The sequence below is a fragment of the Perna viridis genome, chromosome 5, assembly GCF_037379345.1.
Source record: "Perna viridis isolate PV_CMFRI_1.1 ecotype Kerala chromosome 5, ASM3737934v1, whole genome shotgun sequence".
NCBI lineage: Eukaryota > Metazoa > Mollusca > Bivalvia > Mytilida > Mytilidae > Perna > Perna viridis.
This window is the reverse complement of record NC_142449.1, coordinates 37,518,190-37,579,137: the sequence shown is the minus strand read 5'-3', so window position 1 is coordinate 37,579,137 and position 60,948 is coordinate 37,518,190. Positions and strand designations below refer to the sequence as shown.

Sequence of the window (60,948 nt, the reverse complement as noted above, 5' to 3'; positions counted from 1 at the left end):
GATCATCGATCATGAAGTGACGGTGACTTATTGTTTTACTCCGTTTTCATTATTTATTTATTTATTTTATTTTCGTTATCAACTGTCTTCCGACGAGTGAACTTGTCCGATCAAATTCTTAGAAACTGAAAAATCGATTCGTACGAAACCTGTACCATCTGATGTTTGATTTTACCTTAGCTAAATTTTCTCCGAAAAAACTCCGAAAAATGCGGCCATTTTAAATTTAATAGCAATATCTCGGTAATCACTTGAACTTTGCAACAGTGTTTTGAGTTTGGCATGCGGAACAAGTTTATGCAAAAAAAAATTAATTTTCCCAAAAATGCATTTTTTTTCTCGGAAAATCAGATAGATTAAAAGTACAAAAATTGTGAAAAAAAAAAAAGATGGTAATTTCAAAGTAGCACTTTATTAACCATTATACAGCGAAAACACCAAACATATAAACATTATACCATAGTGGCTTATTAAGATACAATTCATGTGTAGTGTCTGTAGCCCAATTGATCTGGTCAACAGCATTGTTGTTAAGGTTTTTTTGGTTCAATTCAAGCTTTTTATATTTATTTTGTGATCTTGGTGTAAATTTCATTATATTATTGGCATTAACGTTTTTTCTGCCTTTTCCATTCATTCTGAGTGAGTGAATGGTCCCATTTTAGCTCACCCGGCCAAGGGCCAACTGAGCTTATGCCATCACTTGGCGTCCGTCGTCGTCCATCGTCCGTCGTTGTGGTCGTTGACAAATTTTCGATAATCTTCTCCCCTGTAACTAAAAAACCGACAGGATAAAAACTTGACATGCTTGTTCCTTAGAGTATTTTGCACGAAATGACCATTGCGGGTTTATGTTCCGTGAAAAAACATGGCCGACGTTGCTAGAAAATAGAACATAGGGGCCAGTAAGCAGTTTTTGTATCCATCTGCACCATGAAAACTTATTTGTTCAACATGTCTTAGTTTTCCTCTCCTCTTTCGTATACCCCGGACTTGACCTTTTACGAGCAACTCGGCAGGTGTTTCTATAGAAAAGCAGAGAATGCTTAACCTACCAGTGCACCTGATCCATGCTCCCAGTTTTTAGTTTTGCTCATTTACTTTTGGTACTTTCTATGCATTATTTTAGTCAATATATGTTCTTTGTGGTGTTTTTTTTTTTTTGGATTGCATTCTTTGGATTTTGGCTAAAATCTTCTTTCCTAGCTTGATTACTCTTGCAAATAACTCACTAACCGTTGCCTTTAGCAACATTTTTGCAGGGGGTAATATTCCTCAGCATCATGAGACCGACCAATGCTGAAATTTTCAAAAGGATTCGTCTACTGATGTAGGAGTTACGGCTCCGGATAAATTCTTAATTTTTTCCCACATGTACAACTTTGAAAATTTTTCTCTTTAAAACTATTTAAGATCGTTTAATGAAAATAGCATATGACTTGTGGTTTTAATCCGTGAATAGATATGACCGCCTATGCTAAAAACGAAACACAGGGGTCGGAAGACAGTTTTTGTATAATTCAGAAATTGTTTCCTTTTTGCAAAATTCTGGTTCAGGTCATATAAATGTTATCGAAAGCATTTCCTGCATTTGACGATTCAGCTAATTTTAACTTAGCCTGTCCGCAAGTTTTGTTTCAAATAAGCAAATAGTCAACCAGATGAGCGATTCAAGCACTCTTTAGTTATCACATATCGATAAATTCAAACTCTGGTAAACAGTTTTTAATCCTATAATAAATTATTGGTACTCAAATGCGTACCTTAAATTTGTCTATTAGGAGTTCCCGATAAACCTAAAGAGTAAGTGCATGATCTAGTATAGTAGAGATATAATAGGGTATACAAAGAGTAATCAAAGGTACCAAGATTCCAGCGGGAAATCAAAAGAATGTAATCAAGGGACAAATACCAGCAATGGAAAACAAACACACACAACAAAGAACATAAAATAACTAAAATAATACATACAAAATAACAAAAACTAAATTCTACAGTACGAACGAGGTGAACCGGTAAGGTAAGCGTCCTCTGCTTTTCTCGAAACACCCACCGAGTCGCTAAAAAATGTCAATTACAGGGTAGACGAAAGAGGAAAGGAAAACTATGACACGTTGAACATGTGTTCATAGTGCAAATGGATACACCGTAACGATCCACAAGTTCATGATGACAACCATAGAACCTCTTTAGTGGTGAATTCAATCTTGTAGCAACATAACCCTGATCAAGAGGCCACATTGTTAGAAGTCTAGCGCAATACAAAAGACTGCGTAGTTACAAGATCTGGCATAACATGATATGAAAACTCCATAAGCAGGTGTTTAAGGGCTGATACCACAGATGAAAGGTAAGTTGACAATACGGAATGAAGTCATCACGTTTGTCGTGTAGTTTTCTTTTACCATCGATCTCTAAATGAATCTCAAGATATGAGGCTGTCTTTTCGGTGTCTGTAGTATCTTTTATCTCAATTAAGTTCTTTGGGGTATTCAATGAATCAAGACCCCAAAACTAGACTTGTTTAACGATAATACGTCAACTACATAGCGGAAACTGAAATTCAAAGCTCAACGATGGATCAGATCAGCTATAAAGTCAGCTTCATACGAGTGAATCAATAGGTTAGCAAGTAGATGAGCACAATTTGTTCCCATTGGAATGCCATTGGAAAACATCTTCTTCGTTTTTTTTAAGATGATTCGGAATTATTTTTACGAAGTATGAAAGAGTAATCAAGGGAATCAAGGTTATAGCGGTAATCAAAAGAATGTAATCCAGGGACAAAGACCAGACATGGAAAACAGACATTCACAACAAAGAACATAGAGTAACTAAAATCATACATACAAAGTAACAAAAGTAAATGAGCAACTCGGACTCCACTAAAAACTGGGAGCATGGACCAAGTGCACCGGTAGGGTAAGCATCCTCTGCTTTTCTAGAAACACCCGCCGAGTTGCTCATAAAGTCAAGTCCGGGGTAGACAAACGAGAAGGAATAGGTCAGCAAGTAAAGGAGCACAATTTGTTCCCATTGGAATGCCGACCGTTTGTTAAAAAACACGTCCACCACACTGGACAAATATGTTGTCGATTAAAAATTCCAGCATTTTGTAAACTCTGTATATTTGGAAGATGATTTGGAATTATTTCTTACAAAGTATGAGGAATCTCTACCAAGAACTATATATTATGATTTGGAATTATTTCTTACAAAGTATGAAGAATCTCTACTAAGAACTACATATTGTTATCTAGGCGTACAGTAATTTTTTGAGCAACGATGCATATGTGTTTTTGAGACGGGATTTTAGCTGAGTATGGGGAATAGAAGTATAAAGTGTTGAAAAGCATAGGTTTTATTGCTTTTGTATTCTGATAATAATCTTGAATTGAGGGTCTTCAGAAGATCTTTCGAATTTTTCAAGATCCACATTGAATTACTAGTAATACCACTACGGGAGTAACAAGTGTCGTGGTAAGACTGGAGTCCTACTTCGACAGCTGTGAGTATAGAACTTAAAAGTTTTAGAAGAGGTTTGGTGGTACACTTAGCAGATCCAGCTATGTAGCGTTCTTTGTGTGGATTCTTGTGGAGTAAAAATGAACATGACATGCTTAATAGGACGCAGCCTGATACGACCGCAAAGATCGAAACCTAAACGGAGCAAGTAGACATACATTGCACATTTCAAGCTTAATACACTCTGAAGATTGATTGTGATTGAAATAAAACATTTGAACACAGAAAAAGAACATGACCAGAATCAAAATGTCACTTTTGGTATCTTATTCTTACATATTTCAAATCACAACCTCCGAAATAAATCATAGCCTTCTTTTTATAGCATGAAACCTTGTGGTACAATTTCATACTATCGGTTAACTTATAGTCAAGTATTGTTCCAAACATCACAACAATATCTTTTTCTGGTCACTTCAAACGATACAAGTCACAACCCCCCCCCCCCCCAAATCTTACACTTATACTTAAATCATAGTCTGAAAACCAAATTGATTACGGACGCAGGATGACAATAACGACGACGACGACGACAACATGCTACTATTAAACGGTGACTGCAAATCACTACAAACTGACTTAACTAGGAGAATGGGAACAAAAATGGCACATGGCATATTCCACCCGGACAAATGTAATGTTCTCTCGATCTCCAGTAACAAAAACCCTATCAAATATACCTACACATTACATGGCCATACACTGGAACATGTCCATAAAGCTAAATACCTTGGCATTACGATCCAATCTGACCTTAAATGGCACAGTCACGTGAACAACATATGCAATAAAGCTACCAATACATTAAGCTTCCTAAAAAGATATCTAAACATCATTTCCACCAAGGTAAAGGAGCAAGCATATAAATCGCTGGTCAGACCGTCACTGGAATATGCCTGCTCTATTTGGGATCCATACACTATAGATGTCATAAGTAAAATAGAAATGATTCAAAAGCGTGCAGCTAGGTTTGTGACAAACAGGTATCACAATACATCTTGATATAAATGATACAAAATTTAAACTGGATAAGCCTAGCTCATAGAAGATTAGACACAAGATTAATAATGTTATACAAAATCAATTATTCCCGAGTTGCCATCACTAAAACAGACCGGTTAACTCCACCTCTCAGACAGTCCCGAAACATACATTCATTATCCTTCCAAATTCCTCAGTGTCGGTTACATGTAAGACAACAATCTTTCTTCCCAAGAACCATCAAATTATGGAACAGTATACCAATGAACATTGTTATGAGTCATTAAAAACAGTCATTTCAACTTACACATAGTCATTAAACATCTACTAATGTATATAGTTTTAAACTCACTCTTATTGTTTATTTTAATTCACTCCTATTGTTAATGTTTAAATTAACTAGTTTAATTTAGTTTGGAACTTGTAAATAGCATGCGCAGAGAAAAGTGACATTATCTTCAGCGTGTTGAAGTTGGTCAGGAGATTGTAGAAGTAGAAGCATGATACGACCACTGTAGTTTGACACTTAGTAACTCGAAAACCATAAGAGATATCAGAAATCTGATTGAAAAAAAAACCATGCAGGAATATTTATAAGGAATCCAATAAAAAAATCTTTGAAACTGGACTGAACAAATGTGTAAATTTTTGGGCTTTGTCCAACTTTGACTGCCATAACTTGAAAACGGTCCATAACACATACAAATCTGCTGATTCATTTGTTTACCAGAATAAAATAAGGTACACAATAGAAAAAGAATAATTTAAATCAAAAAAAAACAAACATTCTACATGGGTTTTAACAAAATACCTATTTATAAAGTCCAAATTAAAAAGGTACCTTCCTTTAGTGGTTAATAAAATCATAAAAATTTCAGAACAATTGGTTAACCACAAACAAAGAAAAATTTCATTTCATTATACAGAAAATACACACAATAACTTCAGAATTTATAGTATGTAAATAAGTTCATGTTTTATAATGATGTACATATTTACAAAATTTCAAGATGACATTAACAATTCTTTACAGAAAACTATGTACACAAATCATCGCCAGAAAACTCGTAGAATAAGAATTTTTACTCCATTAAATTTCATTTAGGAAGGCAAACTACCTTTTATATTCTCTAAAATGTGATACCAGAATGATAAACAGACAGAAAGAAAAAAATGGTTATTACACTAGGACCTGCTCAAATGTATCATGTCTTACAGTGGGCAGAGGGTTCAAATGTATGGTGTCTTACAGTGGACAAAGGCTGGAACATTCGGGCCTATATTATGTGATTTAACTTTACTAAAACTTCAAGCCCAAGATATTATTTACCTAACATATACATTGTCTTGGTTTTATCAATAATTAAAAAAACTTAATAAAACAATTAACAATAGTCCTTATACATAAAAAATACATTCAAATATCACCATAACAACAAATCAATATTAATCTGAAAGATCTACAATGTTTCACTACATAAAAGATGATAAATACAATATGTATGTAAACAAAACAGCAAATCATCAATCAATATGATACATGCTCATCTACATGTATTATCATACATGTAAACACAATAGACTATGTTCAGATAAAAGTGATTTCTTGGTCCTCACGCCCTTCCTCACCTTCTTTGAGGGAATTTCATTATTTTTACATATTTTTAAACAAAACGGTCTACCAAACCAACCTTATCATTTTTTATTCTTCAAAAATTGTAAAAATTACTCCTACTTTTTCCACCTTCCAATCTTTTGATTCATAGAGTACTATAATAAATAACTTAGTTCCTAACCTTTCAATTCTATTTTATTTGCAAATGTGCTTTAAATTGAACTTGAAAATAAAAGTCTTGAAATAAAAACTATGGATTACTTTAATTTAAAGGTATCATTTTTTATGGTCTTCTTTAAAATCGTCACTTCACAGTAAAAGCAGATACATGTACCCAGATTTCAATGGGAACTTTACTATATTTTGGGAATTTGAATCATTATATCAAAATTTGTCCAAACTGAATAAAAATAATATTTGTAGTTCTTTCACTTTAGGATAAAACAATTCATGTTCTAATCCCTGATGTTGATGCAATCATATAAATGCAATGTTTACTGTAACCAAATAAAAATCTTTTCTTGTCTTCATTGATATGGCATGAAGTTATAGCTGTTTGTAAATTAATTTGTAATTTTTTGTAAAGCAAAATCGATCAATTTAAATAAAAAAAATGTAAAAAATGTAAATGATAAAAAAGCTACAAAATATTACATAGTAGTGTGAGGGTTGTATGTTGGCATTGACAAGGGGAACAACTCAACATATCTTAATACCCTTGTTGAGGAACACAAACAAATCTGTAAGCAATGGATCACTAATGATACCCCACTTTCAATCACAATATATGGAAAAACAAACATCGTACCGGTAAACATGAAGTTGTTGTCAAATATTTCCCAAAATGGATCCCACCATATGGCAACTTACCTACAGGAAGAATTTGTTAAATTTCCAAACTACTGTTATGAGTAGTTGATGAGAAAAGTGTGACTAAAATTTAAAATTGCAAAAATATAAAGTAAAAAATAAACAAAGTTCTCAGTAATCTGGATTTCCCTGAAAAATGAATCTCTTCATAAGGCATACCTACAGGAGGAAAGTGTAAAAATTTAAAGCCACTGTGACAAACAGTTGCTGGGAAAGTGACAAAATTTCAACTTTCAAAATGTAAGGCCAAAAATAAACAGTCCCCAGTTAACAGGAAGTTGTTCTTATACAGATTCTCTTGAAAGGACTTGATTTTTTTAGTGGAACTTTTGAATTTATTTCACATTATCTTGGATTTTTTTTCATTTTATGAAGCTGATTTGAACCCTTGTTCATACATCTGGAAGACTTGTACTGAGCACAATTTTATACAAGTCCACAAAGGCTTTCATAAACTGTACATCAAGAAGGAGAATTCTTCCCACCACAACAACCACTTTTAGATTTTGATTGAGTCTGTTGTCTGAGGTTCACAGTGCTTAAAGATCTTGCTGAAAACATATCATCTTTAGGAAGACTTCTTGCTGCAATTGTATAAAAAATAACATTAGTGAGCAGATCCAAGACTGAATGCAACCATCAATAAAATGTTTGTAGGGTACAGCTTGATACGACCACAGTAGTTGAACCCTGAATGGTCTAAGCAAATATGGACTCAACATTCAAACTTAATACAGTTCAGAGTTTGGATTGTGATTAAAAGTTTGAAAGAGAATATGAGTCAGACACAGAATGAAACAGCTCAATGAACTTTAAAATTTCTATTTAAATACTTCCTTTATTTGACTCAATATCCAAAACAAAAATTTTTGAATACCCATAGTTACATTTATGTAAGACCACATAGAACAATTTTTTATACATGTATTATGATCATTTCAGATAACACATATCAGTGTTAATATTACAATTAAATAAAACAAATTTATTGCACTATAAGTTTCCTCTTTTTGTATTCATCAGGTTTTGATAAAAAACACTTTTCCATCCTCCCCTTTCTGGTGGATACCATTGTGAAAATATACCTAGTAATAAAAAAGTGAAAAATAAATGTAAGTCCCCAAAACTATTACATTGAACTTTTCCTATTTATATAAATTTGTTACTTACTCAGGTGGTTGTAGAAAATGAAAAAAAAATCATTAAATTTTTCACCACAAATTATACAATAATTATATAAAAATAATACACTTATATTAATTTTAATTAACCCTTTTTAACATGTTACAATATGCTTACCCCCACTACACCTCAAAGAATAAATATGTTTAAAATCAATTAACAGTTAATATGCAACTATATTGAGAAAGACCTGAAGACAGAACAGTTTGTGTGTTGATAAATTTCAAACAAGTATTTTAACTTTTTCTCATGAAAAAATATTATAATATAATTGCACATACTATAGATACAGATTTTAACAAATGTTTAAATTTAACAAGTATGGATACAACATTCAAGCTTAATTGATAGAGCTCTGAATTAGGATTGTGATTAAATGCTTGACACAGGATATGAATTTTACCAGAAATGATGTGCTCCCTAATTCCTAAATAGTACAAGTCACATACCCCATAATCAATCCTTATCTTCTTCTTATTGTATGGCACTTTGGTATAGTTTCAGTGATATATCAAATAAGTGCCCAAACATCAGGAAAATGCTTGTTTCTGGTTCCTTTATAGGCCCCTGATTCAAACTTAAATGGTTCAAGTCCAAAATTAATTCCAGCCTTCAACCTTATGGTACCATTTCAAATAAATCCAATCAATTTTACTTAAGTCATTATCCAGAATTCCTTGCTTTTTGGTCCCCCCTTTTACATCTCTCATTCGAATCACAACACCATAATTCAATCCCAACTCTTTTTTTGGAATGACATATTGTGGTTTAATTTAAAACAGATCCATTCATATTTACACAAGATATTGTTTTAACATAGAAAAATGTTTTTTTTCTGGCCCTTTTTTTCCTGCTTTCATTAACAGTTAATGTCACAACCCCAAAAATCTATCAAAATCAATGTAAGCATTCCTTTTGTTGTATAAAATCTTGTGCTACAATTTAAAAGAGTTCCATTCACACTTACATTTGTACTCAAATTATAATTTGGGTATCATGAAAATGCCTGTTTTTGTCTATTGTCCATTTTCTTAAGAGGTTCAAGTCACAACCCCCAAAATCCATCCCACACTTCCCCTCATAGTATGGCACCTTGTGATATAATTAAAAAAAGATCTATACACTCATACTCAAGTCAATGAAAGGAAAGCATTTACAGACAATGACGACAATAACAAGAAGAGCATAATACAATTATATGACCCAAATTTTATGCGGTCGTATAAAGAGTCTGTCTTATGGAAAATTGAAAGACTATGATATTCTCATTTTTGTACTAACACTTTAAACACAAGTTTCAATTTACACAAGCTAAAAACCAATCCTAATATACATTATTACATGTAAAGACTAAACTTTTTTATTACTGAATAGGGGAAAATTTTTCAGAGGGTTATTTTCTCTCCATCCCCAGTCACAAAATCTACACTCATGTAAATAACTATCAGCAAAATTTCTACATTTACAGTATTTAGTTCAGATTGTTGATGTTACAATGCGAATGATTACTAATGAAATAAACAAATAAAACAGAAAAGGTTCCAGTAACTATCAATTGAAGGTCCATTACATCTCATTTTTATATCTGAGTATATCAAAATTATTTCAATATACATGTATTACATAAATACATCATCCTACACTTTTGGATAAACAAAAATGACCTCACTAAAAGTTACCCGCTTCTTGCAATATTGTGAGTTTTTTTTTGTCATATACTACAATCATTGTCAAAGACAAGGTGTCGAATACAGCTGTGATGTATTTATGTACAAGTACATTTTTCCTGTATTTTTTAGTCAGGCCACACTGATAATTATCTAACATTACTATATATGAAGACGAAGATTTCCTATGCAATCTGTGTAACAATATGCAATCATAACTGAACAATTTTTGCCTAAATTTAAAAATATTCTTATTGCTTTTTTAGCCCAGGATTACAACAATATTAGGGTATTATCAATTTGTTATATTTTGTTTTTTGATTTCACCTGAGGTATAACATACCTCATTCCTGGTAGCTACAATGCAATTAATCTCAAGCAAAGGTTAGGTTGGCTATAATCATCATTTTCTATGTCTATTGAGAGGTCTTACCTATTTTCATGAATAGTTCTGGAACATTTACAGCTGTGAGGGCACTTGTCTCTATAAATACTGCATTAATTTCTTTAGCATATTCTTCGGCGTCTGTAAAAAATTCACATTATTTACAGTTAAAAGTGATACAATTGTTTTGCTGAAAAAGGATTTTTATATTAAACATATATGCAATCATCAGAACATAAAATATGATAGCTCAAGGATCTAATAAAAATGTGAAAAATCAGATTCTACCATTCAAAATAGGGCATTAATGGAACATATAGTGATATCCCGCCATGTACTGGTGAAAAAAGAGGGATGGTAAAATGTTCAAAATAGCCTCACTAGAAAATTTCATTTGGGGTTTTGCTGAAAACAGAACTTAACCTGTATTTTATAGTACTTAACAACTGTGCAAAGTTTGAGAAAAATTCACTGATCTGTTGTCATCAGGATCCATCCTGGGACACACAAACATGGTATCACATAATACCTCACCACTTCATGTGGTACTGTATAAAACTGCTAAAAATTATATATACCACATAATTTCATAAAAAGACAAGAAAATATCAATAATTCAAAAATAGAAATTTACTGTACTTAACTACACAATACAACTGTACCCAGGTGTCAGTGTTGAAAGTCCAATAACTTTGAAACAAAATTTAATTTCTTTTTTACTTGAATTTATAAGAAATTTTCACTGTTAACACTTTTTTTCTAAAAAACCTTAAAAGGGATAGAGCCAATAAGACAATCAAAAAGCCCCAACAAATCTAAATTACTTTAGACAAAGGTATTTGTGTAAAAGTGTTCTAAAGTTATGGTATTTGATTTTCAAATATGATTTTATCTTAATTCATTTTTCATATATTCATTAAATTACCTTTTCTATTGACTTCTCTTAAATCTTCGAGATCACATTTGTTCCCTGCTATTGCTAAAACTATTTGAGAAGAGGCATTCTTTTTCAATTCATTTACCCAATCCCTCACAGTATTAAAAGTTGACTGAAAAACAATACATTGCCAATACATTAATAAGGACGTGTATATCTATGCTATAATAAAGTGATATGTCATTATGAATTTCAAATATTAAAATAACAATAGAACCATACAGGAATTCAAATTTACTTGGAGCTGAAGGTCTTTGTGAAATCACAAATGAAAGGTCCACCAGATGAAAGTAAAAGGTCCTCAATGAGAGAAAATGTAAAGTTTGTTACTTCTAGGCCAAAGACCTAGGTTAGTCCTGAATTGAGGAACCTCAACCTCATTCCAGCTCTAATTTGAACCATCGCCATATAAAAGTCATAAATACTATACATGTTTTTGCCTAAATGTATTGTACAAAACAAGTAAAAAGGGTAATTCTCAGTTGAAGTTCTATAAATTCAGAATTTAACATTGGAATATGACTGAACAAACTTGAAATGCTTCCATGTAAATCTTAATACAAATGTTCAACTAAATTGATCATGGATGTCATTCTAGTACTTTAAGTAGATGGAAGAAAAAATCCTTCCAAGATGATTTTGATTGTTTATCTGATAACATTCAAATAACAGAACTGAAAAGGACAGAAGAAGAAAATATAGCATTGGATAGACATACATAGTAAACACAGGAATCTTGTCTCTGCCTTATGTGCCACGAGACATGAAGAAAAGAAAAAGAAGATTCACTATGGTTTTCAAGGTTTTTCTCTTAACTCCTTGTTTCTTCTTGGTATATGGACTTTCAAGTTTTAAATAATTCTTAAATAAGAGTTTTACTGGTGTTTGCACTGGTATTCTTTTTAACCTTTCCCAGTTAAAAAACCCTTTGACACATTTTCCAGTGTGAAGAGATATGAACAGCAAGTGGTATATTGTAATCTGAGGACAATACAAACTCAGAATTCTACACAGTTTCTTCATGGAAAACCCTGACAGATTAATACATACATCTCTGGAGACATCATAGACAATAACAGCAGCAGCTGCTCCTCTGTAATACATTGGTGCTAGAGATCTATACTGAAATAAAACGGAAATAGGATTTTAAATACACATAAACAATACTCTTGGTACAGGTTTTAAATGTTTTTTTTGCCCCGTGCAGGTCCGGGTGTTAAAAGAATAGGCCTGCAGCAGTGCTAAGCTTGTCGTAAAAGGCGACTAAATAGTGCTCAGAAACCTAGCCGGGGACTAGGCGCTCTGCGCCCAGAGCAACTGGGATGTGTACCCAAGGTGGTGGATTGTTAAATGCAGGGGTTGTCAGGCTATAATACGGAAAATCTGACCGCAAACCATAGTGGTGCACCGTGTTGGAAAAGATGTCACGTTCCTCGCACGTTAAAGAACCCTGCTGTTGTATTCGATAGTAGGAACCTTTGCGCTCCGCCACAGGAGGCTAAATTGCCCAACCTTACCCATCCCCCATTTTCGAGTGGCAATCAAAATTTGTCCACCCTGTTATCCTTGTGTCCCATCCTTATTTTTCATTGCATCATCATTTCATGTTCATTTTATCATCCATTTCATGTTCGTCGTCTGAATATAGCTGAAATATTGCTCCTCGGATGTTAAACTTCAACAAACAAACAAACAATAAATGGTTTTTTTTTTTTTTTAGTTCAAATATGCATTTACATACATGTATGTAACTTCATCGACAGATATGGTGAAACATTACAAATGCACCAGCGTACAACAACAGATTTATTTATCTGTCACAGTTTTCTGTTTGGAAATTTTTTTTCTTTTTAAAAAAGATCCCAGCCCCCCTGCTAATAAAATGGTTGGTGCCTTATATGAGTGAACAAATTAGCTAAGTACCTTTTCTTGTCCAGCTGTATCCCAAATTTGAAAGGCAAAATGTTGATCATCTAAAGCTATCTTTTTACTCATGAAAGACGCACTAAGAGAAAAGAATGTTTTACAATATTACATGTAAATACTACAAAACAGTGAATATATGTTAATATATGTGACAAAAACACTACAGCATAAATATGTTTATCATATATGATTTGCGCAGTAATCTTAAGACATTTTTAAACTAATTTTTTTTTTTTTATTTTGTATAAGTCAATATAGCTTACATGTATTTTCTTTAATAGGACTAAGTTATTATAAAGAATGTTAAGCCAGAGTTTCATGTACATACAACTGCATGGACCTTTGACCTTTGTATATGAATATTTATATTTTGTTCCATGTAATGTATATTTCTGAATTGGTATTATACATGTACAATTTAACCTTCTCAATTTTATCAGTACATAATTACACAGGTACATGTGACCCTTTTTTCAATGCAAGTGAACAGTCACTTGAGAAAACAATATAAAATATAATACCCAATGGTACTCTCTAAAGCAGGCTTAAATGAATCTGTCACAAATCTCATTACAATACTTGACTTTCCAACTCCAGACTCCTATTAAAATTTAAAAAAAGAAGAAAAAAATCAGTATTCAGTAAGTGAAAGAGCATGTACATTTTGTATCATGAAATTGAAAGCACATATTGTCTTCTTTTTCAAGGCTTTCAGTTTCATTTTTAATTTTTGATCATGAATTTATTTCTATAGTATATAAATGAACTAATATATAAATATATGATTGTTAATTCAGATATTGTTGCATAGCAAAGAATTACATTTGTATATTGGTGTTTCTGGCATTTTTAACAACTTGTAAGATAACAAAAATCTTGCTAACCAGTGGTGTGAAATAGGTATAGAGAAAAAAAAAGAGAAAAGATCTGCTGAAAATTTCAAATAGAGAACGGAAAGAGATGTACCATGACCACAAACATAACCAATAACATTATCATTTCTTAAAATTTCTTCCAAATTCTTTTTGGAAGTTGTTGGGCACAACTTTTCATTCAAATTTTCCAAAAAAAAAAATGGGAAATATCTAATTGGATAAAAAATTGTGTGTTCCATCTAACAGAGTGGTGTACCGACATATCAGTGATCAGTCATGGTATACATGTATGTATGTCGCCTTCTGTACTGTAATTTTATCCCAGTTTTACTTCAAGTAGAGACAAAGTGGTCTTAGTGTATCCACCATTTTTCTCCACCCTGTAGAGTGGAAAAAAATAATATTCATGCTGACAGAAATTTAAACCTCAGACTTAACATGTTGGAACTTGAATATCTGTATTGGGCCTACACTTTCCCTAAGCCCAGTACAGCTTTCTTCAACCAAACAAGACTGATTTTTGACAAAATACAGGACCAAAGAAGACCGAATAACTGTGACAACAGAGATGTGTCTTGATTGTCACACACGGACCCTGTTATTTAAAACGAGATTGATGGCAACATTGTTACAAATTTTACATACATGTATTATGGACAATTAGTAATACCAATAAAACTATAAAACATCACCAAAGTGGGCAGATTCCTCAGGTATAGTTTATTGTTTGAATATATGGAACCGCGACCGAGTGATGTTTCAGTAATATAAAATTTTGAAGTCAACAGAATGTGACTGTGATGGCATATGCATGCAATAGATATTAATGTAGAATTGTGCATAGTAATGTTAATGCAACTGCATACCAAATTTGATTCAACTAACACAAGAGGATCATACATGCACATGTACCAAACTGACCTACACTATATTTCATCAGGAAACATAACATGAAAATCTTTACACCGACGCCAAGACCAGAGAAGTAATACAAAACAAAAACAATGTACCTTACTCGGCTTAGTCTAGCCTTTCATTGCAGGTTCAGAAAATCACTAGGTCAATTTCAACTAATGTATTTTATTATTTTTTCCTAAGAAATACTTAACACTACTTGTCTTGTTACCAAGTGCATTGTGCATTGATGTACATATACCACAGTCAATTTTCTTTAAGAACATGTGTACCCATTACTTTGGAACCTAAACCTTAAAAAAAATCTCTCCTAAAAAAACGAACTAAAAATATTGACTCAACAGTGATCAAGGATTTTTCTAAATTTTAGATTAAACTTTCTGTTTCCATATGACACCCCTAAATGAAGTAAGTTTGCTTTCTAAATTTACAAATCCTTTTAAAAAAATCATGTTTTCTACTTGCCAGAGGTAATGGGACATAATTATCACCTTTACCACACCAATACTGTACTTGCCCAGTGACAGGAAAGTGGAATCCTAAAACACTACTCAATAAATCATTAATGGATAGGGAAATCACAGAATATACATGTATATTTACATGTAAGATCTACCCCAAAATGAGGAAGTTTTAAAGGGAAAAAATTTGTAAATTAAAACAGAAAACTTTGACCTTATATTTTTCATTTGGTTTCATATTCCTCAGGGTATCACTTCAATTGTTTCTATTTATTTCCCATCTTTTTCACAAGCATACCAGTACATGTATGTAACAAAAATGTTAATTCTTTAAAATAAAACTAATGATCAGCATTGAGACTTGTCCGGCTGAGACATTAAAATGATGAATAATGAAATAAAGCATAATATATACTAATGATAAGAGATAGAATGCCCCCTTGTGTTTGTATTTTTACTTTGTCTAGTTACCAAATTTTCTGGAATACTTCGTCTTCAAACTTACCCCGAGTAAACAAACTTTCACTTCACGAATTGACATGATTCACTCATATAAAAACCATTATTCAAATAATAATTATTTCCATGAACGACAAATACCAGTATTCATTTTTAAACTATGATATTTTTTATAGTAAATTTGGTATGTAACTTCAGGATTTTATAACAATTTGTATTCGTTCATCCGCCATCTTATAAAATCACATGACCAAACTAAAAATTTGGCTGAATACCAATTCCGAAGAACATAATTAAAAAAATACAACGTCCTTTTAATTTTAGATAGATTTGTCTCCCTTTTCCCATTGGCAATAAAATAAAAAGTAAAATTGTTTCCATACAAGTTTATCGAATTCGAAATAAGCGACTAATTCTTGACAAAAATATATGTTACTACCCAACCAGACCATTCTTACCCCTACATGCCACCTACATGTATTCAGGCAATATTTCAGTCTGGATTTATCTACTCGGAGAAAAAAATTAGCTCTGCTTAGCCCATAATTTATACACAGTCTTTCTCGGTGAAAAGCAGCTTTGTTCTTTTCTTATGTTTGTCTGTATCTTCTTCTTCTTCTTCTTCTCCGAGTAGATAAGTCCTGAAAAAAGTGGTATAATTATATTTTTTCGATCATGTTGGCTTGACTCGATTTTAACGAAAAATGCATCATCATGTCTTAGCAATGCCAGGATAAAAGACAAATAAAGAATGCAAATGTTTGTACCTGTATCTGTATTATATCAGATTTCTCATTTGTTTACCTCATATTCTAATTCTTGAACCCTTCTATTCATACCCAGGTAACGTACACAAATTAATACTTTGAACTTGGTTTTTTTTTACTTGATGAATGTATAGTTAAGTAAGCATAACTTTTAATATATTATTGTATGTAAACAAATGATCACTTGACATCCCAAAATATATCCTTCAGCCATTTTTTTTATTTCAACTCGGTTTGGTGTGGTCCGGGTGTGGGGTTTATCCAAAATCGAATTGTAAAAAACAAAGAAGACAAAAAGAAAACGCCAACGCAAATAATAACACTGAAAGAAAAATAAAAATAAACAGCGAGTAGATTAACTGGTGCATGGACAAGTAAAATTATGCAATGTCTTTCCCGGTGAAAAGCAGCTTTTTGTTAATCTTTTTGTTTTTGTTTGTCTGTTGTTTCTTCTTCTTCTTCTTCGTTTGTTTGTTTGTTTTTTATTTTGTCAATTCTCAGCCGGTCATATCTTTATCATATTGATGATTACTTTCACATATTCGATTTTCTTTAATTCGGGCGTATGGGACATATTCGAAGTTTATTAACTGTCGAAGTACAATACTTGCTCTAGTTGTTAAAAGACCGATTTTTTTAAGCGTAATACACCGGTATATTGCTATAAACCATCACTTATAATTTTGGGCAGAAAATATATATAAATAAATACAAAAGCAAATTAAAACAAGTAAACTGCATTCTGTGAAAATAAAACAAAGCAAAATACATCGCGTGTCCCACATAATTACGGTAAAGTTTACATTTTTTATGTTTTACAATTTGTAATGATTAAACATATAAAATGTACATAAAATAATATTTCCAATGGTTAAAATTAACGACTGCTATAATTTTAAGGTGCATTTTCACCACAGATGGGGAAATAACTATGGATCTGTTTATCAGAACGTGAAATCTTGTTATCTCGGAATATTACAAACTTTGAAGGATTTCATAAATTGCTATTTTAACTGACAAAACAGATTCACTTGATTAATTTCCCTCTCTTTTGTTTGCCTTTCTAATAGTTTCCAAATCAAATTATGATTATTCTTATTTGCATAATATGGGTGTAGGACGGGCGGACACCACAGTCTGTGGCTTGATGATGCACAATCATAATTGACTTAATAAGATGTTTAGTTGCCGAGTCAATCAAAACCACAAGATTTCCATAATACAAGATGTGTTTTGGCTCCCTTACTTGATGGTAGAAGTATGATAAACAAGATTAGATCGATTTATAATCCCCGTTGATGTGAAGAAAATGAATTTTTAAATGGCATGTTTGGTTAAACGGTTGTAAAAAGAAAATATGATTATTTGAGCAAACAATAGGAATCGATCAATGCCGATGATATCTAATCATTTGAAATCTTGTTTTTTGGTTTCGGTTAAACACTTTATGGTGTTTCTGGTGTTGCTTCATGTCGTTTATCATGCATTTGTATAATTTAATTCAATATTTTGTAAAAAGTCACTTTGATTCCAATAGCAGATTTTGCTCATCAACTTATGCAATACAGTATCTTATTTTTGTTTATACATGTAGTTAGTGTTCATACATCCAATGATGTAGCAGGAGCGGATTCAGGCGGGGGCGTGACGGGTGTGTGTCCCCTAAAATTTGCAACGAATGTGTTGTCAGGGGTAGATTTAGGCAGTTTTAGGTTGAAACTTTAATTTCTCGCTAATTTTAAGGCCAAAGATATCTACATTGCACCCAATCTAAAAGAATATTTTTATTCATTGTAAGTACGCGAGAAAGAAGCCAATCTATACACAGGTTGGAAAGTTCGACCAGAAAATGTTGGGCCTGAGCTGAAAGCGGCATAGAAGGCAATGCTTGCACCAAACAACATATAAAACAGATGCAGGCAAACCCAAGACAGGTCAGACAAGAGGAAGGTCAATGAGACAGCCTTTTCCATTGACACCACGGTCAACGATTGTAGAGATGATTTGTCTGATTTACCAGATAAACATGTAGATGAACGGTTATAGTCTATAATCTGAATGTGGTACAGGGACAGATTCAGGCGGGGGCGTGCGTCCCCCCCCCCCCCACCTAAAATTTACAAAGCATGGGTTGTCAGCGGTAGATTTAGATGGTTTTAGGTTGAAACTTTAATTTCTCGCTAATTTTAGCACAAAAGATATCTACAATGCACCCACTCTAGAGGAATATTTCAAGAGTTTAACCTAAAAAAAATTTCGCGAAATTTTAATGGTGCCCCCCCCCCCCAATCTAAAATCCTGGATCCGCCCCTGTGGTAATTATTGTATACGAAAGCCCAATTTTTATATTGAGTTCATTTTCGTAGACTAAAGAAAGATTAATATTTTTAGGGAAAATCTCAATTTTATTACATATGGGCATTTGTTTAGCACTGCAAAAGTGATGCTGTCTCCATGTCTTCTTTGTGCTCTAAATTTGGATTGATGAAAAATACTAGAAATCGAGTTAATGTGGGTCCACTTTAGGACAGCCAGCGACCCCTTTTCGGCATTGTTGGTTCCTTCACTGAATAACAATGAATAAAATTGAGCACATTGGTACGAGGTCATATTATTTCTATCCCCATTTTTGTAGTACACATGTAAGTTATTACCAATGAAAGCTATATAATATTACACAAACCACCCACCGCAATATCATAAGTAAGAAACCGTAACCTTTAGTTGAAATAAACCACCCGTAATTACATTCACCTTAAAAATATCTTTTGAGATTGATAAATTGAAAAAAATTAAAACAGGATTGATAAAATGTGTTTTGTTAAAACTGCAGGTGCGAATCTGCTTTGCCATTGACTTATTCAAAATCTTTTGAAATTTGTGACCCTGTTAAATTATAACTCTGATGTCAATAGGCACAAAGAAACCGTGAAATCCGAGATATTTCTGTATTTTAGTCGTACTTCTCTGAGTCAGTCCTTTATTATTTTGTGATGTATTTATATATGACCTCACGTGACTTTATGTGTCTACCTGGCAATTTGCACAAACATCAAAAGAGTTGTTTTGGCATGATTAGTATAGTTACATGGTCATGCATCTCGTAGATACAAGATTGTCGATATTGCAGCCTTTATATATTAAATTATTCAAGAATTTAATGGTCGACGTTTAGAAAATTTGAAAATGTAGCCTTTTGCACTCCTTTCAAACTTAATGAACTTTAAAATAATAAATTCATGTCTTATATTACATCTGTTCAGCATTTTTTTGGGGGGAGGGATTGAAAGCAAACAATAATTGTTGAGGACATTTATATATCAATATAATAAATACAACGAAAATACTTATTCCTGGCAATTACCAGTATTTGGATCATAAAATGACACCGTGTTCAAATTTCATAGAAACGTCAATCCTTCTTCATACATATATGTACCTGTAAATTACGGACAGACGGACGACTGATGTGAAGACCGAAAATCTGTACACCTTGATTTAGTTCAAGGGACAACGGTGAAAATTTTTAATAACTGTCATCATCTCACTAGAAGAATGTCTTATATATATATAAAAAAAAGTGAGTTATACGTGTACATGTTACCGTCTCGGTGGTTTGAAGAAGGTTACTCGCCTCGAGTGCTGGAGGTCGTTGGTTCGATCACCGGTCGAGTTACACAAAAACTTCAAAAATGGTATAATCCCTGTAAATCCACAAAGCACTCAACTTCTATGGGAAATAGTGACGACTGGTATTGATTAGCTCAGAGTTGAAAATTTGTCCACGTGGGGAGGCAGGCTAACATCCTGTGGGCTACCACAGTAAAGACCCAACTCACCATGCCGGACTACTACAAAGCGGGATCTGTTCGATTGACAAAACGTTTTTGTCATGAAATTTATGAAATATCTGCTACATGACGTTAAACTACAATCAATCAATCAATGTAATGTTAAGCCATGATATGTACTTCTTTTTTTTCTATCTTGAATATATGTATTGTGTGCTCTTATGAGCTTAACGTCATGTAATCTTTCAAAACAAGTTGCGGATTTAAGTTTGTCAGCACCATGAGTACCGAAATATAAATTCTTTGGTGGTCGAACAACTGTTTTTCGTTCATTTTGTAAACTGTACAACACGTTATGATTTCCTAACCACATAAATTATCACCGATTAAGAAGACGCCACTTCCTTTAGTTTAAACATGTTCAGAGTATCTGCTTATCACGGCTAATTTGACTTTTATTACACTATCAAACATTTTTGACAGAGTGGGTTTTTACAAGAAAACAGCACATTTCTGACACTTTCATCGCCAGGGCTCTTGGTGCAAAAGTCGAAGTAAATTGGAACTTGATTGTGTTTTATAATGTGTTACTTTCTTATCCCCTTGTAACCACTTGAAGATGTCAAGGTAAATGATGAGTTTTTCCAGGCCACCCATATCATATATATATATACATAGAAAGGTCTAAAAAATTCCCAACGATGTTAGAACTGTCAAATTTGCGATGCAACTTTTTGGTTGTTCCCTCCGCGGGACATCTATGGCAACATCGCCTGCACAAAGTCCAGCTAGGTTATATGAAAATATAGCTTTCGCTGGCCGGGTCATTCCTCCTCGTAGGATTAATCTAGGGCTGTAACTTAGTACACGATGTATGGTAGTACGGGACAGTTCATTTAGATGTTATTATGTAGGATAGAGGATCAAATTAATGATGCATGTCACAACAAATCAATATTATACAAACGTCTCAGAATGTGACAACTCAGCAGTGTAGTGAATAGAGTCGTCACATTCTGAGACGTTTATATATATAGCACATACTTCGTAAGGATTCGGGCCCGGATGTGGCATTGTGTATCTCTGTATCACAGATTTTGTAAGTGGGACACCCATCCATATAAAGGCATTGATTTAAACGAACAGATCATTCGGGGACGACCACATAATTGTAAGGAGGCTGGCAAATATTTTGCGGGTCGGAAAATATATTTTCAACCACATAGGGGCTGTAGGCAAGAATAATATTTATATTCAACGTTTTCAGGCGCAGAAAGCCCTATAACGATTTTTTAAGGTTTGAAAATATATGATTTGTTTACATTAATCTTAAGCATATCTTAATCGGAGAATGAATACGTATTGACCAAGAGTGAACACCACTCTCCAATTAGCACAAACGAATGATTCATATATATGACATTCCACTTTTTTGAGGAATTAACCTGTAAAAATGTCAGTTGTTTTTTCAATAAATTTTGTTAGTTGACATATTTTTATAAATCGAATTTGATCCTACTCCAAAGTTTTTACCTTGGGAAGTTTTTGGGATATAACCAAAACATATGTACGAACCATTTAAGTGAAAGAGTATATCAAGGGAACCAAGATGTTAGCCGAAATCAAAATAATGCAATACAGGAACAAAGAACAGACATGGAAAACAGACAAACACAACCAAGAACATAAACCAACCAAATCAACACACACAAAGCAACAAAAAACAAATGAACAACTCGGACTCCATCAAAAACTGGAATTAAAGATTTAAAGTATCAATAATAACATATATTGTAAGAGTAAATCATGACGTTTACTAACACCTTACATTGTGTACTAGTATATCGTACGAGGAAATGACGTTTTACACCCATATCGTGGTTGTAAGAGTACTTACACCTTACACTGTGTACTAGTATATCGTACGAGGAAATGACGTTTTACACCCATATCGCGGTGACTTTAATATTAAATTAATAACTAATACTTTGTAAAGTATGATTATTACGTATGCTCATTTTGGAATTTAGAATTACAGTGATTTCAAATAAGAATCAGAATTCAGTTTTGCTTAAAATTGTGTCATTTCATTTTTAAACACAAAGAGGAACTTTGGCGTCTGAAGGCCAAGCAATAAAGATTATTTTATATCATAGTACCATTGGTTTATCTATTTATTTCAACATTGTATAAATTTGTTGACAAATTTATTAATTTGTTTTATGTAAATTTGATGCTGGAATTTATGTAAGTGGCATTAAAATTAGAACTGGGCGACTTTCTGTTTTATGTAAACATAAATCTCATCACGTTCCCATCTTTGTCCTGTAAAACTAACCATTAATATAAGACACTGTATCTTGATAGTTTGTTCTCTTACTTACACGAACTGTATTTATGTATATTGTTTTGCTTAATACACCAACAACTTTCGCTACAATTGTGTACACGTGCTAAACAAAGTCAGGATTTCTGTTTCTGTACCACAAATATATTTGACAGCACAATAATTAAATAGTTTCAACTAACCGAGAAAACCATATACAAACAACGTAACTTGAACATAATGTATGATGTATTTAGATTCTGTTACAGGAGACAGAAAGTGGACGCGAAAGAGGTCCATATTTTTTACCTTTTCCATCCCAGACACAAAACTGCGTTTATGGCTACTTTTCTGTGAGCAGCTTATTAAACCTTTGCATTATTAAATCAGCATTGCGTTGTGTCATGTATTTAATCTGAATGTGGATCTGTTAACTAAAGAAACCTCACATATACCTCCGTGCTCAAATCTTGGGTGCCTTCTTAGTGTATTACAGCATTAGATATATCATCGACGAAGTATTGCATGCAAATTTAACGCATGTTTGTTGGCACATATACTTCTGCCCATTTCAGTGGCATGTAATAGGTGAAAATTTCTATAAATTACTCATAATTTAAAGGAAGCTCTGATTTCATCTTGTGATATTCTTTAAATAGCCAATTCATTAGGGGAGTTTTAATTACTGTTTTTCAATCCAGGTGTTTGTCGCTTTAATTTGATGTCATTTACCAATGTAACAGCCTATCGGTCCACGATCTTATCTGCCCAACGTCATATAATCGGTATTTAGACGAACCATTTCTTTGAGGAACGTTTAGCAGGTGTGCTAGAAAAAAAACTATAAAAACAACAGGATGATTGTAAAATGCATACTTCATTTCTATTGATGATACAAAATACCCAATAAATATAAAACGGAACAGTCTTATAAAATTAATTTTTTCCATCATCTGCGTAGACAAAATGAAGATGAGAATATATCCAAAACCTTATTGGCTTACTAGAAAGTGAGTAAAAAATGATTATTAATTACAAATGTACGATCTGCTATTTTCACACCTCAGAAAAAAATTACATTAACTTTATTCATGGTTAATTATTGCACTCACCTTTCAACGTTTTTCTTGCATTGTTTCTTGTGTATTGAAAACATCGACCCGAGAGAACCCTATCCTGATCGTCAATCTGCATGAGCGTTTAAAATGTCTTTTATAAACGTAAATATAGTTTTCAAAAATGTTTTATAAGCGTTAACTGACCAAGATGCAGATACAATATTAAATCATTATTATTAAACTATTCCTAATTTCCTCTGATCCTGCAACCAACTTTTTTATTTGAATTTATCAATACGCAAATAAAAAGGTGGATTTCATGGTATTCGGATCACCATGAAGCACGAATTCGTTGGATTTTTCATCTACAGGCAATCTGAGTATGGATTCAGCATTAATAGTCTTTTCGTCTATATGTACCGAATATTACCCCTTTCTGTATGTAAATATATGCATATGGGTTTGCAAAAATATTAATCTGCCTTTTACACTAAAAAAAAACATGAATTTTGAATTATTAATTATAAGTAAAATGAAACGAATATGTGAAAGTGGCAAAATATATTAAACAAGAGAGGTTAAATCCTTGCCCAAAATGCTTATGCTTGAAAATATACACTGAGGATTCTAAGCAGGAAGTAAATACTGAAATTATTCTTTCAATGTAAATGCAGCTCAAATTGACGTTTTATTTACACGATACATTGTAATTTACTTCTATCATACATATGTTTTCTTCTAATTTATAGGATATTTACTATTCTTTTTTTCTAGGTTTTTGAACAACACATCATTTTCTATTAATTTCAAGTCTTTACCGGGTGATTTTACAGGAAATGACAGCGATTTAGATTTTTATCGGTAAATTAATGAAATTTTAAAGAATTAAAAGTTTCAAATTTACAGAAAATGTCAATCATTGTTGTGGTCTCTTCATCCGTCACTCCTCTTTTTAGTGACTTAAAGGGTTTAATTGAATCATTCAGAATCAAAGCACTATAATAAAAAAAATCACTCTCATGTATAAAACACCCAGGTACAACGTTCGCCCAAGGGGGCTACTCGATTTGATAAGAAAGTGTTATAAGATCTATATCAGAGCTGTAATGGTGTTGTTTGTTGAGTTCCTCCAAGAAAACAATCACTTCATTAACAAGACAACAGCATGTTATGGTGTGACAGTTATGAAATCTTGTAGAACGAGTCGTGGTACATAACCGACAAATTTGACAGCTTGACTTGTTGCTGGAGAGATTTCACTCTCGAGATGACCTGCTTCTGTACTACCGTCTATCAATGACAATGTTTACAAACTTATCTATATTTGTTAATTTGATTTAAATTTATTAGGGGATATTTTTTTCTGCTTTTGTTTGTTTGTTTTTTGTTTTTCGTTTTTATTTAAATTATATAACTAAATATATCATTCGTCACTCATTAACTCAATGACTTGTAAATGCTAGATTCTAATATGTATTACAATTTCATATGAAGAATAGGTATAATTTATATTATAAAAACAGTTATCTAGAAGATAATTGAAATAAGCATAATAAACATCAGGCTTTTTGTCCCAAACAATACTTGGAAACAATGCATATCAAAAAAAAAAAAGAAACCTTGTGGTTCGAAAAGAAGCAGACATAAAATAAAACAAATGATGAATGTACACACGTTCTAGATTTGCATGTTATTAGAAGCAGAGGTTCAACGAATATGCGTTTTGTGGTATTATTTTCATGATACTTCACATAGTTTATTATTTTTTTTACAGTTTTGTGTTTTAACACGTCTATGACACCTACAAGTGTCATAAAGATTACAATCTTTTTATCATTCGATAATCTTGTTACAAAGCGAGTGATCGCCCTTTATCTATGGTCTCATCTAAATATCTACATTCTATCAATTTACAACAGTAGGGACAAATTTATTATCCCCGTGCAGGTCCGGGTGTTAAAAGAATAGGCCTGTAGCAGCGCTAAGCTTGTCGTAAAAGGCGACTAAATAGTGCTCAGAACCCTAGCCGGGGCTAGGGCGCTCTGCCCACAGAGCAACTGGGATGTGTGCCCCAGGTGGTGGAATGGGGTACCCCTGGCGTGTTACATGCTGGGGTTGTCAGGCTATAATACGGAAAACCTGACCGCAAACCATAGTGGTGCACCGTGTTGGGAAAGATGCCACGTTCCTCGCACGTTAAAGAACACTACTGTGGTATTCTCCCGGAGTAGGAACCATTGGGCTCCGCCACAGGGGGCTAAATTGCCCGACCCTACCCATATCTCCCTATTTCCAGTGGCAATCAAAATTTATCGACCCCATTGTCCTTGTGTACCATTCCTTTTTCATTTCATCATCATTTCATGTTCATTTTATCATCAATTTCATGTTCATCGTCTGAATATAGCTGAAATATTGCTGCTCGGACGTTAAACCCCAACAAACAAACAAACAATAAATTTATTAACTTTAAAAACAAACCCTAAGATTGATTTTAATAGCAATTAAACAGAATGAAAAAAAAATGATTAAATTAAAACTATTTCCAGTAATTCAATCACCGTTATGAATCTCTGAAGACGCTTATTACTTTTCAAATGTTCAAAATTACATTCATTTGATTGTTTTTTTACTAAAACTTGGTCAGAAGGTTCACAATAATTTATGCGTACAAATAAACAATTTATTATTATTTTTATTTAATTATTTTTTTTTTTGCGATCTCACTTAAAAGAATAGGTCTTCTTAATATTATGAACAATCGCGGTGACTTCGCCCGGATTCTTAATGTTGTAGCATAACTTACCCACATCCAGACTTTAAACACAACTGTAGCAAGTAATGATGACTATTCTTTAATGTTATTATTTTGCATATTGGTTTAGTAAATTGAAAACCATGCAATTAAAAATTACCAATGTAGATGAATTATTAAGAATATCATGTGCAAATGTGATTTTTTTTAATTTTAAAACTACAGTAACATGTCCAAGAGCACATACCGCATTTAATCAATTAATCATCAATTGTTAAATGACTCATTTAGATACTCGAAACTCTTTATAAACAAAAATGTTTCTTCCGTTAATAAATGGAACGGCTAAAATGCGTGTATAATTTTTGTTTATGTGATAATTTGCAAGTTTTTTTTTGGCCACCATGGTCGTGAATTCATTTGAAATTTGTATTTTTTTCTAAGGAAAACCCAAGAAATTGCTCTTTTCAATGAAGATCCAATTAAATTAGCAGTCATACACGTGGCTATTGATGTTAACTCCGCCTCAAGGAGGAATCATTTTAGCTAATTCTATTCATCGAGGAAAACAGCCAATCAGAAGATTTCTTACAAATTCTTTGCTGAGGTTGGGATAAATTAAGTTTGCTGGTTTTATTATGGCATAATTTGTTGAATTTGTTAAAGTTGTAACATTAAACTGGATAAACAAAATATTTACACTGTGTTTTGATACATTCACTAACAATTATCGCTGCCAATATTATTCTAAAATTGTGAAAAGTTAAAGCTAAAAATGGATCTATCACCGCAAATTCGTGAGGAGGGCCAAACTGATCTCAGAAAAGCAGAATTTCAGAAACAGTATCTGTCTCCTAAAGCAAATGCCTTTTCCATAGATTCGATTCTAGGACAGAGAAATTTGCCGGACAACAGCATCATTGTTGAGCAGACGACTAGAGAGCACGAGCTACCCGCCACACCACCGCATGCAGATAGTCCTCCAAGTAAGTTTTTTTTCACAATTTTTGATCTGTACTTATCCTTTTATTTTATTATGTATTTTTTTGTCGACTTACGCATACCTATTGAACAGAATCTGAGTCTTTACAAAATAATTAATTCATTTCTTTTTTTTAAGTTATTATCATACTAGTCTGGACAATTAGTTAAATACGTGTTTTTTCGTTATCTGTGCAAAATGTTTATAAATCATGATAGTTCTTCTGTGAAAAAATAGCATATCAAAAATTCTTTAATTGTTTACATTTTCGTAGTTTTTAATTATAATTATCCAATAATATCCGCCATTTTTTAATATTTTTGTTTATTATACTGGAAATGACATTTAGTACCTATATTATTTGTCGGTTCTTGATCTTCATTCTATGGTTTAATAAATTGTTTTACATTTTTTTGTTTTCCGCAATTGGTTTGATTGAGAAAAAAGAATAAATGAATCAATGTCTTCATTCTATTAAATATGTACATTCATTTTTGCCTGATTTCAAACGTATGGGTGCAATTGAGTAAATGTTTACCTTTAATCTTTGAAAATAAAATGTATTTTAATCTTAATTCTCACAACTTTCAGGCTCTATAATATCAGACGACTGTACAGAATACAAAGCACGAGCCAGTAAAACTCCGCCAGCAGATCCAGAACCATATACCGGAAGTCTTCCGAATATCAAATGTCGTCTGGAAACCAAAGACCTTTGGGACAAATTCAATGACATTGGCACAGAAATGATAATAACCAAATCTGGGAGGTGTGTATTTATTTTTCTTTAGTGTAAATCATATTCCAACGTTATATTTGACTCGACATACTGGTCTCTACATTTTAATCCAATTACTGCATGAAATAATATCGTTCGACCAGCTGCAGATTTCAATGTGTTATAAATAAAAAAAAACGTGTGTTCTCTTTATGGAGAAATATTTTGAAATATTTTCTTCTTCGTATTGGAATGTCTTTTCTTTTTTTTGTGACGATAGTATAATTGTTTATTATATATAACGAAAAAAATATGAATAACAATATTTCAATAGTTTAAATTTAAAATAATTTTGTTGGAGTGGTTATTGTGCCTATGAATTTTAGTGCTTATAATCAAGATTTCGAAACTATTAAAATATAAAAACAGTCATAATAAACAAATAATTGTTAATGGACCATTAAACCGTCGAGGATGATATCTCACCAAATCCTCTACCACATGGAGTTCTACAAAATCATATCTCAACACTTGTGAATTGAACAATTTAAACAATTCATTGATGACTAAAGCTATCAACGGTCCCAAATCATTAATTAAACCTTACCAAGTTTATATCGTTTGATTTCGCCACTTAATTGTAGTTCTGTCATCTCTAAAATTTAACCCTCTTTAAGAAACAAAACACTTGTCGAAAAAATCTTCACGTTTGTTTAATTCTATTATTCTTTGCCTAACTCAGCTTTGAAATTTCCGAATGGTGTTGATGATTTTAACGTATTTAATGATTGGCAAGATTTCGCACTTGTGATATGAGGTCCTTTTTTGTCAAAAAACGATTAATATCTCTGTTTATATTTTAATTCGTTCGATACGGACACCGAGATTTAATGGACTTTGAATCATTTGTAAAGTTACTTTGCCGGCATGTTGATTTGATATGCAATAATATGCTTCGATGTATATGTATGCTTGGAGAAATATGGTTTAGTAACTAATATAAGAAATACATATATCGTACTAAAATCCTCAATTAAACGGATTAATTAATGAGCGATTTTTATCTTTTATGTGTCATTTCAACACTTGTTCGAGTTAGATGGTTTTCAATAGTTTTTCTGATAATATTGATACAAATCGAAGCCAGAAACAAAAACTCATGAAACGACCAGAACCGTTAGCACTTTGAATTAGAATTAGTCATCCTTTTGGGATCTTCAGTCGTTCAATTAATCCAGATGTTTGTACATACTATCAGGTATTTCAAGAAAAGAATGCCAACTTAGTAAAGAAGAATTAGTCATAATTTTTTCCGTAATTTTCTTCGTGCTTGTGCAAAAGAGTTGAAAAGGATTACATAAATGAGATACATAACCCTTGGTCCTAAAATAAGAACTTTTTTTGACCGTGAGAAAACGGTTCCCGAGATGATTTATGTCAAATAATTAACCTAATCTGTTTTAATGCTAAACATTAAAAACTTGACTTCGATAGGTCTTTGTGACGCCTTATTTACTTTCAAATTTCTTAATAGCCCGAAAATTTCATTGAAACTTGATTAAAGAACAAAATTAAATGATGATTAAATTTGTTAATGGGCTGAGAGGTTCCCACCCTCCCATTCGTTCTATATTCTTCAGCATCATCACTTGGTGTCTTTCCGTTCCTGGAGGCCAAACTCTTTTGTCCAGTGTCCGGGGTAATGGGACAACAAAACTTATCGGGTACATATTTTCTCAATGAGTGTTAGGTACTTTGATTTGTACATAAATTATTTCAATTGAAGGACATTGTTGGAGAAATATTGCTCTGCTTTCGGACCCTCCTTAATGGAATTGCGTGTTGAAATCGGAGCTATATTGTAAATTATATACTGATAAACGTGGTGTCAAGCAAAGCTTATAATTAGATGAGGAGATAAAACACGGCATATTTCGTTCTATACATGTACATTATTTAAATAAACCCAAAAGATTGACTTATTGGCTTACATGTATAAATGTATTCATTTTAGTTATTCAAATTTAAGTAAAGTGTTTAAAATAATTTATTTTACTTTTATATTTTCATTATGTTCAATTCATTTTAGTTAATCAAATTTGGTCTGTTTTAAAGTGCCAAAATATTTTATTTTACTTTTATATTTTCATTTTTTGTGGGGAAAGAGGTGTCCGAGATTTTAATAAGAATGAAAGAATCTCGGATGGAGATGTGTAAAATTAAAATTCAAACCTGAACCAGTCAACAAATCATACATACGTTTCTTTCCTTCTTTTTTTTTTTGTTTTGTTTTGTTTTGTTTCTTTTTTAAATATTTGATGTTTTACTCATACATTCGTTTTTTCCTGAAAATCAAATGGTTACTCGTTTTTTGTTTTTGTTTTTGTCCCAATTTAAACATACAGCACCTATTCCTTACGACAACATTTGTACAGAAACAGATGCCAAAATGACAAATTATGTTATTCGTTACCTATTTAACAATTTGTAAGGCAGTATCCGTTACCAAAGTTATACATAACCTATATATCTTATTCCGACCACCTGCCAGCTCAACCAAAACTTACGAATTTCTTCGTATGTTCAATGTTTCATTGCATATTTCCTAATGACCGGGTAAAACTTCTTACAGTCATCCGATATCTCTTGTTTCTATAAAACCTATTACTTGCGGTGTAAACTTCAAATTTATTTTGTAACTGTAGCGTGTAATCTGTCTGTACATCTAGGCTGTGAAATGTGAAGCAAGGTTAATCTTTCCCAATAACTACCGAAAATGTCGAGAAATAACCAAAACCAGTAATTTACGAATTACCACGAAATAAGAAAGAGTTGGAGCACGCAAGGTGACAATTTCGATGATGTTAAACTCTTTTTTTTTCTTTGAAATTGAAGCAATACTTTTTCATTCATGTTGTTTTGTCAAGTAGAGCCGTGTTGGTCTGTATTTTATAGCTTTAAATGGTGAACACTAATTAATGAAGATTAAGTCACGAAAAGCAATGGTGTTAAGAAATACACATCAATCAGCATGCTTCCTGAACGAAGCATTCGGCTTTTATTTTGATCTTTAAAAACGGCAGTATTCAAAATGCCTTGCATATTTACTGTCTTATAAGATACATGTGGATAATATTAGTATTATTGACAATTCCCATTTTTTGTGTTTCACATTGTGGGTTGTTCTATTTTAGGAGGATGTTCCCAACTGTTAGAGCATCATTTTCTGGGTTAGAGGCAGGTGCGAGCTACAACATTTTACTTGATATTGTACCAATAGACAACAAAAGATACCGATATGCATACCATCGATCCTCATGGCTGGTGGCGGGAAAAGCTGACCCACCATTACCCACAAGGCTCCACCAACACCCGGACGCACCATTTTCGGGCATCCAATTACAGAAACAAACTATATCGTTTGAGAAGTTAAAACTGACAAACAACCTTATGGACAAAAATGGACAGGTGCGTTTGTGCGGAAGTCATTTTTTAAATAATGATTTTAGTACAAAATAAGTTATAAAAAATGAATAAGGAAAAAAAGATTTCTCTACTCAATAGAATAGATGATTTATTTAATCTGTGGTAGTTAATCTTTCAGGTAGTAACAATCAGCTACTCATACACTTATTATATTTTTAGGATTTGTATAATTTATTTTTCAGGTTATTTTGAACTCCATGCATAAGTATCAGCCTAGACTTCACATTGTAAAACGTAACCCTGAAGACAAAAGCCCAATAACAGATCTTGAAAACGAAGAGCATCGTACCTTCATCTTCCCGGAGACTGTATTCATTGCTGTAACAGCTTATCAAAACCAACTGGTAGGTTCTTTATTACTTAGCATGGTCTTTTAGGCAAGAAAAATTTAGAACCAAAAAAAGTTGTTATTTCCGATGAGTGGTCACAAGGCTGACGGGATTAACTCTTTAGCTGAATGCAATCTCCGATTTTCTCTTCCTTAATAGAAATTCTGAGTTCTTTTGATGTTTTTTTTACATAATGTGTTCCCCTTATCAAAGGTGAAAATCTTTCCTTACTTATATCTTATACTTTGTGATAGGGCGTATTTCATTTCACCAGTATTACCAAACTTAATGGTATATAGGTGAGTTTCTGACGTTAAATAATACAAAACCTTCAAATAATCACGCAATTTCATCAACTCAAGCGAAAGGGTAACAAAATGAAGAGACATTCAAATCTTGATGTCAACTCATGTTTCAAACGTCTTCAAATAGAAGAAAAAGTATCAATCATTTCTTGAGGAAAGTTTTTTGTTCCTTTGATTCGGTGATAAGAATCTTATAATAATTCTATCACATTAGTCTGAAAGAAAACACTGACCTTTCATTTTTTGGTTCAGTTAAACGAATTCAACACCCAGTCTAGTTGAAAATTGCTGTGAATCTAGATAACTACATCCGCCATATTGATTTCAAAATTTGTGTGGTCGAGTTCACCTCAATGCCTGCTTAGCATGCGAGAACATGTACACTTTTGACATATGCTTTAAAACTGTTTCCGTCTTTTCAGATAACAAAGTTAAAGATAGAAAGCAATCCATTTGCCAAGGGATTCAGAGATTCAAGCCGTTTAAGCGATATTGAAAGGTAAAATACGTAATTCTGTCAATATATTTTCTTTGTTTTTCTGTATCTTTTATTACCTTGTACATTCATTTCTGATACTGTTTAACGTAAATGTTTATTCATTTCATGTCTGTGTTTTTGTTTTAAGAGAATGGTTTTAGGATGAAAAAAATGTTAACAAAATTAATGAAAACGGGCTACAGTAATGTGTTTCGCTTTGCATAACTAGTTTGCCTTTTTTGATAGGGAGACGATGGAGAATTTGTTGAATAAACATGGCTTTCCCAGAATGCCATTCCCATTCTCAATGGATGAGGATTCATTAAAACAAAGGGAGGCTATTTTGGCTAGAGGTTAGTATTATAGTTTATATAATATATTGGACTGTGATAATTATTTTAAACAAATATTTGCAATTTGACACATCATTTTGTTACGTGTTTTCCATAAGATTGTGGATGTTTATGTCTTTTTATAGCTAGTTTCTGCATGTGGAAACCTGAAAAAATAATTTCATAATAAAACCATTTGGCTATTAATAGGTAGTCTTATTGTACATTATTTTTTTTCAGAAGGCATGTTTCCATTCGGAATGATCCCCCCAGCAACAATGATTCACGGATTACCACTGCCATCAATAGACTCCCGCTTGCTGCCGGGTTACAACAGTGTTTTAATGAACAGTCAACCAATTACCAGTGAACATGAGGCGTTATTGAGAAGTAGTATGTTCAGAAACACATTACAGGCATCACCACCTTCTAGTCTCCATTCATCTCATGCTTACAGATACCATCCATATTTATCAAAAACTGGACATGTCTGAAGCAGTCAATGACATTGTTTCCATGGTTACACTTACATGAATGGAGAGTCCCAATGACTTCCGAATGAACTCCAGAAAAATACGACACTTCCGTTTATTCTGTCGCGGAATAGTTCGGTCCTATCTACATAGTGTTAAGTAACGGGTTCTACGTTGTTCTGTAGAAAGTAGTCGTCGTTTTAAAACTCGTGCAGAAGACAGTGGAGTTAAATATTAACCTATACAATTCCCGACGTAGACTAAGTTGGACAAATGATTCCGGAACTGCAATATGAATGTACTGTAAATGATGATAGTTATGATTGTGATATATTTAAATAGAAACTTGAAAGGTGCTTCTTAAATGTATGATGAATGTATTAGTTTGATATTTAATTGTTGACAAATCTAATGAATAAAATGCTAAAATGCAAAATTTTGTTGTCCTCTTATTACACAGAACCGTTGCCAATTAACTGAAAAAAAAACAATGTTTAAAAGTGTCAAAACAATAAATACACATGGCAAGCATGCATATAATATATGTATGTTTAGCAGGATAAAACAATTAGTCTTCTGAAACATAGATGAAGGCAAATTATACAGTATTGAAATACAACAATAAGGGATAGAAAGAACACCATGTCCTTGATGAATTCTTAGCTTTCGTTAGGTCTTCGTGCACTTGCTTAACTTCTGGTTTGATTTATAAACGTGAAGCAATTAAGTACTACACAAAATATATGGTTATTACTTGAAATCCGCACAAATTGTCTCCAATATCTAAAATATCTTTAAAGCAGTGTACACATAGTGGTTTTCTCTTGAAACATGTATTATGCAACAACCAAACGGTCAAAAAGACAAGAAATTCAATTATATGTCTACATGCAATGTTGAATTTTAAATCTGATTGAATATGAGCATATTGGTATTTTAGAAAACGGTTTCAAATAAAGCTTCCTTATAACTTCATCGTCAGTTAGTATTTTTGTTAAATCGACAGGAAATATCAACAATACCATTTAAAAGCAATTCATCATAATGCAGAAAGCACAACGCTAAAGACCATATAACTGTTTAAAAAACATTAACTTTAAATCCAATGGCCGTTTAAATTGCATATCTCTTTTAATTCAGACAATCACAACCTTTGCATCCATCGCTATATAACAAATTTAAAGCTGTTCTTTCATGATAATACTAACCACTGAACTGCGTAAATCATCTTCTGTTGAATAACACTTGATAAACAGAAACCATTTCAAGTCATTAAATTATTTATTTGTTATTAAAATTTTAGATAAAGGAGAAAATAGCAACATGTAAACTTGAATTATTTGCTTGTCTATTGCGACATATAACATAAAATTGCAGTATAGACTTTTCTTTTCCTTGTTTAAATAATAAACTGTGTTTTGTCTTGAGAATATAAACATGTACGCATACCTGCTTATAGCACATTGTGACCAACATACTCACAAACATAACAAAACTTAATTCCTGTTGGTTGACCAATCGAAGCACATCATAATGTATTGCGGTGTTGTACACGTAATGCAATAGCTACTTAATTGTTTCATTGCCATTTCACTTGATATGTTTAACATGTTGTATCTAGAGCAGGAAAATTTGACCATCGAATAGTTGTTTCTACACCTGTCTCCGTTTTCTTGGTGTGGTCCCTGTATATACATATAGTTGTCTTGGTTCATGTGTACATTTTTTTGTACTTGAAAGTGTAACGGTTAATGTTATGATATTAATTAATTGGAAAGAAAAAAAAACAAAATATTATCACGAGTGCCGAAGAACGCCTAGATTTAACGAGTGAGCGGAACTTGTTCCGCGCACGAGTTGAATCTTGAAGCGTTCTTGGCATGAGTGATCATATTTTGGTTATTCACGATAACCAATTGATTATCCTATACAATATATAGATTTTCTTCATATTTTATCGATATTTTCAACATGAATTATAAACTTTGTGATTGGCGGATTGATATCAAAGTCCGAGAGTGAAATTACCGAATTTATTTTACAGTGTGAATTATCGAAATTTATTACACTGGGAACATTCGATAAAACACTGCTATAAATATAAGAATTACTTGTTACTGTCTCGGTGCGGGTATACTTATATTTTCGTTCCCCCGGTTCATGTATACTTATCGGTCTCACGCATCATGATAAACCACATATTTGCTACAGAGACACATAACATATACACAATACATGCTATACAAAATGCTATACAAAACTATTTACAGACATGTTAGACACATTACAGTATTGCTGAAGTAAGTCAGGAGGACTCACTCTTTTGTTTGTGATTTTTATAAATTTACACAAATTAATCAGACTTTTTTGTGTTTCGGTGACATTTCGGTGATATGTTGGTCTCGCGCATCATGTGTACTTGTCGTTGACTCGGTCCCTCTTTACTCGTCGGTCTCTTGCACCATGTGTACATGTTGTTGCCTTGGTCCCTGTTTATACCTGTCGGTCTTACGGATCATGTGTATTGTCGTTGCCTCGGTCCCTTTTTATTTGTCGGTCTCACAGAACGTGTACTGTTCGTTTCCTCGGTCCATGTTTACTAGTCGTTGTCTCGGTCCCTGTATACTTGTCGACCTCGCGATTTATGTGGTCTTGTCGTCGCCACTGTTGATGTATAATTACAATGTATACATGTAATTAATCCAATCCCTTTAATCCATAAATGGAATTCAATCTAACTATAGCCTAGAAATTGTATAGAACAGGTCACATTTTTTTGCAGAAGTTGCAAAACATAAATGTATCTACCCATTATAACTATATACAATAGGTTTTCGGTTTTTGTCGATTGTTTTCAAAATGGAAATTTCTGACATTTTATAATTAATTTCTAATATAAGTATGACGGTAATTCTATATGCCACGACAAATAATTTCAATGAAATGGATATGGCATTTGCTAACGAGTTGATAATTTCCTCAAATACAATGAATTCTGCTAACTTTTATTTCTTGTGCCAGGTACCCTTTATATTTATTAAACATTAAAATTACAAATACAGGGAGTTAAAAGTGATGACGCGACCTTATCAACTCATTAGAGCTAAGGTCAATCGGTGTGTGGTTTGGAGAAACAATTCTTAATGTAGGTGTCAAAATTTGAGTAACCACGCAAACCTTTTTACTTATTACAGAAATCTATCAAAACGTGGGAATAACAATGGAACGGACGACTTACAAATGGTTCATTGGTTAATCTATTGGCTGAAAGTTCTTAATGTCATTTTAGAAATGTTGTCAATGCTCATTGTTTTGTCCTGCTGCTTTATGTCAAACAATAAATTTGATATTTAAGGATATTAGTCGGTCCACGATACCATGCTTCGTGTGTTTAACAGATTAAAACAGTTCCGACTTTGGACATAACATATCAATCAAACAATTTTCAAATTTATCGCAGGTGTCAAAATATAAATATTTTACATGTATTTCAGAAAGTGTCAACACTTTGGACTAAAAATCATTTCTTTATAACATATTGTGGATAAGATCTTTTAAAAAATTTCTTTAATTCGCCCTGAACTAGATTTTATCGACGGGTACTGTTCAGGTGGTTATCGGACATACCATCAGAAAACCGGAAGTGCATTTGGAGAATTTTACACCAGACCATTGATATGCTGAAACCATAGGTACTTGAGGAGGACAGAGTTACTCGCCTCCTTTAAAAAAACCTGACTTTTTTTCTAAATTCATTATTGATTCAGCAAATTTACATTTTTCTATAAATCTGTATCTATAATTATTTTATGCATCCATATATTCTCTAGTGTTTTATACAGTGACAAAGTGTATTGTTTTCATGTCATTTTCTACCAATCACGTTCTTTCCTTCTTTGGTGTTAAGAACTTCTTGCTCCTTGTGATTATAGTATAAGTCTTTGCTATGAATGGTAAACTTGCAGTGGATAGTTACTGTAAAAAATTTTTATTTAAAGTATGATTGTGTAATTGTAATAGAAATAAGTAGAAAACCGAAAAAAAAATAACCGATTTTGAAAAATGAGGGATTGTCCCCAATATATAATGACTGAAACTTCGGAATGTGTTCCTTTCAAACATGTTACGCTTGAACAAAAGAATTCGAAGTATATAAAACAGCTCGTTTTCGGTTAATTTAAATAAATGTATAGAGTCATTAAGGTAGCCAATTGCAGCATACATGTGTACGATTGCTGAAACAGAACTTTTGAATATACATTTTTTATGATCAAATTCTCTCCCGGTTAAGGTTTGACAACCAAATAGTTAACGTTTAAAGGGCGACGGAAAGTAATGTAGAAACTAGTAGAATGCCTTTATTTTTCTGTATTTTATGATAAAACAATCATACATCTCAAAAGTATTCGATACAGTCTAGAAATATAAACAGGAAAAAATGGGCTGGTTTCTTACTCTTTAAACGTTTTGATTATATATTATACCCGTATTCACAAACTTTTTAAATGACCGACTTAATTAGCGATATGGTAGAAACACCAAACTAATTTTTAAATTAGTTATAATATTTTTTTATGAATATAACGAGAATGGAAATGGTGAATTTATCAAAGAGAAAACTACCCCACCGGGACGAAAAATGTCAAGGCCAGCCATGGGTCTTCAATGAACGACAAGGAAACCCTCACACCACAGGAAAGGGCTGCAGCTGGCCACAAAACAGCATTATACACAGGTACAGCGAGATATATGTTTTATACAGCCTTAACCACATTTGTTGAATATGCTACATTTGGTCCATCTGAAAAGATTGTTCGTTATGCTAAAACAGAGCAAAATACATTGTAGCATAAATAAGCGAATACAAAAAGAATTAAGAAAAAGTTCCAAAAAGACATTTGCTATGAACAGACAGTACTTGGTGGAGATCAATTGCCCTACATAAAAACATCTAGATGAAATTTATCAAGTTTCAGTAACAGCTTTAGACCAACATGTAAAATTAAAAACAAAAACCTTTATACAATGGATATACAATGAATAGGACTTTTATATTCTCGTACCATTGGCAATGCAATGGGGTTAAAACAGTTTGATCAACTCAAATTTTATATTTCGCCTGATTTGTTTTCTGTGTATGACATTTTGTCATATTTGGGACACAAATAGTACGATATTTTGTCTTGTTATAAACTTCAAAGTCATTTTGTTGACGTGATAGTTTGATTCAAAAGTTTGGTAAAGAGAGAAAGAGCGAACGCCGCTTTTAACCCCTATAACTTCTAACCCATATCTCAGAATTTTCCATTTTATGTTCTTACTCTATTATAAAATTTTAGCTTGATCATATTTAGTACAAATGCAATTGGTTTTTCACCAGAGTTCGTCCAAGCGCTTGATTGCCGCAAATTGGGAGTAATGAAACTTTATACTTGCTAAGTGACTCGCGAGGGACATTGCTAATGTGAGGAATAAAATCGCATTCCAGTTAATAATGTAAATGAGAAAATTATATAATTAAATAATAACTGTTTGTTTAATTCATGATGGATAGCTGTTCAAGACAGTTAGACGTTAGCACCTGGCCCTTGCGTCTTGGCACCCATAGCGCTAATTTAATCATATTCGAAACCACCATTACCAAATTTGTTATCAGTACTGTTCGGAGTCCATCGGGATGATCTGTTGTTCGGAATCAAACGGCTGGAGTAATCGATGTTAATTCTATTCTCCCAGACGTCCAATTCATACATATCTTCAATACTTTTCCTTACACGTCGTCAATTTGAACATGTTATTCTGTGCGCTAATTTAATTTTCCTCTCTTCCTAAAGCGGAATTATTGTTGAATGCGCTGTTGATAAATTATCTGCGTAACATCTCCAAGTAACAGAAAAACGACGATCAAAATATCTTTGATTCAATCAAACATTCACATATTGGCAGTATTCATAACCGAAATATCTCGCCTTGGTATTTTTTATTGAATCAGAAAGTGTGTATCTGCAGCTATTCTAATTTTATTATTGTCAATTTATTAGCAATTAGCAGAATGGATTGCGCAATTATTTTGAAAATTCTCTAACGTTCCACTATCTTAAAGACATATTGTTCTGTAAATGAGCGAAAATGATATCCATTTCTACATTCTTAATGATAAATCAGCGAATATCATATCTAAGACATGCAAATATTGCATCTGTTCTCGGAACCTATTATTACACTCGCTATCAAAAGAAAATATTATTATAAAGAACACTCATTACGAAAACACAAACGGTTTTTAATTTGATTCCAATCCTGTTCTTGTCTGATGCAAACTTCCTTCTTTTTTGCCCAAGATTCTTATTTAATTTAGTTATATAGGGGTTTGGGTACAAGAAATGTTAAAATTTATTTCAGGTATGTCCGGTATGAGTGTTTAACACGAGGAACGAACTTCTTAAAAATATGTTGAGAGTGACACGCATTAATTCGAACAAAGTAAAGTTGAAATACAACTTCTGCCATATTTTTGCAAATGACATTTTAAATGACACTTTTTGTGTTACTTACACCGCTTTCAAGAGGGAAAGTGTCACCGTTACAACAATGAGATAAATTTCATTTCGTATCGATTTAATTGAGAAATATCCCGAGGCTGTGACATTTTCCTGTAAAGATAGCAACATTGCATACTAAACATCAGAACAGTCGTTATTTTTCTCAGTTGGGATTATAAAATTTAATGCAGTAAATCTTAATTCAGTGTATTACCTATCATATCGGAACCTATTTCATCTGGAACTAGAATTGTAAATGCATCAAAATGTGAATTACATTTTTTGTCAAAGACGAACCCGAATTACTATAGTTATGTACAAATCTTAAACTTCCTTTTATTTAGAATCGGTTTTCTAAAGTATAATATAACTGGTAATGTTGGAAATTTCTTTTCAAGCTTATAAAGTCAAAGATCACAGATTGTGTTTGTAGTGCAGTTGGAGAGTGATAGAATTTGTCTATCTATTTCTAATTGTTATGTTTGATATAATTATACTGTAACCGTCTCTACAAGACTCGTCAGAGTAGAAACAAACTTTAGTCAGTCAAACTGTACATTATAATGTACAGATCAACTCTCTTTAAACTTACTGTGTAACCTTTATTTGAAACTGGTTTAATTTGAACTTGGACCAGTTATTTTTTGCAAGAAATTTTCTAATTCGTTATAAGAAAGCAAAGCTCGCTCTTAAATGTATAGAAATTTGTCCTTTTTCAGATTGACAATTTGAGATAATTTCGTCAAAGCAAAACGCTGGATTACTACCTATTGAAGCTTTGAGACGTAGTTAAAACAGCTGATAAACAAAACATTTCAAAGACCAATATATTATTACATAAAAGAAACTTACTTCAGGTTGTAGTTAAACCAGGCATTCTTCGCCGAACCCGGAACTGTTTTACCAATAGAATTACAAATATTTGGTTCATCTTTTACCGACTCAAGCAGATGAAATTAACCTAAATCAAATTTTTCACCAATGGTAAATGACATGAAATCCATTTTATTTAAAAGGAAACCTACTCAATGCTTCGCTCGCACTTAAGGCGAATGCCTTCCTCATATGAATAAGTGTTGACTTTTTTTTGGAAAAAATGAAGATCAGAATTTGCCCGAGTTGTTATATTAGTAAAGTTTTTGAATAAGATTTCTCATATTGATTTTACTCGGATAACTCCATTTTTTGACGATATGGTTCTACTGGTAATATATGTTTAATCTCAATGATGAACTATCGGTGATCAATGTTTTTAAACTATTATATACAATGAGTTGGTTATCAAACAAAATTAAGTGTTAGAATCACACGTGTTCAGAAGAAATGACAGAAACTATTTATGATAATCACTACAATTATTTACTAAGTTTTGAAAGATAAAGATGTCATAAGAGGCTCGTTTGCAATAATTGTCAATGTCTTAAGCGGCCATTACGGACGCGGACGATTTCCGGAATAGTCCTTGCCTGCGGTCACTGTAATAAAAATGGGCTAATGATAAACTTCTGTTTGTAACCTCCTTATAAATCAATCGTTTTTATGACTTTAGAGTGCGTTATCTGGCCTGTTATCTTGTCTTGATAATTATAATCACTTATTTTAATTATACAGCTCATCTAAGTGAATGGCCAATTTAAACCTCGGTAAAGCACATTTGAAAGTTAATTTGTAAATGCACTAGACAGCGATAATCGCTAGACAATAGTTTGGATAGGTGCCTATTGGTAAATGTTGATTCTTGGTTCAACGTACTTTAATGTCAACTAAGTTACTAAAATGCTTGGTTCAGCCACTCTGAACTTTTTCTATGAATGTTTAGACATTTGTGATTTGTATCAGAATAAATTAAAAACAACTTACTATACATCATTTCATTTTCACTCGCAGTTACACAAACACTTATTGTCAAATTAATATACAATGAACGCCACATTTCGTTCTAGTCATGTCTTCTTGCAGACAACTTATAAAGGAATGGTACACTGCAGGCCACTTATGGTAAGTATGGAAGATCCAAAGGGTGGGGCTCCCTCATGCTCGAATAGTTTGGTTATGTACATGAAAAAAAAAATAAAAATCACTGGAGCGATACCCTATTATGCTATTTGATGGGTCCCTACTTTTTGGAAATTCTGGATCCGCGACTGCAATATATACACTGGTAATCCAAAATTTGTATTATGTGGTAAAATATTTGTTATCATGAATAGAAAGTTGTTTTAGTTTTCATTGTTTTTCCCAAACAATGAAACCTTAAAATCGGAAAGGGGGGGGGTGGCGAATCGCGTATTTGAGCGTAATTGTTTATTATGTTTCGACCTACGACCAGTTCGGCATCGGCATATCGCAATATAAATAGTACTTCCTAGATGAATTTCGTTGCCTGTCAATCCTGCAGTACTGATAATTTATCTTCATGATAATGATAAACCAAATAAATTTCTATTTTTCTGAATTTTACCGAAAATAAAATACCTTTGAAATTTTTTTTATCATTTTGGTGCGTTCAAGACGTGTGAATTTGTTCGTGCTATTTATCATTTGTTGTAATTCTTAGTGGTTTCTTTCAAATAAAACTTGTATGCGGATTTCGTTTCTGCATATTGTTTTTGTCTTAATGAAACCTATTTACCTTGAACATTTAGGTTTGTTTTACATTTAACCGTTTTTCCTTTTTGTAAATTTGAGGCTGGTGATGCTTTTAATGAAATTGAAACAATATCTTATCATTTACCAACTGTTAAATGAATTTTTCGAGAAAGTGATATAGTATATCAATAAATAGACAGGCGAAACTGGATGTTATACGTTCCCGGTTTGATTCTCAATCACATTTACAGTAATCCCAAACAGTTTGAAAATGCAATGATGCTTTTTAAGTTCCTGAATAAAAGGGAAAGCGGATATCAAAACATTTTCTCGACAAAAGTATTGTCGACCCAAGTTGATAAAACACGCATTTACATCCCCTCGGAAGCGTATTGTTAAGCATCGTTTATATATATAAACATTTCTTTGGAGTAAACACTGCCTTTTCATGTATTTTTTTTTGTATATGCATGGATGTTTTAGTGCGTTTTCTATTTGCAAAACCTTTAGTAAATAACCTTGATTTAAACATTTTTTAAATGTATGTTACTAAAATTGAATTTCCCCGAAAAACAATCACATCTTGTATAATCTTCAATGTGAACTCGAACAAATTTTAAATATCTGTTACTCTGAAACAAATACATGAGTTATGAAACCTAAAACATATTTTAGTAAATTTATTTCAAATCCATATTTCAATATTTAAACACGACTTTTGTTTAAAAAGTTTAAGCAGAGATGTTGCTTGATCGAATTTTGCTCATATTATGCATTTTTAGTGTTTTCACATTTAACTTTTATCCCCCACAACATTCGTTCAAAGATTTTTAAAGATAAAAAACGCCACCTAACATTCTTTAGCCCAAAACATCTATCCGAGTTCATATTGGAATCAAAGGTGCACATTATAACTTTCATTCTTATCGTGGTGTCAGACAAATCCGTAACGCACATGCAGAACCATGCGTCCGGCATTTTTGCATGCAGTTTAACACGGAAGCGTTTTTACCACCCACCAAATTATCAATCCAAACGATAATTACCGGCTGTCAGTATATGTACAACTTTCAAAGCTGACATAACTGTAGCTTAATTTGATTATACACTTCTCAGGTCATAACGATAAGCATTTTATATAGCCTTTTTATCTTGAAGAATGAAAAATTGCTACAAATCTATAAACCGTTTTTAATAATAATATCAAATTTCAACTGTAATAAAACGAGGCTTTCAAACGACCAAATAGATTGATTTACAACTCATGAAAACCATGCATCGCAATTTTGTCGAAAGGCAAAAATATAGGGTTTGGGTCTATATGGGCATCACAGACTATTACTCTGTTTACTCGGTTCTTAATCTGATTAACACAGGTGCGCTGATGTTCGGAGTACGACCCTGAATTGTATCTACCTTTGGTAAATTTATCACGTTTTACGACAATAATTTAGACACCAGTACAACAATAGACCGATTGACAACATATAATCATCATCGTTATATATGTTGAATATTTAGTTTCGCACAAACAGTTCCGTACAACTATCCATTTCTTTCAGGTTGTACGGTACTATACACACTAAGCTAAATCAATTTTGGACCAACATGTAATTAGTGTGAATGGACTAAATGTTTTGTACCGGGGTTGGTTTATTGGGTATAATTTGCTTAAAAACCATTCTCTCGCATTAACTGCTACAATGTGGGATATGTGTATTATATAGACACATACTGTGTTGAAAACTTTCAGAGAAAGGCTATAGACACAAAAGAAAGGGAACTGCAACAAAATGCATTAAGACTAGAATCTACCGTTTATATCGGTAAAAACGGACACAAGGACAAATGAATCCAAACCTTCTTGCAAAACGATAAGTGTTTTGAATCTATTGCTATCACTGTTTCCCTGTATTGGACAATAAATTGTAACAAAACTAAAAACAATTCGTGCGAGAAAAAATATGGCAAACAACTATACAACTGACCACCATAGTATAATAAAGATGAGTTAAGGTAATTGAACCTTACCGGTCGGATTGGTAATGAAAAAAGTTATTGATATATTTTTTTTTAAATCGAAAATTTAATTTATGGAATCATTTCTTTTGTAACATGTTCATGCATGCAAGTCCGGAAAACATATGACATATATTTTTATAAAATATTGAAACATGATACCGAGATGGTACCAGTGACAAAAGTGTGTCTTAAAGTACTTAAAACAGTATCTTGATGATAAATGAGGGAGACCTTATGATCAAATGGCGCTTCTTTTTCTTAATTTTTACCTTTCATTTGTCAAAAAGGTTTTATTGTGTCAAACATTTTAATGCATTTATTGACTTGTGAGAATGTACTGGATACTCTTTTCGATGGAGTCGCCCACTATCACTAGCATTTAATAACTACAATTAAAAGACAGCTAAGTTCCAATTGAAATTGCCGCTTTTTTAAATGATAGCTAGGATAACCCTTGCTTAAATACAAAAGACTTACACCTACAATATATAATAAGAAAGTTATTTATGAACTGATAAATTGACCTTAAGTTGTCATCTTTTAAATGTTTATCTTTCAGGTAAGGCTAAGGGACAAAAGGTGAAGACAGTTTCGTATTATGTCGACAATTTCCGGTTGGAGATTTTTGTGAGATTATCGTAAACGCAATTTGTTATCGAAATGGCGATCAAGATTAGCTTGACACTTTACCTTTAAGTTTACATTCGATCAAAGAGTTTCTATATTAAGACCAATGATTTATATTACTCTCATTGGGAGGTAAAATTGTACACCTAAAGGTGACAGAATGTTAATTGAGAGTTTCGTTAATGTTTCATAACAAAGTCAACTGTAAATGAATGAGAAAGTAGCATGTACAATGAAAATTAAATTTCAAAACTTTTTACAGTTTTTTATGCAAAAGTAATTCGGTACATTCTCGTGATAAAAGGATATTTAGGTAAAACGATAAGGTCTTTACAAAGCAGTGTTTCAATTTGATCTCATGATCAATATTACTACTCATATGAAAAATGCGTTTCTATCAACTGTAATGATATTGTTGACTTAAAAGTAAAATAAACCCCCAAAAAATCCAAACAAATTAAATACAGTTCCATTTACGTATATAAAATTGATACCGGTGACGATATGATTAGTATATTAAAAAATCGAGTATTTCAGGTTGTACCATCGAAATCCGATAATAGATGACATTACATAGATGATAAAAAAAACTTCTGAATCTATTCTGGCTCCAATAATTTCTGAAAAAAGATATGGACAACAAAATTAATAAAAAAAAAAGAAGCAGAGAAATACTTTATATTGAAACACAAATTTTACGCCTCTAGATATCAATTAGCCTAGATATAGGGGTACATATGTACAACCACAACTAAGTTGAATACTGCAATACAGTATAAACTTGAATTACAGATTATAAACTCTAAGCATTATTAAAAGGAATCCTAAATTCCCATACCCATCCGTTTTGATACTCATCTCATACCCAGCGGGGGAATAAGCGAAAAAAAAAAAGACCGAGATTAGTTTTCAAATAAATAAATATAAGTATCATGTGGACTATTAACTAATTTAGCTGTCGAAAGATTTTGCATACCGTGATGGAAAACATTTGTGGAAAAAACATTTTTGCATGGCGATATTTCATATGCAATGATATTTAACTTATCACATCACTTTATGTCCGTCAGCATTTGTTCTAAGTTTAGTCCCAAAGGAAGATGTTGTAAGCAAGCCTACACATAGCAATAAATCTTACTACCTAATGACAAACTAGCAAAATAACTCAAATTGGAATAAAATGTAGTAACGTATTAAGTGTCTGTCTCTGTAACAATCAGGCAATGGGTGAAACAAGGTATGACGAAACCTACCATTTTGAAAGGCTAACTTGACTGTCTGCACCATCAGAATCAAGGAAAAAAAGACAAGATTTTCCATATCATGTTGGTAAATTGAGTTGTGGTTTCATTTAAATGCACTGAAAAGGAGTATTTCAAGTTCAGATACCTCTGTCACAATCTTCATTTTTCTAACATTCTATTGTGAAAATTCTTAGCAAATCCAGCGATACAGAGATCAAATAATAGTCTTTCCAAATAGAGAAAGCACCCTTGAGTGAAATATTGTCAGATCGGTGGGATTTTGACATGCATAATTCAGATTCCTACAAATTATTACGTTTAAAGGTAATATAGACCATTATTACATGTAAACACAATCTAAGCATTATTAATGAATACAAAGGCGATAAAGTACGGAATGTGATGCAGAATAAATAAATATATAGATAAGGGTCTGAAAAATGCCCAACGATGTTAGAGCTGTCAATTTTTTAAGCAAATTTTTGGTTGTTCCCTCCTGCGGGACTTAAACTCATACCCATGTGGCATCAATTTGATCCGATGGAGCAGTGTAGCGAATGGAGTTGTCAAATTTTGAGACGTTGTATAATATTGATTTGTTGTGACATGTATCGTTAATTTGATCCTCTAACCTACATAATAACACCTATAGATGAACTGTCCCGTACTACCATACATCGTGTACTAATTTCCAACCATAGATTAATCCTACACGGATGAATGACCCGGCCATCGAAAGCTATATCTTTATATAGCCTAGCTGGCCGAGTGGTCTAGGGCGCTGGACTTTGTGGAGGCGGTGTTGCCATAGATGTCCCGCTGAGGGAACGACCAAAAATTTGCTTTGCAAATTTGACAGTTCTAACACCATTGGGAATTTTTCACACACATACACACACACATATATATAAACACAATAATAGTGATTACTTTGTATCAATTGCAAAATGCAGTCGATCAACAATCAAATAATAATAATATAATCATTTGGGTATTATCTAATTCATGTTTGAAGAAAATCCCGACTGACGTTAAACATGTTCACATAACCTTATCAATTTTTAAAATGACCTTTACAGTCTTATCTTAACATCTCTGCAATGACTAGCATGTAACGTGTTCTCAGCAATTTTTGAATATCATAACCTTATCAGCATAGACCAAAATTTTGACAAATCACAAATGTCAGAGTTAAACTAAGATTTGACGTAATTATAAGCGAAAATGTACACTGATACCGGTGCCGAATGCATCATTTCACCGATTACGAATTAGTAACTTTCGTTTGTCAAAATAATAATTAGGTAACGATCAATTAACACTCATAATAAACGGAAGTAAAATGTACGACATCCGGTGTTATCAAAATGCACATGCGCTGTTGCACTTAAAGAAGAACAGTGCGTGGAAAGAAAAGGTTTTTCAAGTTAATTTTGATGTAATTATTTAAATCATTTGTTATTTGTAAATCATGACGGTGATTGCTCTTTTGAAAACATGAATTGTTTAACGTATAAGCTGAGAATAAAATCAGGAGTAAATGAAATGTTGACGCGAGACTTACCTGACAATATGATAGTTGGCGTGATGGGAGCCATAAATAATCTTATATTGACGTTTTGAAAAGAATTACAATAGATTAATTGTTGTGTATATAATAACATTTCCTTGGGAGCTAAATGGCGATTATGGTGTAAAGAAAACAAAGTGGTTAAACAATCTCGTTTCTATCTTCGAGTTGCATTTTTTTTCTTTTGACAGTTGAACATTCTAATCACAAAAATCTATCCATTTATCAAGAAATGAATTTTTGTCTAATGACATCTCAACAATACAGGTTTTAAACTTTAGAAAGTGATATGTCTAATTAATAATAGTTGAGATGAAGTTTTTATTTCGATACTGTTGTATATAAATTTCTACAACTCGCACGTTTCTACCCTATGTAAAGAAGAGGCGTTCGAAATGAATAAAAAAAAATTTTTCGTTTTATGTACTCTATTTCTGAGCACAAGAAAAAATTAAAAGCAGATTTTTGTTTGTGTTTGTATGGTTATTCATGGGATGTGTGTGGTATATGTCCCATGCTCCGTCGGATACACACACGTCCCTACAACGAATATTTAAAGTTATGTTTTAATCACAGTTAATTTTTTTTTCTATACATGGAAGGATGAAAAGTATTTTAGCACGTTGGCACATATAAGAATTGAAGTTCCTTATCACGCGAAGATAATACTTGCTTTTGTTGATCATGCTGTTATACAATTGACATTAATTTTAACCAAAGAAAACATACTGAATATCGAATTGCGATTTTTAAGAAAACCTGCACAACATTTTATGGAATTTTAATCTTTAATTTTAATGTTTTTCTAGAGAATGTAGCATAATTTTACAAAATATAGCACAATTTTATATTTTTTTCTAGAAAATATGGAAACATCAAATGTTTCTTATAAATGTTACAAAAATAGAAAAGCGACAGAACATATAATTTTCTCGATACTGCTTTTAAACTTTTATAGGGTAAAGCTTACACTGTTCCCGTAACCAATGATCGTTTGTCCATACACACCTATACCTTAACCGTTTTGCAGACCTCGTGCAAGCTATCTCTCTAAATTTTATTTCCTGTCATTTGCCTACATTGTCAATAAATTTAGTTGCCCTGTAAAAATATAGTTAATGGACTTACTGGTACATTTAACTAAATAATGACAATATCGAAAAAGAGAAAGTTGGATACGAAAAAATGAAGTATAAAATCAATTACATGCATTTAAAAGATTAAATGTTAACAGTATTGTTTATAAAATATGAACAGAAGGTCAGTAATTACAATTACATATATGCTTTATTTCAGAACAAGACATAACAGTTTATAAAACGTAACATAAAAGTTCAGTTTATTGAATATTTAAGATATCGAACAAATTTATCAATTCATACCATTACTTTACAAGGCAAAATATCTATTTGGAAATTTCTGTAGGATTTATCATACGATTTTTTCCAACACCAATAGCTGTGCACACTTAGTATCATACAGAAAATTAAATACTGTATTTTATACGTCACGAAAATGCTAAGCAAGTTGATGAAAAGAGCAGTTGATACAGTATAACATGTCCCATTTTATTTAAATTTCAAAATAAACAATTTAAAAATGATTCAAATGTATTAACTTCAAAAGAGTTAGTCTTTAATGTGTACACCGAAGAGATTTTGGATATAGATTGAAATGCGCAACCCTATATGAATGAGACTTTTAACGACTTAAATAGATTCCTTCACACCTGCACGTATCGAAGCCTGTGAAATACTTGCACGGTGTTCAGAAGTCAAAGGTAAAAACAATGGCTGCCTTCTCTTGGTCATTCACTGCAGGTGTTCGTCAGATATCTGAAATAAAAAACGGAAGCAACTTTGAAACCGCGTAAACGATACTTACAGATTTCAATCGAGTATATTTTTTTGTATCATGCACCAAAAGCTAATGACTGATTAGTAAACTCGTAAAATATTCAATTAAACATTTTTGAATTATTGTATACACCCCCAGAGTTTTTGTTGCTAAAGTTATGTTTCATTTAAATTAATGCTAACTTTAAATCAAATTTGGATTGAAGGTAGAGAGGCATATGATTTGAACACTTGTTTTCTTTGAAGTTTTGATGATATATATTTCTATATGTAAGTTTTGTAAATAGATATAACATGTATATTTCGCAGAATAAAATAACTTATAAAATCTCATCAGTTGCATTATCATAGAAATCATTATTTAGTAGCCCATACAATACTCCAGAATTGTAAAGGGTAGAGTATATACAACAATCTTAAACTTATATTGCTTGGCTAACTGTGTAACCGCTTTTTAAATTAGCTTATCATATGTTGATAATATTGTTTTTGTATTTTTATGAAACAAATTAACCTTTTAATATGTTTTAGTAACGCTTATTCAATATGATAAAAATTTTAATTATAGTAATGTGCTTCTTAATTGCCATCTACTGAAAATAAAAAAAACGACTATGTTTGTTGACTTATATAACGAAGTATTGCTTAAAGTATACATCTTCCCATCCTCCTTCGTAGAAACATCTTGTTGAAAGAATTGAATGAAAAATAGATATAAATAAAATTATCATGCGAACATTTAACTATTAAAAATCTTTTATAGCATTCTTTACATTAAGTCAATAAAGAATAGAATAAAATCGTGACCACACCCTTGAAAATCCTTCAAGTTGGCATTCCTTCTTATATTAGATATGCGGTCAAATTGTTTGACTTTTGATATATTTCATCATCTTCACAGTCTTACCACAAGGTAACCATTGTTCAATAAAAGCTTACCATTGTCTATGCATTTAAAGATATGAATTCTTTCATCTCAAGCCATTTTCATAATTAACGCTGCATTTTGAAACTTTACACTTACATTGGAAATTATCAATTGCACGAATTTCCATAAATTTGTTTATATTTGATAAACTATCAAACCAGACGAAAGAACAAAGCTTTATTGACTTGTAATCAGAAGGCATGCTTCTTGTAGTGTCAGTTTAGGAATCGCATGAACATTCTGGCATTCAGATACATGGAAATAGAAACTTGCTGACAAGTAGTCATCATTATCAGATGATTTCTGACTGCCGTTTCTCTGTTTGTCTAAATTGACTTTAGACTTTTGTTGCCTTAAATACATTTCGATGAGTGCAATATGATAGTTTTTGTAAATATTGTTCAAATTTCTCTGAATAGTAAGGACATTAATCGCATAAATGCATAACTGCTGTATGATTAACTATTTTTTAAGTGTTGACTGAAATATTGAAACTTACCGAGTATTATCTCTCAGAATCAGCTAATTATGCATGAAATGAACACAATAGTTTTAAATCCAATGCTAACCTTTTTCAGTTATTTTATTTTCTGATGAGGATGAGGAAGCGATATTTGCCACGTAAATCTTAAACATCACATGTATTCAATTTAGATATACATATACTCGCCATTAAATACCTTTGAAATCAAACTGAAATTTTATTATATAGAATGTTGCTTAAATGACATTGGCCTATTACAGGGGCGGGTCCAGGTAAGGGCGTAATGGGCGTACGCCCCCCCTTTAAAAAAAAAAAAAAAAAAAAAAAAAAAAAAAAAAAAAAAAACTATCGTTATAATCTGCTAGTATTGTATTGAATGATGGCAATTTATCATATTCATTAATTAAACACATACTCTGACTTCTTTTTATACTGATTCCCCAATTTGATGGGTCATCATCAACCGTAAAATTTCGTTTCTCGGAGTCCGGCGTGTTCGACTCTGCGATTAGTATCCATTGTTGTTGATGTGATAAAGAATTCGCAAAGATGTCGATGTCAAAAACAAAACGTCAAAAGACCTTAAAATCGTATCAAGGTGTCTTGGACACCTTTTTTAAACAACCAAAACGGTAAGTAAATCAGTATAATACATGAATTTTGGTTGTTTTGTGTGACACTAACTCGGCATAAAAAATGTCACACCCTGACACTTTAACTATAAAATATACATGCTCCAAGTCAGGAACCGTTACATTAGTGCAATTCTCTATTATTTTATGTTTTTAAGCCAAAAAAGGTCCAAAAATTTTTTCGCCTCGCTTCGCTCGGCGAAATATTTTATTCTACGCCCCCCTTTCAAATATCCTGGACACGCCCCTGGCCTATTACCCTGTCATTGTACTTAGTTTGCATTGTAAGTTTATAAAATCAATCCAAATGCAATAACTAGCTTTTGGTTATTTAGATTCCTTATTTTTACCGTTCCGGACAAACTTTCGTTTTATTCCTACGTGTACTATCCGACTACGACTGATGGTACTATCAGACGACGACTGAATCTACTATTTGATCTTACCATTGCAGACAAACTTTCTTTTTTCCCATGTGTATTATCTGACCACGATTGACCCAATCATTTGATCTTGCTTTATTGATGACAATATGTTGCGTTCGTTTGAGATACATTAAAGCTAAACCGATCAAAATTAAACATCAACAAAACAAAATTGAGCAAAGCCAAATAGGAATGATTACATTTATGGAGTTATAAATTTTAAGCCACTGAGCATTGTTTTTTTTTTTTTTGTATGCACTGCAAGCTTTAAAATATTGAAAGAGTAATCAAGAGAACCAAGGTTATAGCGGTTATCAAAAGAATGTAATCCAGGGACAAAGACCAGGCTTGGATAACAGACAAACACAACAAAGAACATAAAGTAACTAAAATCATACATACAAAGTAACAAAAGCAAATGAGCAACTCGGACTCTACTAAAAACTGGGAGCATGGACGAGGTGCACCGGTAGGGTAAGCGTCTTCTGCTTTTCAAGAAACACCCGCCGAGTTGCTAAAAAAAGTCAAGTCCTGAGTAAACGAAAGAGGAAAGGAAAACTATGACACGTTGAACAAATCAGTTTTCATGGTGCACATGGATATCCACGAGTTCATGATGACGACCATAAAACTTCTGTACTGATGACTTCAATCTTGCAGCAACTTAACCCTGTTCCAGAAGCCTATTTGTATGAATTCTAGCGCGATGAAAAAAGCTTGCGTAGTTTCGGCAAGCTCTGGCACAACGTATGAGTTTTGATATGGACACTCCATACGCAAGTGCTGAAGGGATGTTGCCACAGATGAAAGGAAAGATAAACAGATAAGTTTTAAATGTTGTTCGTTATTTGACCTTTTTTGGATAGACTTCATACCCACAAGTTTCTAGTTTTAGTCATCACTTCAATAATTGGTTCCTTTGTTGTCATGTAAATAAATGATACATTAAATATGTATTTCCAAAGAGAGAATATGTAGTTTAGGGACGTAGTGACATAGACGAAGAAGTTGACTCTATCGTTTTATGTTCCTTGCTATTATTCTGTGGAATCTTTAATTGTAATTTTCACGGTAGATGATTTCCTCATTTTGTAAGTCACCTTGTTGTTTTTTGTTTTGTTTTTTGTTTTGTTTTTATTTTTTGATACTGTCTAAAGTCCTTTGTACATTATTATTTCAACTTTAAACATACCAATGATGTAAACCTCACTGACTCTCTTGAATGACCTTAAATTGATCATGTATGTAAATTGATTTATGCAATGATTAAAATGGGCGTGTTGACTAACATAGAAAATGTTTATTTTTGTATTGTTTTAAATGATGAAAATTGGCAGTGATTGATCACAAGAACTAATTGCACTATTCTCCGTTGAATTTTCTTTCATTTTCTTGTTTGATTACCGGATATATCATGGTGTATCAACTGATGGTACATGATTTTCCATCACGTCTTTTCTGTATTTCGTAATAATTTGTTGTGGTGGTGCCAAAGTTGTTTGTATTTCTTTATATGCATTTACTTCTTTGTGCACACATTTTTAAAAACATGTTCAAAATATCGGTCTAACAAACCATAGAATGTGTCATTAACGTGTAAATCTTTTGATACATTTGCATGAAATTGTAGGAATCAGAGCGATTGCGATCCTTGTTACTCTTACTACACATAAGGACTAATGGCCCATTGAGGTTAGAAGAGACTGATAACTCGGACAGTGCCTTTATTCTTTAATATTAAACACCAATTTAAGAAGTCACCGAAACGCAATCATCGGTATGAGAATTCATGTAGGATTTTTTTTTACATATTCATGTCTTTCTCACATTATAGGCGGGTACATATATTATTACATAGATAAAACAATTAGCACATGATAATAAAGGAAAACGTGTCTAAAATAATATCATTTTTATATAATCCAGGAAAACCTTGTGGATTAGAAGAAGTGTAAAGCACTGGTTTTTGATAATATTTTGGCATCTGCAAAAAGGTCGTGAGAAAGTGAGAAAACAAATAATTTGGAGCAACCAGATTCGTTATGTTTTATTCCTATAAAATCTGACTGAATTTCTCATCATCATAGAAAGAATCTGAAATATATCAGACAGTGCTTTGTTTTCAAGGTTCTTGATAGTATTGTATTATTTAATTATTTTTAAAAGCTTTACTTGTACTGTGAAAGCGAGAAAATTAGCTTTCCTTCGTCATTTACAATAATTTACCAGACCGTTATATGATATCCTATTTTTCAGTCTGCAAAATTACTTTTTCACCTGTTACATATACCTGACGTGGGAATAGTAAAGATATGAAATGATATATGTTTGCCTTCACTCCGAAGATTATAAATTTCATTTTACTTTTCTGTCTTGTTTACGGCATATTAAATTATTGGTCAACTTGGACAAAAATTATGAATTCATAGCTCGTTAATTCCACAAAGCTCCATCTTTCCAACGTCTTCATGTAGCTGACACTGGGTCTTTCACCTTTGACTTACAATCAGAAAGAATGTAGAATTTTCCATGATATGCAGATTATAACCCAGACAAGACAACACCAAGTGAAACTGACCACGTATTTTAGAGGAGTCCTTTAATCCGTTATCAGTTCATCGGTAATAATCTATATTTCTGTAGGTCTTCTAATAACCTGTCTTACTTTCGATTTCATGTTTGGACCGTGAAGTTAACTTTGTTGACATTTCATGAATATAGTATTGAAACAGTATGATATGAAATACCCATTTAAAGAAGATCACACACAAAGGCTCTGTTTAAAGAAGTTTCTTATTCAAAAATCATGGATATGACTGATTCACTTAATAGTTTATTGTCAAAAACATAGGTCTCCGAATTGAGTTTTATGTTTGGTGAATTTTAAAAAACTTATATATTCAAAATGTCCAAAACAAATTAGAAAATTATGGCACTCTTAATTCATTTGGAAGAAAAACTTATCTGAAAACTTTCATTTTGTAAAAAAGGAAATTTAGGGGCACCGACTTATTTTGTCTTTCGACCTTTATACATAATACTTCATGACTTTTGACTTCATTATGCAGTTCGTCAAAATTCATTCATAAACAATTTAAATATTTATTTCTAAATGGCACGATCCATTTTCTTATGGTGGGGGGGGGGGAGGGGGGGCTGGGATTTCCTAATTTTAAAATATTCTTTTTTCAGACCAAAATAAAATTGGAATTTTTTTTACACTTTCAGCAAATATTTTTATTTTATTATTATTTTTTTTTTTTTTTTTTGAGAAATTAATCTATTTTTTTTTTGAATTTCCTGAAATGTATGCCTTTTGATCTCTGCAAGAGCAATATCCCAGCGTATGCTTATAGGAAAAATGCATATTATAAAGCACATGGTTCAAGGTGATATTTTATTAAAGTAATATAAAACAATTTTGTCTATAGCCTTGTCTTGGTTTTGGTGAGCATAGTTTCTGTAGGCCAGTTCCTGCACTATGGCACTCCCTTAGACCATCATAGAGATATGAAGATCCTTGAATTTTCATGTTGCAATTAAAATGTCCTCCATTTCCGTATGTTATCGCAAGCAAGGAATACCTGAAAAATTCATACGTAAATACATACTCAAACATCTTTTTGCATTATTTTTGTTTTGTTTCAGAGAATATCAGGTTTGAACTGTGACAACAAATGATCCCTAGAGATATTTAGCGTCAATAGTAATAGTTCTATAATGTAAATTACACCATAATATATGTATACATGAATGAGTATAAAATGATATGGATTAAACATAGATAAAAGCTACGTGACAATCATCTTAGCTAAACTTAACTATTTGATATAATAAAACTGAACATATAATTATGAAGAAATAAATCACTGAAAGGTCTGGTGTTTCAGCTAGAGAAAAAGGGATTGTAAGAAAAAACACAAAAAAAAACAAGAAAAAAGTAGAGAAGAGGAAAGCTCGAGCAGTTTTAAAATGTGGTAGACCAGAAAAACAAAACAAAGTTCAAACAGACAATATTTCCCGCTTCCTAGTAAAAAAACCAACAGATAAAGAATACGTTCAAAAAATGTTTATGTTCCGCCATTGTCTTGCATTGCTTGGAAGACTATGTTTTAGACATTTACAATATTTTCCTTCATTTCTAGTCAAAATCACATGTTCTGATCTACTTTTTTGTTTTTTTTTTCTTTTGAAATATTAAAATGTTATGTTTTTCTTTCAGCTTTGTGTTTGGTATTTATTGGTTTTGTGTTCAGTCATTATCTATGGTACAATCATTTAGTATATTACAAAGGCTAGGTGCAAAAAAAAAAACAGAAAATAATCAAGAGATTACAAATAAAAGGTATAAAAAGAGTAATCAAGGGAACCAAGCTTATAGCGGTAATCAAAAGAATGTAATCCAGGGACAAAGACCCGACATGAAAAACAGACATACACAACAAAGAACATACAGTAACTAAAATCATACATACAAAGTAACAAAAGCAAATGAGCAACTCGGACTCCACTAAAAACTGGGAGCATGGACCAGGTGCACCGAAAAGAATGGAAACCGGGAATATGTCAAGGAGACAACCACTGAACCAGGAATGGAAAATCGACAGCCTAAGGCAACCTATATATCTTCAATGAACGGTAGCCTGCAAATCAGATAAAACAACCAACATGCATATATACAAACGAATATAAAGCACACAAAAAACTAAAATCAACAAAGAACTAAAAAACATGAGTAATACGGACCCCTATAGAAAATAAACTAAACTAAACACATGGTAAATTTAATAATTATATTTAAGGCACTGAACACACTTCTTTTTCTTCATCTTCTTCTTTTTCATTTTCTTCTTCCTTCTCTTCTTCTTTTTTTCAGATTTTTCAAACCTTTTTTTTTTTTTGAAAATTCTGAATTATTTTATTTTTTCAGCTCTTTTTATTTTTTTAATCAAAATTTGAATTAATATTTTTTTTTTGAAAAAAATCCCAGGCCTCCGAACTTAATAACACCGAAAATGAAAGTTACCTTTGCAGCGGTTCGTCAGGTTTAGTTTGTACTTCGTTGATTAAATTATCAAGATCAACAAATCTAATTAAGAATTGTTTTACTTGACTTAATAAATTCGTATCTGTTAACACCTTCATCGTATTACTTGGTGACCTACACACGAATCTGTTTGTGACAATGCCAATCGGCAGATCAAATAGATGACATGGGTATCATATATCTCTTCCAGCTTTTGGTTAACAATTGGAGACATTTTGACACTTTCTATCCTAATAACAATTTACAGGTAAACTTTCTATGAGTCTTTGTTTTCATTTTTAAATAAACAATATTCATCTGCACCTTAGGTGGTCTTTGCAAGACACACGTTAATAAACTATAAGAGTGTTCATGTGAAATTTTAATTTAGACTTAATTTACACTGATCACACGGAATATTCAGCATAGAGGTTATACCATGTAGCATATTTTGTAATTGCCATGGTTGACAACTTTTTTAATTTGATTTCTTTTGTGTTCCAAAGAAAAAAGACTCCTGTCTTCTCTTATGTTTAGTAATCTTATCATGCAACTTTTAGTACTATAATCTGTAAAATAAATAGTTACCAAAACCATTTCTCACTCTGTGCTTTTTGAAGCGGAAAATTTTCGCGCCTTCCATTTGGCATGGTGTTTGCGATCAATCTAATTTTGCGCAGTTTACTATTTGCGATCTTCTTCAAATAGTAATATAATGTTTGCCGAATATGATTTTCATGAGTTTACTTTTTGCGTTACAAGTATCACCACGAAAAAAAGCGCAAAAGAAACAGGCGAAAAAATCTCAAGATTTATTCAATACTAATACTTCATGCATAAATATGTGCTTTGTTAAATGTTTTGAAAGAGATTACTACATTAAAAACTTTTTCGACACCACCGGTTTTAAAACTAGCAGGAAAACATTCCTATATTGTTCAGTCAACCTGTATATAAAGACAGCCACTCTTCTGTAACCATGATTTTGCTTAATTCTTCCCATGAAACACACTTTAAACAGATTTGACTGTAGTACTGAACGACAAAGGAAAAGAATTCTCAACAATGGATGCTCATGCATTCATTGGAAGGAAGTTATTTATCAGTACAGCAATATGCACTGTATTGAATATATTTTCATTGTCTTCTACTTATTTATGTATGTGTAGTATATTTTATATGTTGCAATACACTGTTAATTTCGTTTTCCATATAAACTACACTTCTGTTCATTGATGTTTTGTATTGAAATACTTTAGATATTAGTGATTATTTTGTTTAAATATGAGATTTCCTTACCTTACTAAAATCGTATTCGTCTTACCAGATATATATCTTTCATCTATTCTTATCCACACGTCTAAAAGCAAGAAAGTGTAGAATTGATATTCATTGGGTGACTTGTCAAGAGAGGAATTTATAGCACTGACATACAAAATATTGCCTGAGATTTGACAATAGTTATAAAACTGCAGAGGTTATAAACTGACAGTTTCAATCTGCAAGCCTTTATAAACAAAACAAACCAAAAAGTTAGTCGTTTTTTAACGGATGTGAAAAATCGAACCTCGTTTTGGAAAAAATAAGCTGGGTGGATTTTCGCGTAACAAGAGATTTTTAAAAAATGTAGATTAATTTGGTACCGCAACTTGATAGAGCAATCAAGGAAACCAAGATTCTAGCGGAAATAAAAAGAATGTAATCCAGGGACAACGGCCAGACATGGAAAACAAACAAAAACAACAAAGAACATAACATAACCAAAATAATACATACCAAGTAAAAAAAAGTAAATAAGCAACACCTTTAATTTCGTCTGAAATTGGTCGTTTAGTATTCTTGCCTGTTAAATTGCAAAACCCGACGACATTCGATATTTAATATAACCCAGGAATACCTAAGGGTGAAAACGCGAAATATTGATAAAATAATGTAAAAAAAATCATAGATATAAGAGCTGCAGAAGATGACTGATGACACAGAGCAAACAAATTTTTTTCATCATTCAATTGAAATGCATTTCAACTCTCCTATTATTTCCAGTAGTAATTCAGCTTTTCATGTATTATGTCAGCATCATAATTGAAATATGTTCTTAGAGTGTCTAAACAAAACACCCATCATTACATGTTCCTCTGTTTAATGAATTCATGGGAAATAATTTGAATTCCACAGTTTTTGCCAATTGAATGTGCATTCTTTGAAATTATTTCGCATATTTGTAAAAAATATATAAGAAATTTACAGCAATCGAAATCAGAATATCAGCAGAAGTACAATAGAGTTGTTTATGCAAATTTGTTGGCATGTTTACTTTTGCGCAACTTGCTCAATACACATCATTAATAGATTTATCAGCAGGAATAGATATGTGAATACAAAGGTATAGCCCTGGACATAATCAAGGGCCTGTGACTCAGATGAGAATTATTTGACACGAAGCGAACCGTTGATTCAATGCTAGATTAACGTTATTTTGTATAAATGAAAAATAATTAAAGGCATTTAATCACATCTAACAAAGCTTTAACGTTAATCCTGATTGTACTATTTTAGAGTTTTTCGTGATTAAAGTTAATTGTCGACATACTGTGAGAAAACTTTCAAATACACTTGGTTTGCTATTACTACTCTTTTAATAAAGTAATTAGCAAAATATATTTGTGAGTGAAGGTCAATAAATCTCTCTCATCGTGTATGTAAAAGAAAAAAACTTTCGAATGTTTTCTCCAAAACTTAGACATATTTTTTTCCTTTTAAGTTAAGAATTCAAAAATAATAATAATAATATAAATAAATAAATACCCAAGCATATATTGCATTTCTTGTTCGAAAATGGATTAAGAACTGCAAACATTTCTCCTAGTTGTCCTCGCATGACCTGAGATATTATTTCGGGACTTTCTATTATGCACATAGATTCAGTCTATCATATGGTTAATAAATAAAAATTATCCACAGAACGCACACATTTATTTAAGTTAATAAGATTTTATACGATTTTGACACTAACCAAATAGCATATGTGTAAGTGCTGTACTAGGTACAGTCAAAACTGTTGATTTTATGAGGAGAGTGTTTCCGCTCTGTGTCAAAATAGGTACATGATGAAGTTTATTTATTACCTGGGTGTATATAATAGATCTCTGGCATGTAAACTGCCGAATGTATCAAATGAACTATGCATAAAAAAATTTAGTTGGCATTATTAAATTTGGGTGGCAAGGTAATTATTGTTTTATTTCATGTGTTAACGAAAGGCCAGATGGGAAATTGGGAAATTTAGGAATATATAAATCAGAGTTTATAATTATGATACTATTGTATATGATAGGTAATTATAAACAATTTACAATAAAAAAAATCCCTATTAAAGTGATGGTTGTGGTAGGTTATATCAATGTA

The 60,948-nt window shown here is 32.2% G+C and overlaps 2 protein-coding genes across 5 annotated transcripts; one reads left to right on the top strand and one right to left on the bottom strand.

Annotated features, from left to right (window-relative positions):
- Positions 1–5,214: 5,214 nt before the first annotated feature.
- LOC148617330 (ras-related protein Rab-22A-like) lies at positions 5,215–16,438 on the bottom strand. 4 transcript variants are annotated; one of them, XM_088584969.1, is made up of 8 exons: positions 15,845–16,042; positions 14,220–14,343; positions 13,610–13,689; positions 13,086–13,167; positions 12,213–12,284; positions 11,151–11,274; positions 10,274–10,366; positions 5,215–7,575 (listed from the first exon to the last, which is right to left on the bottom strand). In XM_088584969.1, exons 2-8 carry the CDS (start codon positions 14,223–14,225, stop codon positions 7,454–7,456), a joined length of 579 nt encoding a protein of 192 aa, XP_088441095.1. In that variant the 5' UTR covers positions 14,226–14,343; positions 15,845–16,042; the 3' UTR covers positions 5,215–7,453. The 4 variants fall into 4 exon arrangements, with proteins under 4 accessions (XP_088441095.1, XP_088441097.1, XP_088441094.1 ...); XM_088584971.1 differs by lacking the exons at positions 14,220–14,343; positions 15,845–16,042 and adding an exon at positions 16,274–16,438; XM_088584968.1 differs by lacking the exon at positions 14,220–14,343 and having other exon boundaries at positions 5,215–8,076.
- A 10,694-nt stretch (positions 16,439–27,132) lies between these two features.
- On the top strand, positions 27,133–34,034 carry LOC148617329 (T-box transcription factor TBX20-like). The gene is made up of 7 exons (XM_088584961.1): positions 27,133–27,481; positions 28,069–28,246; positions 31,390–31,663; positions 31,864–32,025; positions 32,738–32,814; positions 33,040–33,146; positions 33,366–34,034. Exons 1-7 carry the CDS (start codon positions 27,271–27,273, stop codon positions 33,617–33,619), a joined length of 1,263 nt encoding a protein of 420 aa, XP_088441087.1. The 5' UTR covers positions 27,133–27,270; the 3' UTR covers positions 33,620–34,034.
- Positions 34,035–60,948: the final 26,914 nt, after the last annotated feature.

What these genes read in the sequence shown, in the direction of transcription:
- LOC148617330 (XM_088584967.1), bottom strand. Translation starts at nt 15,880, where the DNA reads ATGTCAATTCGTGAAGTGAAAGTTTGTTTACTCGGG. An exon ending in TGAAAGTTTGTTTACTCGGG is followed by an intron (nt 13,690 to 15,844) that starts GTAAGTTTGAAG and finishes AAATTTTAATAG; the next exon opens with GAGTCTGGAGTTGGAAAGTC. An exon ending in TCTATGATGTCTCCAGAGAT is followed by an intron (nt 11,275 to 12,212) that starts GTATGTATTAAT and finishes ATTGTTTTTCAG; the next exon opens with TCAACTTTTAATACTGTGAG.
- LOC148617329 (XM_088584961.1), top strand. Translation starts at nt 27,271, where the DNA reads ATGGATCTATCACCGCAAATTCGTGAGGAGGGCCAAACTGATCTCAGA. An exon ending in GCATGCAGATAGTCCTCCAA is followed by an intron (nt 27,482 to 28,068) that starts GTAAGTTTTTTT and finishes CACAACTTTCAG; the next exon opens with GCTCTATAATATCAGACGAC. An exon ending in GGAGGCTATTTTGGCTAGAG is followed by an intron (nt 33,147 to 33,365) that starts GTTAGTATTATA and finishes ATTTTTTTTCAG; the next exon opens with AAGGCATGTTTCCATTCGGA.